Below are 72,089 nucleotides of genomic sequence, written 5' to 3'. Positions count from 1 at the left end.
CCCAGAGATCTGCCACAAAGCTGACGTGCAGCAGCTGCGGCGGACCATTTAACAAAAGAATGGCCAACAATCCACACCCTCCTCTTTGCTCCAGCCACCGCATGCCAAGGACCTAGGAGAAAAACAAATGTTAGGGCGAAACAAAGGCGAGCTGTTTTCTTACATACTTCTCACAACATCTGGACTGCCAATGCCCAATTCGGCGAATTTGGGACCAATCCCACCCCAACCTGGCGGCCTCCGTCGCTGCACCAATCTGAAAGGAATGAGTACCAAATTGAGAAGGATCCCGCCCCAGACCCAACAGGACCTTTCGAAGAACAGCCAACAACTGAGAAACAACAATCGGACTGCCATCAGCGTGACAAAAAATTACTCCCGGTGCAAAATGAGGGGATGTCAGAAAAACCTCCTATTCCCCTACAGGGCAGCAAGAAGCCACGCCGCTCCATCCCAAAAAGACCCACTTACCCCTCCCCAACTGATCAGTCTTGGACATGCGCAACCACAAGCGGACCCTGTCATGCTCCACCACCACCTCACTGCTAGTCATACCCACCCGATCACTCAAACCCAGCAGCTCAGGAGCCCGAAACACCCCAAAAAATAACCACACAAAACACAAACAAAATTTCTGACACTCAAATGCATCATAACAGCACACATCCAATTGGGATAACAGTAGTTGAAGCAAATCAAAAGTCACCGGCTGCCGCAGCTTCTGAGCACCAGCTTGAAACCTACCCAAACCTTTCAAAACTTTCCGAACCAACACCCCCCCAACAGGATCCCTCCCCCACCAAAGCTGACCGTAAAAGGATACCCCTGCCAGCTTACCCAAAATGGTCGTGTGGGAGAGGCCTTTGTCTGCCAAATGCAAAACCAAATGCAACAAAAATTGTTCATCAGACAAAACAGCCCGTGCTGAACCTAAAAACTCCTCACCAAACTGCAAAAATTCCTGCCAAGCCTTCCAATAACTCTGACGGGTGGAGGCAGCCACTGAATTCTCAACCTACTGTTGGACCCTCAATCCCCCAAGGCCCATACGTACTGTGGGATCGCTGTCGGTTCTAGATCCGGCCCAGGAGCCAGTCTGCGGAATTCCAACCACTGAAATCGAGATAAAGCATCAGAGATACAATTAGTGGCTCCCGGAACATATCTAGCTTTAAAGACAATATTCAGCTGTAAACACCGCAACATGAAAGCACGCAACAGCTTCAACACACGCAAATCCCGAGCCCTCTGCTTGTTAACGAGGTCAACCACTGCCATATTGTCCACGTGGAACAACACAGAACGATTCCGGAACTCATCCCCCCAGATGTACAGAGCTGCCAGCAAAGGGAACAATTCTAAAAATGCTATGCTGCGACCTTGCTCCCGCCAATGCACCGGCCAGCCAGCCACGCACCAACACCCTTCCCAAAAGATGCCAAAGCCGTTAGCTCCAGATGCATCCGTGAAAAGCTGCACCTGCCAGACGATGTCCTCGTCCGCAAAAAACAAGGACACACCATTAAAAACCTGGAGGAAACTCAACTAGATACACAAATCTGCTCGGACAGCTGTGGTAATTCGCACCCGATGATGAGGAAGGCTGGCGCCAGACAGAGACAAGCCCAGACGTCTACAAAATGTCCTACCCGCCCGAAGCACTCAACACGCAAAATTCAAGTACCCCAAAAGCTTCTGAACCTTCAGAAGTTCCAATTTGCGTTAGCCCAACACCAACCTGATGAAATCAGATATCTCCCGCACCTTTTCAGCAGGCAAGCGCGCCATCATAGCCTGGGTATCGATCTCAATCCCCAAAAAGGTCAAAGATGTACACGGACCTCAGTCTTATCCGGCGCCAAAGGGACACCCAGCTCCGTGAACATAGCTTGGAAGATCTCTAATGCCAACTGACACTGCCCAGACTGACCCTTACCAATGAAAAGGAAGTCATCCAGATAATGACAAACCAAAGCGTGGCCACTGATGAAAGTGAAGCGCCACTGCAGAAATGTACTGAAAGTCTTGGATAGGGCACAGGACACCGAGCAGCCCATCGGCAAAACCTTATCCACATAGAAACATCCCCCAAAGTGCATGCCCAAGAGACTAAAATCCCAGGGATGAATGGGCAGAAGCCGAAAGGCCGATTGAATGTCACTCTTCGCCAGCAAGGCACCAGGACCCGCTGTGCGAACCAGCTGTGCGAACCAGCCGTCATCTACAGAAGCATAGGTCACACTAGAATCTGCTGGGTCAATGAAATCATTGATAGAGGAACCCTCCGGCCAAGACAGATGGTGTATGAGCCGAAACTCCCCAGCTGCCTTTTTGGGGACAACTCCCAGAGGAGAGACTATCAAATCAGGGAGAGGACAGCAAAGAAAAGGACCAGCAATCCTGCCCGCCGCAAGCTCCACATCCAACTTCCTCTGCACAACCTGGGGGCACTCTTTAGCGGACTTCAGGTTATCAGACCACCTGCCCAACCGAGAACCCTGATACCCGATCCGGAAACCGACTCTGAAACCCCTGGATAAAGTCTTGGCAGCCTCGAAATCGGGATAGTCCACCAACCACAAGTCAAGTACCTCAAGCTTAATAGGAGTAGGAGCCCCTAGATACAAAGTGCAAAGATTGCCCCCTGCCCCCTTGACCCCTCCCTTGGTCTCCAAAACGCTGTCCTGGGAAACATTGGGTGAGGGCATGTTGGCCCCCACACTGTGCACACTCATGTTTGTATCTGCATGCCGGCCTGGTACAAGAACCCCTGTTAAAGTGCCAGCACGCCCCAGAAGTGGAGGACTGCCCTCTGCCCCAAACCCCTGCCCCAGAATGAGCGGGCGAAATTGAAAGGGCCGATACTGCACCGGCAGGCCGCTAGTCGTGTGGGTCGTAGCAGGCGGGTGAGCAGACGCCATCCACTGGAGCCACAACTCCGCATCCACCTCACCCCAGGAGCGCTCAGGGAACGCACTCATCCGAGCCCGAAACTCCTCGTCGTAAGACAGTCAGGCAAAACCTCCAAAATAACTATAGGCCTTACGGATGACATCAGCATATTTGAACATTTCAACCGCCTTACTCGGATGACGCTGGCAATAAACACTAGCATAAATCAAGAAAGCTGACGTCCAGTTCTCAATAGACTTCGGGACTCGAGGCCGCCGAGCCAACTCCAATTCCTCCTCTTTAGACCCTTCCTTAGCTTGCACATCTCGATGGAGTAGCCTAAACACATCAACAAATTCGCCACTCCAGATTCGAGATTTAGTTTTGTCAGACAGATGAGACCCTAAAGGCATCCCCACTCCAGAATAAGGCAATCTCTTGGGAAGGATACTATCCTCCGCAACCGGTACCATAGGAGTCGCTGAATCCCCTAACCGCACAGGCCCACTGGCGGAAACGTCCCCTGCAATTTGAACATTCAACCCCGCCTGCCGCCCAAGCAGCGGTGCCAGAGCGACTCGCTCCTCAATAACCCCATCACCCGTACCAATCGATCTGGTATGCTTAGCCGGGAGACTCTCCCCTGGTTTCCAAACAGACCACCAACCGTCCTTACCGCTTGGCAACTGGGCCAACTTCTGATGAAAAGCCACACGGTCCCCTTGAGGTGGGCGACTCCCCGCTGCCTCACGCACTGCTGCGTGGTCCGCACATGACTCCTGCAAGATACGAAAAACAGGGAATTGCCCCACCCCACCCTGATGGGCCCGTGCTGCCAAAAGCCCAACATCCCTCTCCCTTAATTCCCCTTCTTCCAAATCATCCTCCTGCACGTCCAACTGTAGCACATCACCAGAAATTGAATCTTGTGCACTGCCACTTGGCAGAGCCCCATCACCAACTCCCCCATCGTAATACTGCCAGTCAATGTCATTAGAGCGCACTGTGCGCAAAGCTGCAGAAGAGAGATCCGCTCCAGATAACTCTCCCGAGACCCCCCCCACATGAAACAGCCGTATGGACAGTCCGCAAGCCCTTCGAACCAGCCAACAGCCGCCCAGCTGGAGCTGCAACTGGAAAACTATAGCCGCTCAAGCCAGACTGCGAGGAACCAGCGAGAATGCCCCCCAGCGGAGCCAAGGGGAACACCCACAGAAGACCCAGAACCAGGCACAAACCATGGGCCACCACCCAAGCTGCCCGCCAAACCACCCGGCAATGCACCGGGCACCCAACGAGAGACTGGGAAAAGCACCGGGTTGAGTGCGCCCCCCCAGGGCCCATTCCCAACACACCAGCACCCTGGGACTGCGGCAAACCAGAAGGGGACCCAACAAAACCAGGAACCGGGGACCTGGGAACTGGGGGGGGGAGGGACGACATGTCACTTGGGAGAAACACCTCATTGGAGGAAGGGCCCCCCGACACTGAAAACCCAGGCAGTGCAGAGGAAGAATCCCCAATATCTGAACAGCCCTGTACCACACCGCTGGACAAAAGAGGGGGGCATTTCCCAACATAGGGGTGGCCGGGGACAAGAGGTAGCACTGCCCATTAATCATGAGGTAGGGGGAAGCACCATCAGACACAGCCCGCAAGGGGACAGGGGGAGCCCCTTGCGCAGGAGCAGCAAAGGGGGCATGGGGGAGGCTCTGCAAGTCGAGGCTCCTCCCCCGTTTAGCCCTGGCACTCACAGAAGACTTCCTAGGTTTCCCAGAAGGGGGCTGTGGTATCTCCCATCTTCACGCCCCCGGCGCCTCCGCATGTAATGGTGCTGCTCGCGGTGACATCATTTCGAATGTCACCGCGACCAGCGTTCCAAGGCGAGCGCCCGGAGGTCAGAGCGGTGCTGCTTCCGTTGAAGCTTGTTGTGGCTGAGGTCGAAAAGGTTTTTACTTAATAAACTCCACATGTTTAATACAACACATCGTCCTGGTATAATTGGCAGCTTTCACACTGGCGACGAGGGTCTTTTGAGATCTACGACCTTAACACGCAAAGAAGAACGGATGGAGCAGCAGGTATTATAGAGCAGTTTGACGCGCTCATGACAGACTGAAGTATAGAAATGAAGAGCGGCTGCAAGTAAGCGATCCCGTGCTGACTGAAGTGCAGAGTTGTGATCGAGAAAAGAACGGCTGCGTTCCTGACTGTTGAAAGGTACCAGTCTCCGCTTCACAGAAATAAGGTAACGCTCGCCATCTGCCATCAGGCGTGTTGGGTTTACCCATCAGCGTTCCCCTGATTTTGATGAACTGTCACTGGGGAAAAAGAGGAACGTGTGCGGCGAACATGCTAGCAGGTAGCTGATCAATGTTAAAAGGAAGCGCGAGCAAGGAGCGTGAGGAGGAACGGCAGCGGCTCAGAGAGGGTTAATTTATTTGTCCCAGAAGAAGAAGGAAAGGGACGCCTGCCGGCTGTCCGTATCGCGCTGTGGTGAACACGCAAGTAACGAACTACCTGGAGTGAACCTGTGGCAGGGAATTTTGTGAGAAAGCGAGCGGCTGCTACAGTGGGTGTCTGACTGACATTCTGTGACGCGCCGGCTAAGTCAGTTCCTCAACCAGCGTGTGACAGTCAGTGGGCAGGTAGAGCCTGGTGCGCTTTGACAACACCCTCGAGGGAGGACTGGTGTGGGCTTGTGACAGTCAGTCACGGAAGCGTGGTGAGCGTACTGTGTGCACCCACGCCCAACTTACAAGCAGTGCAGCGCCAACGTCAAAGGGAAAATAAAGAGATGCACAGGATGGTTTAAAGTTTCTGCATTGTGGGATGATTACTCTAAATAGTGGCTGTAGCGGCGCAATGTTTGCCTAACTACTCTCTACTCTCCTTCAGCAGTTGTTGTCCTCAACAGCAATCTGTCAGAGTGCCTGGACGATTTTCTTTCAGTCATCACCTCACCCTGTGATACACATTGATGAGACTGGCAGAGTAGCAGCGCTTCTCCCCCTGGTGTTTTACTCTTACTAGAAGGAAAGCGGTTGCGCCCACCCCGTCGTGAATTGCGTTTTGGGGCTTGGCTTCCAGAAAGTTCAGCCTTTGTACAATTCTGAAACTAGTCTGTGGTATTCTGCCCTGAGGTGTGCTGGCTGCGTTTGACACTGTGAGGAGACTAAGAAGTTTAAATTTGGGCCTTCAACAGCGGTTTGAGAGTGTACTGTGAATAACCACAAGAAAAATGCTGTCAATTTGTGCACAAATATGATATCCACTTTTACTGGCATACTCACTACTGTTCCTACCTTTTGATTTATATGCTCACCGAATGCAAAAGTAGTATTGAGTGCAAATGCACTAAATGCATTTTTGTTATATTTAGTGACTGAAAATAACATTCTGCCATACGTGTACACTATATACTCACACTTGCTCTCTTGGTTTTCGTTCTGCCACATCGCTCAGTGACATATACCATGCAGAGTGTGACCCCTCCACCCTTTTTCCTGACTAACCCAGGTGATCCCACTATTCAATGGAAAAAATGGAGAAAGGTGTTTTTGAATTACGCTACTGTGTGTGGGCCTAACCTTGGCCTGGAAAGGTAGGTAGCATTGTTAGCATATTACCTAGGTGCAGAAGGAGAAGAGGTTTTAGATCACCTCCCAGATTTAGAGACGCAGGAAGCGAGGGGTCTAAATGAGCTAGAAGTAAGTCTAAAGAAATTGGATTTACACTACCTCCCCAAGACAAGCACCATTATGGAGAGGTACCACTTTGGGAAAAGAGCAAAGAAGGAGGGGAAATCTATTGAAGATTTTGTCTCTGAATTGAGGAAACTAGCAGCGACATGCAAGTTCGGTGGGGCAAGTGAGGAAAGGATCAGGGATCAGTTTGTATTGGCTTGCAGGATGGAGCGTGTGCGTGAAGAGTTATGGCTTAAGGATGACCCACCGTTGAGGGAGGTTCTTATTATAGCAAAACAGGTTGAGCACATGTTACAGTGCATCAAGGAAATAAAGCAAGACACTGGGGAGAAAAGAAGCAATGATAAACCCAATGCCAGTGAAGTGGTGACCGAATGTGAGGCTGTGTCTGTGATCAAAGGCCAGAAGGTAGCGGGTAAAGAGCAGAAGGAGAGCAAATTGTGAGGATCATTCAAGGGCACCTGCTATAGATATGGCAAGCAGGGGCATCTAGCTAATGACAAAGAGTGCCCCACCCTCAGGTTTACATAGGTCACTTCAAGCAGTATTGCAAGAGTGGGCAAGGGTTCAGTAGGCAGAGTAGAGGCAGGACGAATGTAGTTTGTGACGAAATTGTAGTGCAGGTCAAAGAGATGCAGGTCCAAAGTCCTAATGACACCACGTGTGAAGAAATTGTGGTGCAGGTTGATGAGGGTCAGGTCAGCAGCCCAAAAGACACCATAATAATAATAATAATAATAATAAAGGAATCTTGTCGTGCGCAAACTTAGCCCAATGGGCGTCAAGGCGCCTAATTCCCCCCAAAAAAACAGCTCATAACAAAAACCTGCAGTTCAACCTATGTAGGCTCTAGAAAAGCACCATGTTTTTAAGGCCTTTTTGAAAAGATCCAGGGAAGGTAGAGTTTTGATCTCCATGGGCACGATGTTCCAGAGCAGGGGGGCAGCGACAGAGAAGGCCCTAGCTCCCCATCTGGTGAGCTTGAAACGAGGGACAACAAGCTGAAAAAGTCCCGAAGATCGGAGACACCTTGTGGGATGGTAGCGAGTAAGCAGGGAGCTGATGGCGCCTTTAGGTCCATCCTCGAGGGCTCTATAGGTCATACACAGAATTTTAAAGTAAATTCTGTGTTGAATAGGCAGCCAATGGAGGTCTCTCCTCGCAGTAGTAGCAGAAGATGCCCTAGGAAGATCTAGGACGAAACGTGCAGCCGCATTCTGCACGATTTGCAGCCGATGTATGAGGCCCTTGTTGGACTCCATGTAGAGAGAGTTGCAGTAATCTAACCTGGAACCAACAAGGGCGACTGCAATCTGCTTACGTGCTTGAAGGGACAGATAGCTGCGAATTCTATTGAACGTTCTGATTACTCCCCAACAGGTTGCAACTGTCCGATTCACCTGAAGGGACATCGAGAGTGACGTATCAAACACCACACCCAGATTTCTGGCAGATTGAGAGGGGGTGGGGCAGGTGCCAAGAGAGGGAGGCCACCACTCACTCGACCAAACATCTTGGTCCTTCCCAAAAACCAGCACCTCAGTCTTGTCGCCATTTAGCTTCAGGGAGTTGATGACCATCCAGTCTGCAACATGTTGCATACAGGACCTGAAGCTAGAGGCAGATGTTGTAACAGAGGAATGGGTGAATGACACCATAATCTGGGTGTCATCTGCGTATGATACCACCTCCATCCCCTGCGATCTTACAAGCCTGGCAAGGGGGGCAACGTAGATGTTAAACAGGGTCGGACTTAATGCCGACCCCTGTGGCACCCCACATTGCAGAGACTTAGCTGGGGAGAGGTGGTTTCCAAGCATCACTCTCTGTTCCCTATCGAGGAGAAAGGAGTTGAGGAGGCTCAGGGCCGACCCCATAAAAGTGGGGAGCACTGTGTTAGAAGCATTGTTCGATTCCTGTTCTAGGATAACTATTATTAATGCAAAAGAATTCTCTTGTGTGTCCAAAGGGAAGATAATCTTTAGAAAAATGGACTTGAGGCCTGGAGGGTATGCTGGTGGCCCTATCTCTATGAAAGGCTATTTTCTAGAAAAAATTGAATAAAGGAACAGGACAACAGTGTCCAAAGTGTATGTGTCTACATGCGGGGATAACATCTTGGGGTGGCAAGCACAGAAGGAGTTGGGGGTCTATCTTAATCCTAATAGTAATCCCCAGATCCTGATACAGGAGATACAGGAACACAAGACAGACGTAGTGACCGAGTTCAAAGAAGTGTTCAGAGAAGAGCTAGTATGCTTAAAAAACTACTGTCACAAGATAAAATTGAAAGAGAACGCTAAGCCGGTCGTGGCCAAGGTCAGGAAGCTTCCCATCGCCATCCAAGAAGAGGTGAAGTCTGAACTAGAGAAATTGTGCAAGGCTGGAGTCATCGAACTGGTGGAAGCGACGAAATGGTTAGCACCCATCGTGGCCGCAAAGAAGAAGGATGGGTCGGTTCGGCTCTGCATCGATCTGAGGGCGTTGAACAAAGAGGTCGTGGTCGATCGATACCCTCTGCCGAACATCACCCAAATGATGAGCATGCTTGAGGGAGCAAAGGTGTTTTCCACACTCGACCTCACCTCGGCCTACTTTCAGATAAAACTACACGAAGAGTCACAAGAACTCACAGCATTTGTGACACCTATGGGCGCGTACAAGTTCAAAAGGATGCCCTTCGGGTTAGTCTCGGCGGCCGCCGTATTTCAGAGACTCATGGGGAACATCTTGAAAGACATCCCAGGCGTCATGTGTTACCAGGACGACGTGCTTATATTTGCAAAAAAACATGAAGAGCATGATGAGAGGCTGAGACACGTGCTGGGAAGGTACAGGTCACAAGGACTAACGGTAAAAAGAGATAAGTGTGTGTTTAGCTGCGCAGAACTGGATTTCTTGGGACACAAGGTGACAGCTGAAGGAATATGTCCCAAAGCTGAACTACAAAACCCCATTGTAAATTTGGCGCCCCCCACAAGCAAGGACGAAATCAAGTCATTTATGGGAATGTTGGAGTTCTACGGAAAATTCATAAGGAACCTGGCAGGAAGGACTTACGCCATCAGGCTGCTGCTAAAGAAAGAGACGGAGTTCAACTGGAGTCAGGAGTGTCAGAGGGAGTTTGAAGATGTAAGGAGGGCACTTGCAGAAGCCCCCAGCCTAAAGTCGTACATACCCAACCGGGCGACTGTGGTCACCACCGACGCAAGCGCTTAGGGGCTGGGAGCAGTCCTCACTCAAGTAGGCAAAGACGGAGAAGAAACTATAGCTTTCGTCTCAAGGTCACTCCAGAAGTCCGAAAACAACTACTCGGTGATCGAAAAAGAGGCCCTGGCAGTATCCTGGGCATTGGGGAAATTCAGAGACTTCCTGTGGGGCACACAGTTCACCCTTCGTACTGACCACAAGCCGTTGGTGGAAGTCTTCAGCAAAAAAGGCCTGGATGCCATCTCCAGTAGGATCAGGCGTTGGGTGGTCGGCCTCCAAGAATACACCTTCGGTGTCGAGTACCTCCCGGGAGCGCGTAATTTCGCAGCAGACTGTCTGTCAAGACTTGTCAGTGAAAATGAGGCGAGGGAGAAGCAAGGGAAGATGGATGATGAAGCGGATGAACTTCAGATGGAAAATGTCTGCGCTATCCAGAGAGCATTAGGAGAGGAAACATGGAAAAATGCATTGAAGGAAGATGAGATCTTGGAGGAGGTGTGCAAAAGAATAAAAGACAGGTGGAAACACGAAGATAAACGGGAGGAAAATCTGCGGCCATACTGGGTTGTCAAAGATGAGCTGTCCATAGTAGATGAATGCCCGTTCAGGGGGACGAGACTAGTGCCACCCGCGTCGGTGAGAGACAACCTTGTTGAGATAGCCCACGAAGGACACATGGGTATCACCAAGACTAAACAAAGACTCAGAGAGAACTATTGGTGGCCAAGCATGGACCTTGCCACTGAAAGGAAAATTAGAGACTGAATTACGTGCAGCAACAGCGACAAAATCTTGAAGCAACTGACGCCCCCAATGGTATGCAGGCCGCCACCGTCAGGACCCTGGGAGGAGTTGGCACTGGACATTGTTGGCCCATTGTCTGGAGATCTGCGCACTCCGTATATCCTGTGCTCATGGACTTGTATTCTAGGTGGCCCGAAATGAAGTTAGTAGGTGAAGTCACAACTAAGACAGTCATTGGGTTCCTGGAAGAGGTGTTCATCAGGGAAGGGTTACCCAGCAGCATACTCACGGATAATGGGGTGCAATTATGTTCAAAAGAAATGGAAGACTTCCTTGGAGAGAGAGGCATCAAACACAAGCGTTGCGCTTTGTATCACCCAGAAACAAATGGCATGGTCGAGCGATTTAACAAAACCCTCAAGGAGAGTATCCAGTTGGCCAAGGACAGTGGCATAAGCTGGAAAGAATAAGCATGGAGACGGTTAGAAGCGTACAGGTTCACACCGCACCAAACGACGGGAGTCACCCCGTTCGAGTTGCTCCGTGCAAGAACACCTAACACCAAGCTATCCCCAGGGTGGATGGGGTGGCACAAGGGATGGTCAGACCACTCAAAAGAAGCAAAAAGTTTGGTGAAACAAGAGGGGGCCATGGTGGGGAGAAAAGAAAGATACGACAGACTCAACTCTACACGGGAGGCCGGGTTCAAGGTAGGGGACGACATTAAGATCAGGACCCCCACCGGTAGAGCGAATTGGTCAGGATATAGTAGCCCCACCAAGATCACTAAATTGTTCAGGAATGCTGTGAAGACACAGGAGGGGAAGATCTGGAACCTAGGTAGAGTAGTGAGATTTCACCCACCCGGGCAGGATCCTTGTAGGGGAAAGGTGGGCGAAGGCAACACAGTGGAGAGCAAAGATTCAGACGCCAAGAAGCCATTGCCGGCTCCCCACCCGGGTGGTAGGTCTAACCGGAGAGTGACCAGACCCCCCAGACATTTTGATCAATATGTGATGATGTGATTCTTTGCAATTCTGTGTTCCTCGTTTGCATTCATATGTTTTATTCCGCAGGGGAGGGGGATGTGTGGTATCTCCCATCTTCACGCCCCCCTGGCGCCTCCGCATGTAATGGTGCTGCTCGAGGTGACATCATTTCGAATGTCACCGCGACCAGCGTTCCAAGGCGAGCACCCGGAGGTCAGAGCGGTGCTGCTTCCGTTGAAGCCTGTTGTGGCTGAGGTCGTAAAGGTTTTTACTTAATAAACTATACATGTTTATTACAACACATCGTCCTGGTATAATTGTCCGCTTTCACACGGGCCCGCCTTCCTGCTGAAAGGGCCTTCCCACAGAACGTCCCCGCCTCCCACCGGGTGCCCCTCGCAAGCCAGCAGCCCCAGTGGGGGCCAAACATACCTTCTGTTGGGCGCCCGGTATAACCAGGGGGGGGCGCCAAGGACTCCGCGGGACCCGCAGCTGCCACCGGCATAGCCGCAGCGCCGTCCTCCTCCTCCTCCGGGCATGGGGAAATGCAGGCAGACACCGCCCTCGCCACGCCTTCAGCCGCCTTGTGAGAGGGTCGGGCCAACCCCACCCACGCCTCCCCCAGCACTCCGGGACGAAGCAAGTCCTCGCGTCCCGCTGCAAAGAGGGTCTGCACCGCCCGTCGGACCTCCGCCGCCTCGTCCATAGCCCCGACAGCAACAGGTAGGAGCAGCAGGCAAACGAACCTCCCTTCACCGCCTCCCACTACGCACTTCCTTTCCCGCCTGCCTCTAGCCCCTTTTATAACCTCCCCTCCAATCACTCACACCTGCCCTGTCCAGCCTACGCTCGCGCGAACAAACCCAGGGAGAGACCGGCGCGCGCCCGGCTCTCCCTGGGTCCCCCCTTACGTTATAAATAGCCCAGAGGATTGTCAGGTCTATCCATCCCCTGTAGCTCTGGACCTGATCTGATTATGTGAATTAAAAAACAATAGACACAATAAAATGGCAACAAATCGATATAATTTGACTCTATGCAAAAGTAAAACAATAACTAAAATAAATAAATATAAAACCGGAGGGGCATAAGTAGCTTATAAATTAGTGACATTAGGAATGAGAAAGAAAATTCACCCGGAAGAAGTGTTAGAGAGAAAAAATAGTAAATTAAACAAAACATGGCAGGATAAAGACAGAGCAGAAAGAGTATCAGGAATCGAAGTCTGGGGATCGACTCCAGCTGTATTCCAAGGAAAGGCGGCAGCTAGATATGTCCTTCTAACACCCCAAATTCTTTGCTTCTGTATTTCAAATGCAGCTGCATTTCAAATACATAAATGTAGCACCATGTCAAAATGCATGGCAACGTCCGCGCAGGAAATAAGACGGCTTATCGCGCTCGCACTGTGACGCACGGATATTGCTTATGCAAATGTCAATGGATTCAACGTAGCGGTCTGTGAAATGCCAGACCTAGGTGCCACTTGGCATGTGCACTCTGGCCGCTGGGAAATGGAGAGCGTGTGGCACGTGATGTTTGATTACGTGCTCGATGGTGATGGTTCCAATGGGCTATTAATTCAAGCCGTTCCCTCTCAAAACTTGATATCCAGGGCATTCATGACAGAACTGCCTCTCTTGACAGCAGCGCCATTTTCTCCATTGTTTCCTTGTGTCAACCTCCCTTAGTACTGTAATTAACCCGTCACTTTTATGACAAACAGTTGCCTTGTGGTGACTTTATTTTTTTTGTTATTAATTAATGTCTCCCTATAAATCACCGTGGCCACATTGTCCTAACTCTGTCTTAATAGAACAAGATGTCAAAGACTGCCTGTACTGAATGTACATTAGCAGTTGCCTTGACTGCAGTGCAAGAAGGCGCTGTACACACAACACAACCAGTGCTTAATTTGTAAAAAGAATAAGTGCTGGGGCTCAAAGTTTTGCTTGGAGGCGCGCAGATGGGCCCTTGAATGGGAGGGGTGCCAATACCACCTCAAGTCTTTTTAATCTACTACCAGAAGCTTCCTGCCCATTTAGCTCACCTTGTGGGTTACTGCTTTCTCCTTTTGTCACAATCTTTCTGTTTCGCTCTTTCACCCACATGCATCATTGCACCCGTTTGCGATTCCTAAAATTAGGGAATCGCAATTTAGAAATCGCAAACGGCAATGCATGAATAATTCGCAAATATTTTTGCGATTTCTTAATTTTCCTTAATTGCGATTCACATTTTGCGAATCGCAATTAAGGAAAACCTTCCCATTGATTCCTATGGGCCAAAAGGCCCATAGGAATCAATGGGAAGGCATTAACATTTTGCGATTTTCATTTTGCGAATCGCAATTTGTTAATGCATTTCAAGGGTGCTACCCCCCCTGCACCCTTGATATGTTTTTGTAAGTGCAAGTTTCACACACACATGTCCAAAGGACATGTGTGTGTGTAACATGACACTTTCAAAAATGCATTTTTGTGCATTTTTGGAAGATTTTGCAAATTAACACAACGTTCAACCTCGTGTTAATTTGCTCCCCCTATTTGCGAATTCGCATTTTTTTAAACATTCATGCATTGTATTTAAGTAATCGCAAAAATGTGATTCCTTAAATGCAATCGCATTTTTAGAAATCGCCAAAAATTGCGAATTTTACACAATTGTATAATGCATCCCAAAAAGTGATTTTGGAATCGCAAACGGCCGAATTTTGCGATTGGCACCGTTTGCGACTCCAAAATCGCTTGATGCATGTGGCTGTTTCTTCTTTACTCCTTGCGTCTTTTTTGCCATTTGTGTCAAAGTCTGATGAGGAAAATAAGTGCTGGTCCCCCAAAAAATAGGGCCAGTGAGCCTCACCCGCAACCACTGGCTCAAATTGAGCACAATACGCAACTGTCTTACAAACCTCAGAGGAGGAGGAGTGGACAGCTTACAGGTAAGAATTCAGGACCCGATTCACAAAGGCATTCAACTAACACGTGCAAATGACTCCATTCACAAGTAGAAATTCACGTTGGTAGTTCACCAGGGACATCTGCACTTGTAAAGGGATTTACTAATGCATAATGTTCCCCAGTTGTAAGTTTATGTATGAGTAACTCCTTTTCCAGCGGTGGGAAGTTGATATTGGGAACACCCACAAACATGTATTTCTGTGGAATTCACTAACTTCGATCAACACTACACTGACGGTGAACCCGCCCCTTTTATAATGATCATTTCACAAGCAGGGGACTTCTGCTGCAAAACTCCTGATTTGCGGCCTCCTGGTATCAGACTTCACGCGATATCAGGAGCGCCCAATCGTTCGTTCGTTCGTTTGATAACTTTATTTCGGCCACATCGGACCATAAAAGTGCATACATTACATAAATAAGATAATAAATACATCCTACATTTAAAATATACAGGTTTACAGATTAAAACTACAAATCTGCAAAAAGGCTAAAAGTGAATTAAACATTGGTTACGTTATCGAACATGGACAACATGTTAAAACAGAATGGCGCCTATTAGTCAATGGCTATATTAATCAATTTCCTGCGTCTATGCCACATGCCATTCAAGAAACGCGAGACAGCAAAAATGATAGGCGGATGGGTATCATACTTAAGCACTCTGAGTGCTTGATCACACTGGCGAAAACCTAAGTTCCTACAAATTGGTATCACCCAGTATTTTCGTGCAGCCTGATATGCAGGACAGAAAAAGGAAAAGTGAATTTCATTTTCCAGGTGGGATCCACAAGCAGGGCAATCCATGCTCTTATTGCTATTCCATTTGCTGGTAAATACTCTAAGTAGAAGGGTACCCATTATGAACTGCATATATAATTTTCTAGCTAAGGCAGGGTATATCAGGTCTAAGAATTCTTCCTTTTTATAGTCTGTTTTGACTTGAAGGAATTCAGTGGTCAATCTTCCCCCCTCAGAGCTCGCATGTAGGGATGCTAAGTTATGTTTCCTATAGTGGGAGACCAAATCATCTTTGGTTAGCTCCAGACAGGCTACATCAGGAGTTTCCCAAAGCTCCGGTAGGTCAATCCGTAAGCTACTGGCCTTTATTTGGGTCAACCACTGGATATTCTTACTTTTCAATTAATCCCAAATATCCCTAAATTCGTTTTTATAGCACACGAGTTCAGGCACGGACCATAATCTCTTCCAGTATGTTAAAGGGCGTAGTGTCATAACCTCCTCAATAGGGAGTAGCCCGAGGTCCTATCGAAGGGGTACAAGAGGGGTGCTCACAGGAAGGCCCAATATGTTCCTCATGAATGCGTGTTCTACCTTGACTAGGCTGGAGGATTTTTGGTGGCCCCATAGTTCGGCCCCATATAATGCTGCCGATCTAGCCTGGACGTTATAAATTTCAATGACTGGAGCCGCCGGCTTGAACTCAGACTCTCTGTGCAGGTTCTGGATCCCCCCCCACCACTTTTGTTAGCTTTAGTGCAGCTTTCGCCAACTGCGAATCCCAGTCCAGGTGTTCACCCAAAGTGATACCCAAGTATTCGAAGATCTTAACTCTCGCCAATGGGGTTCCACTCAGAAGGGGATTTGGGCGTGTCTGCCTTGGGGGGTTAAAAACCATAAACTTGGTTTTGTCTAGATTTATCTCCAGACCCCTAGATGCACAGAAGTCGGCAAAGCCATCCAAGGTTTGTTGGATGCCCGTTGATGTCTTGGACAACAACAGAGTGTCGTCCGCAAACATCAAGGCGGGTACCCGACCTGTAACTAACCTCGGGACATCTATATCTTTCCCTCCAAGGAGATGATTAACTAGTCCATTGATGTACAGGCAAAACAAAGTTGGGGCCAGGACACAACCCTGGCGCACCCATTGGTTCACCGGGAAGTGAGCTGACAATTCGCCCAGCTTCCCACACCTAACCTGCGCATAGGTACCAATATGAAGCCTCATTAATACATTCAGGAGATAGTGTGGAAGGCCAAGTTCAAGTAATACCCTCCACAGTTTGTTCCTGGGTACGAGGTCAAATGCTGACCACAGGTCAACGAAGTTCATGTAGAGGCTGCCACCCACTACAATCACCGTTTTCCAATATAAGACCTGGAGTCTAAATAGCTGGTCCACCGTTGATGTACCCAGCCTGAAACCAGCCTGGAAAGGAGATAAAATCTATTTTTCTTCCATCCAGCTCTGTATTCTGTCTAGGATGATCCGGCCCATCAATTTTTGAGTAACGTCTATCAGGCTGATAGGCCTGAAATTAGACGGTTTGAGGGGCAGCCTTTTTTGTAAATAGAGACTATTTCGGTGCCGCGCCAAGTGTCCAGAGGATTCATGCCATTTAATATGGCAGTGTAAAGAACACGTAAATAAGGGGCACACATTTTTGGTTGAGTCCGTAATAAGTCCCCCGGTAACTTGTCTAAACCGGGCGCTTTGTTAGGAACTAATTTAGAAATGGCGCCTTCCACCTCCAGGGAAGTAATCTCCCAGGCCCCCTCCAGTCGATACTCGTGGAGGAGGCATGGGAGTGGAACTGCGGGGCTATCGTCGGTCGGAGAAGCATACGAGGCCTCAAAGTGTGCTTCTCAGGCAGACGCGGCTATATTGGGTTCATTTGCCAAGTTGCCCGCCCTGCTCCCACAGCTGACAATTGTCCAAAAGGATTTCAAGTCCTTTGACTTTAGAGCAATTCTAAGGTTTTCCCAGTTATCTGCCTCCCACTCTTTCCTTTCCTTCTGAGTGACCTTCTTATACAGGTGCCGGTGATGCTTGATCCTTGTTTTATCATGTGATTTAACCACTTGGATCAAATCCTTTTTCGCTTTCCTACAGTTGGCATTATACCAGGGGTGGTCCGAAACTGTTTTTATCTTAGAACTTCCTACCGGATAGAATACCTCAGATAGATTCTGGAGGAGCCCTTGGTGTATATTCAAAGGCTTGTCCCCAGGCCCTAGATCCTGAACATTAGCCTCCACCTCGCCCATGTCGCTTATATACGGCAAGGCCCTTTGATATAAATCGGCAAGCTTATTAGGGGATCCTAGTGTCTGTGGCCATTTAACTCTCCGCCTGTTATTAGTGAATATGAGCGGAGGATCTATTACATTGGGGTCAGAGTCTGGATTAAACATACCCTGACTCCCTGGTTTCAATGTCAGGACCAAGGGGTTATGGTCACTGTCTTTCCTGGTATACATCTGGAAATCCAGAACCAGCCCCCAAGTTCTGGATTCCACCATAATATAGTCAAGAATATAGTTATGGCCTTCTCTATTAAATGTAATTTGGCCGGGTCTATCTGAGTTTGTCCTTCCATTGCAAGCTCTAAGAGAGGACGAAAGGGTAAGGGAGTTTATTTGAAGCACCAACAGGGTCCAAGCTCTAACTGCCGGGATCTGCGGTTCTGGGATATACCAGTGCTGGTCCTCATCATCAAGGCCATCTTCGGTTACATTAGTGAGTGGCTTGAACTGGCAAGTGAGATCGCCACCAACTATTAAGGTGATGGCGGGGTCAAGGGTTAAAATAAAATGCCTGAGTTGATCGATAACTCCAGACTCCTTCCCACTTTGAGTTGGTCGTGAATAGATGTTTATTATGGCCGTTTGTCTACTGTCCGGAAGTGTGAGAAGAACACACTGCACATCTAGCGAGTTGGTAGGGATCGGCAATGCCTGAGCCCCCAGATGGGTGCCTACCCAGATGCTAAGTCCCCAGGAGCGTCTGCCCCTACCCCTTGTGATTGCCGGTGTGTTAAAGGTGGAAAACCCTCTCCTCTGAATATCTCCCAGCGCCCAAGTCTCCTGGAATAAGCAAACATAATTTTTCCCCACAAATGTACCCCACTCTGGGCACAACAGTTTACTTTTAATCCTGGCCACATTCCAAGAGAGGATTCTAATTGATTCCTTTAGCTCCCCCACCCCAGTTTCAGATTGCCCTAGGTTAGAACAGTCATCTGTATTATTCCCACTCAAGATTAGACCCATCTCCTCTGACTCTCCTTCGTGAGTCCCACCCACATCCACCAGGGAGGCTGGACAGCTAGCATCCACCTGCGTTATTAATTGTGGAGTTCTAATAGATTCCCTTAGCTCCCCCACCCCAGTTTTGGATTGCACTAGGCTTGAACGATCACCCCAGTCAAACAGATCCTGAGCATTATTCCCACTCAAGATTTGACCCATCTCCTCTGTCTCTCCTTCGTGAGTCCCACCAACTTCCACCAATGAAGCTGGACGACTAACATCCACCGAAGTTATTGATTGAGGAGTTCCAGGCACCACACCTACCCTGTGGTTCTCACTGATTCCCCCCCTGCCCGCACGCCTTAAGGCCTTTGTGGCTCTCTGGCCCCCCTGAGAACTAGCTACATTGGTGGGACACACATAACTCTTGGAGCCAACGCAGACGGCAAGTATGCCCTGCTCGTCAGCAGGGGAGGATTGAGATAAGCGGGGGATTGGCCGTCAGTCTAGCTGGTCCAAGACACCAAATCTATTGCTCAAGGGAAGCAAATCACTTCTAGGGGTATTGATATCGTTTCCTGTCCGGACACCTTGTGAGACATGAGCCCTGTATCCCGAAAGATCACAACACCCCCAGGATGGTAACCCTCCAGAGCCACTGGAGGTAGGTTAAAAATAAGTCAAGTGGAGAGATTGAATTTGCGTACCAGGACTGGCCGAGGCCCAATTGCATATATAGTCCACCACCCCTCTGTTCCTGAAGTTAATAACTACATAGTCTCCCCTTATACTTTTCGCCCTTGTCCCTACCCAATCCACGCATTGAGCAAAAAAATTTCACTAGATGCGTGCGAGGGTAGAGGCCTGTTGGAAGTCAACCAATGGATACACTTATTCTTAAGGTCTCCATAATCCTCCCTTTTCCCCTGGTCCAAGGAAGGACCCCCAGCAAGGACTATAACATACGGGGCAGACTCAGGGGGAAGGTCTAGGCATTTTTGTTCAGTAGCTAAAGGGTCACAGGTATTGCTCCTGGTTGATAGAGCTTGGAAATTAAGTAACCCTCTACCCCCCTCATTGAAATTAGATCTATTCCCTTCTCGGATGTTATCTACAGTGTTCTCCCTAGACTGAGCCACGTGTCCCCCACCCGGCACACTTTGTAAAATCGGCCCGGCTAGATTGTTTTATGGGGGTAGCACAGAAGGGTGGCAGAGTACATTGTCACGCCCTTGTGGCCTCTTTGTAGTTACATTAGCATCAATTGCTCGAGGAACAACCCCCTCCCCCGTAGCAACTAGATAGGGTTATTCAAGGCATAAGAGTCTACTTTTGATAGCATTGAGTCTATCATAGAGAGGAAGACTAGACTTGGTAAAGATGTTTTCCATTTTAACCCAGGACTCTTCTCCATGTTCCGTGGGGCACACAACTTCGGCGACTGGTGGAGTCATAGGCACTTCTTCAGATCGCTGGTCGGTGACTGGACTGCCAGTGGTTGGTGACATTTGTCCATCCCCTGCGTTGTTACATTTCTGGATTTTGGCTTTCCTCTTCTTTATGGGGGCACCTCGGCGCTTCCTTTTAGAAGCTAACGCAGAAGCTTCCACACCCGTCTTTGCGCTGGTAGCAAAACGAGTTTGCATTTTCAAGGAAGACAGACCCAAAGAATCTTGATTTTGGGCGGAGGCACACTGGGCAATAGGTGCACCATCCACGCTAGCTGGTGAATCTGGGGGTCTAATTTCTATTTGAACCTGGTGAGTGGCCTCATTCCCAGCCCTCAGGGGAGTAAATTCAGGGGATCCTTGCTGGGTAGGCGATGACACCTGTGCCAAACAACCGAGGGATGAGTGTTTATCAAAAGTAGGGTCCAAAGAGAGCCTCCTTTCGGTAATGTCTATTTTGTGTGCCAGCATGGAAGATGCCATGGTAAGAAATTGATCCAGGGTTCCTACAAACGACCCCCCTGGAATCGACTTTCTCCCTTTTCCCACTTTAGAGGACTCCATTACAAGAGTTTGATTACAGCAGTTTGCAGGTTCTTTTTTCCATTTTTTCCATCTGCCATGATCTCTAGGTGCTTGTAACAGGTTTGTTGTTAAAGAGTTCTTCAGTTTTTATCATCCTTTTTGAAGGATGCATCTGTGCCATGGTAACTCTTAAGGAACAATGAATGGATGTTCTAATTTTACTTCTCTCATATCTTCCAGAGCCTCCAAAATTGGAAAACATAACCTTGCCCTCTCGAGAACTCATAAAGTAATGGCCTGAAGAGTTTCATTTACCCTCTTTACAACCTGTTTTTCGACTCTGCTTCTATCCTCACACAGAATTAAAGACTACCAAGACACAGATATCCCAGTAGAGATCTAGAAATAGTTGCCGCCTGAAAAAGAATATCGATCTAATTTCAGCAAATGATATTGTAGGACCTAATGTTCTCTTGTGTCACTGAGGAAGTTGTATTGAAAAGTCAATAGTTATCGGCCTGCCATTTCAGCAAACACATAGAAGTTTAAGGCAAAGATATATGTGAACATCTATTAGTATACAGGTTAATGAGATCTCCAATGTCCTTCCCCTTAAATATGCTGCCCTTTGGAATATTAGTTTAGTCCTCTAACTTCTTTTCTGATTGGCCACATTATTCTACCCTCACAATCAAGGTCCTGACAGCGAAATAGACAATCTTAATTTGCCCTATTTATTTTCTACGGAGTGTATATGTTAGCAACCTAGACAATTCCTCCGAACAGTTGTGACCTTTTGGTGTTTCTGTTTCCATTACCAGGTGAAGAACGTAGGTCAGTTAGTTTTGAATATCCCTCTTTTCATGACTGAATCATCCTAAATTATGTTTTTAAAGAATTTGAGAAAAGAACCGTTCCCATAATAGTGCCCTTTTTAATCTTAGTTCTCTTGTATTTAGAAACAAAATGTAGGACCAATTTCTTCACTGTGGTGTATTGGGGAAAAATGTATTCTATCATCCAAAATGGTGGACACAAAGCAATTTGAGGGTGGTGCAGCAAGTGAGACTCTGTCACAGAGCCTTTTATGTTGGAAACAAATTTGAGGACAATTTTAGGTATGCCAACTCCACTCTACTTTTAGAATATTTAATTGGAATGCATGTCAAAATGCTGTCAAAATTGAGTCAAGCCCTAAAGAGACATTTCATACACTAGTATATTCCATATCTGTCATGGAATGTTAAGGCTTAATAAACAATACATTGTGAAAATGTGAGATCTTTATTTTACACTGGATACAATTTGCTGGTGTGTATGTATGTATGACTGTGATTTATACAGTGCAAGTCTTACCACAGCTTTACAATCTATTTATAAATTAACAATAAACAAACACATTTTAATAGAGATTTATTTTTCACTACTTATTTGATGACACAGTTACAAAAAATGGAGTAATTAACCAATAGGTTTTAAAGGCAATATTAGTTCTACTACACTACTAGAAAACATATTTGCATAAATAATTTACTTGAGAAAATAAATAGGTAGTTCACTCTTTGATAATGCAAAATTTCACTTCTGTACACTGGATCATATAAAATCTCTTCTGGAATAGCAGGTGTGGCCACATCTTATGCAAAGGTATTGCATGTATACATACTGAAACAAACATGATTTCTATCAAAAGTCAAGCTGTTATAGCTGACTCATACCCTGTACTTTAATACAACACACATACATGTGTACACATCCTTACTGTAAAGCATTTTTTTTTACAAAGGTTAAAGAAATAAATTGCACAATAAAGAAATATTGATGAAATCAGTAACCAGAAATTTGACATTCGTCAAACAAAAATTGAAAAGTGGTAATTCTATTATAATGATAGATCCGATTATCAATTGGTTTCTACACTTGTAATAGTGGGATTAGTGTGGGAGCAAACTCCACATTATATGCAAATGAGCATTGCCAGTAAAAGTTAATGATGAAGCACACAATGGTGATAAACATGTTAGATTTTAAAAGAGCACCTGGCGGTGTTCAGTTTTGTTTAACCAGAAAGAAAGTGCTTTCCTAAATTTCAAATATATTGCCAGGAGAATGTGGTGCTTTGTGGAAACCTGCATGGAATCTTGGGGAAATAACTGTGCAAAATGTGTTTTTCAAATGTGGGTGATCCTATTCGCCTCCAGAAAATTGGACAATCTGAAAAGCTGGGGCATATTTATTGCTGTAAAAGAGTCTATAAAATATTCTGTTACATTTTTGTGGCTCAGAAAAGTTTTGATTAAAGTCATCTTAATAGTGTGCAAATGTATGTCTCCTTTGGACATTTGGAGTGGAAGAACGATTTCTCTTGAAGTTCTGCCAAATTCAGGGTTTTAACAATTGTGATCACACTGCTAACCACTGGCAAATCATCACCCAGGTACATTCACTTTACCATTTCAGAAACACTGGTGCCTGGTAGTGTCCACGGGTTTTCTTCACAGTCAGTCAGTCTCTACGTCTTTGCTAACGTTCACGTCCTTCATCATTTAAGTGACAAACATGTTTTTCATTCAATTTAATACATTGGGGCCAATTCACAAAAGTAGATATGAGTAACAATAGTAGCACTACAGGACTACACTTTTACATACTTGTACATGCTTTTGTGACCCGGTCCCAAAACGTCAAAATCCCTATTAGTAAAAGTGCTGAGTGCACAGTCCTTTCTATTTGTGGTTATTATGTACGAATGTTACTTGTTTTGATGTTTTCAGGCCATTTTACATAGACTTGCAAGAGAACATAAAAGAGTACTACAGGAATACTACTTTTAGTAGCACAAAATGCCTTTGTGAATAGGCCCCTATCAACAAGAAGTGAAGGAGCCATCAGAAATAAATGTGCTGAATGCAAACCTTCTTTTTCCCACTTCATGTTCTTTGCTTTGTCTTGCAGGTGAGATTATGGTATCCCACTGCATAGATTTCTGCTGCCCTGGACAGTATACTGTACAATAATTAGTCTCCGATATTATCCTCTGCAAGAGGGCAACATCTGCTGCTGGTAGCATCTCAATTTGTCCCATTGCCAGTGACACATAAATGCCCATACTGCCTAGCATCGCTCTTAACATGCTTGTCTCCAGCTAGAAGGGATTTGTGGGGGTCCCTTGCGGCATGACATGCCCATTTACAGTATTACAAATAATTTATGATGCAAAAGTGTCCATTTATTTGCCAACTGTCTGTAATTGATGTATTTTGCTGAAATGAACAACTAGGGATAGTTCAGCACATAATGTTTCTATTCAGGTGTTCTTCCCGCACAAACTATTTGTATTTGGGGACCTCTCCAAAGCCAGTCAATGGGCTAGTAGGACAGAGTTCACTTTCTATCTCAGTTCTTTTACAGTAGTCCTGAGGATCGCTGTATTAATGTTTGCCATATTTTAAATACCAAATGTGCTACCACATATGAACTTTCAAATACAAGAGTACTCATGCACATTGCCGTTCTGTGGAAAGAGGGATCAAAATGGAGCAAGATGTAGGAACAAAGATGGTTAAGAAAGCTATCAGTAGCTTTCTAATATCCAATTCTCTTTTTAGCACATTTTAGCACAAACATAATTTGAAAATATTCCTTCATGGGATTATGTCTTAAAGCAGGGTTTTTCAGTGTTTATCCAAGAGGGCCAGATATATACCACATTTGAGGGCAATGGATTGCTTTTTAGATTAATTGCATGTTGTGGATATTCTACAAAATGTTGTAGGCTTATGGCTGTCGCAAACCAAAGTTCGCGACCTATGGTTTACACCATCACACCTAATACAGTCAAGGACTAAAATATTGCAATGGCAAGCTGTTGCCGAGTTTGGAGATTCCCATTCCTTTCTTCTGAAGCTTTATGCAAAGTGCATTCCACCCTCCTCAGGCCACACACGTCACAATCGAGAGGGTTTAGTTCATGGAGCCATTCACCCAGTGCATCAGACGGAGCCTTGACCTGCTGCAGAGTCTCTCTCTCTTTGGCTTATCTATGTGTGCATATTGTACTCTTTAAGTTCAAAAGCCAATTTGCAAAAAAGCGATAAATTTGAACCTGAACGCTTTGCTTGACTTTCTAGTATGCGTTCTCCAACTCATGATGGTTGCCTTTGCTCCGGACCCGGGTAAGACGTGTTTTTTTTATTTTTGAAGATCTGCCAAGTTCCTTTCCAAAGTCTTTCAGCTCCGACTGGTTGTGGTAGCGCGTGTAGCGTTTGCAACGGCATGACGTCACCACTCGTATTTTGTACGTTCGCCCCACATTGTCCGGACACGCCAGCTGGATGCGTTGGGCGCGGCTGTGGGAGGGGACACATCGGTAATCCATGGCGTTCTGGCGCCACCACTTCCCCCTACCAATGGAGTTTGGGAGGAGGTGTGATGGCATGCATTGACCGGAGCACACCAGCTCCTTCACAGGTTTAATGCTGCGGCATGGCCCATCTGTGATGTAACGAGTAGAACGGAGCTCCCTGCAACTGAAATCCGATGCGTCTGAAAATACAAAAATATATATAATTTATTTTTTTTAAGTTCAAGTAAAGGTTTCTTTAGAAATTAAGGTTATTGCAAAAAAACAATACTTCATACAGGCAATCATTTACAGATGCATATTAAACAGAAAAGGATACTTAAGAACACTATTGATATACAAAAATCTTCAAGATAATACTAGTATAACTTAAGGAATGATATGAATATATTCAAAGGTTCATAGATATTGTAAGTAGTAGTACATGTCAAAAAATATACAATTGAAAGGGTGCAATAGGAAGTGATATATTGAGCACAATTATGTGAAAACAAACAGTAGGAAGTCAGGGAGGTTTGGTAACTTCTTGCATTGAAGGAACTGGTGAATAAGTGTTCTTTGCTGTTGTACTCAGAAAAGGCATGAGAGGAGACCAGAGGTGTAATCTCTTCGTAGCTAAAGAGAAAGGGTGACCAGCACTTTATCTAAACGATGGTTATGGCATACTGCATACCACCATGCTAAATAGGATAGTTTTGAAGAGTCTTTCCAATTTTTTGAAATCTGTTGAAACACTACAGCCAGTAGCAAGTCCATGAGTCTTTATATATATAATTTATAATTTAAAGTTCCAATACATGTTTGTCTTCGTCCAAAACTATCCACTTCATTTTGATACTACAGTTCCTATTATTACACATACATATAATTACTCTGTATCAAAACTGCCAAAGGTAATATTATGTCTCTGTTATTACCTTCCTTTTAAAGTCAAATACATATATTACGTGCATTCATCACAGCAGACCTTCAAATGGAAAAATATGGTTCACAGAGAGCTGTTCCATTAAGGGTGGGCGTAGTTGGTGGAGTACAACTATGCGGAATCGCTCCGTCGGACTCCCAATTAATACAACAGAAAGCTCATATACTTTTGGTAAAATAACAAGTATCTCTGTCTTTACATACTAAAATGCATATAGTCATTTCACAAAAGTGAAAATAAAAATTTAGCAAGCAGTGAGAGAGGTGATGATTTTGGGATCCTCCCTAACCTAGTTAGAGAACCAAGCAGATGTCTTGAAAACAAAGAACCCATCTTGCTGAACGATTCAGTGGTGGTCCCATCCTCTTAGGACCACACCAAGCACAGTTATGGGCAAAAATACAATCCCAACCAAAGGCCCTGCGCAGCATTATGGGACGAGATTAGCAGTGGGCAGTGAATATTATAGTATCCAATATCAAAATAATTCTACAAAGAGCTGCAGTTCAACTAGTCGTTACTAGGTGTCCCTCACGAGTCGAGTCAAATGCAAAAGTATTGAAATTATTACATCAAGCTGCAGTTTCACTAGTCTTTACTAGGTGTCCCTCATGAGTCAAATGCAAAGGCATTGAAACCCTTTCATGAAGCTGCAGTTCCACTAGTCGTTACTAGTTGTCCCTCATGAGTCAAATGCAAATGCATTTGACTCATGAGGGACACCTAGCAATGACTGGTTGAACTGCAGCTTGATGTAATAATTTCAATGCTTTTGCATTTCACTCGTGAGGGACACCTAGTAACGACTAGTTGAACTGCAGCTCTTTGTAGAAATATTTTGATATTGGATCTATAATATTCACTGCCCACTGCTAATCTTGTCCCATAATGCTTTGCAGGGTCTTTGGTTGGGATTGTATTTTTCCCATAATTGAGCTTGGGGCGGTCCTAAGAGGATGGGGCCAACGCTGAATCGTTCAGCATGATATTCTCTTTATTTTCAAGGAATCTGCTTGGTCCTCCCCGTACGTTAGGGGGGACCCCAAAATCATCACATCTCTCATTGGCTGATATTTATAATTTTCCTAGTTCACCTTTGTGAATTGGTATATGCTTTTTAGCATGTAAAGTTGCTTTATCAAAGCATTTGTCGGTGCAGTTTAGTAGCTGACTCCGCTACGTGGAGGAACTGAGTTTTAGTTAACAAATCTCCGAAAACTCCGCTAGCGGAGCACATTTCTTTGCCCAGGGTGAGTTTCCAGTGATTACTGCGGCTTTCAAGAGGTAGTTAGCAGCAACCGATTGCAGAGCCAACTGCAGGGAACTTTTGGCCCCAAAAAAGTGGCTAGCTGCCTCCAACTAGTTTCATGGGATATTCCCTGGGACTGTAGCCCTCGGGCCTTCACTACAAATACATTAACACTCTTTAGATTTTGCTACAAACAGCTTTAGCCATCTGATCACCTTCATGTTACCAATGTGCTACCTAACAGTACACATAAGAAGTATACAGAGAGAGTGGGCTTTGGGTCAGCATATTCTAATCATTGGTTTTCATCTTGTTTTCAAGTGTTAGATAGACTGTCCTTGAAGGCCATGGCATTTGGTGGAAGGTTACATTGGTGTCCATTGTGTTCTCATTTTGTTTTGGTGAGATGGCCGTCTTCAACTAGTCCTCACTCCCCATAATGCCTGCTCTCCACTCGTTCCTTGTCACCCTCTCCACCTCATCACATCCTCACATCTTCCCCGTGCATTTCTCATCACCAACCTGCATACCCCTCACATACCTCCTTCCGATTCCCCAGCATCATTACAGTTTTAAAGCAAACAGGTAAAGTGCTACTCCACAGGAAGCATAAACCAATGTTCTAAATGCAAATCACGTGGACTACCTGCAAGGTTGGGATGACTTTTTGAAGTACATACAAAAGATGCATTCAGAGCCTCAACAATGGCAACCACTATAATAATCCTGCATTGGGATAACTTTTTGGGACGTATAAAACAAGAAAACATACTTAGCTTTGAGAAACTGAATATGGAAATGTAGGGATTGAATCTCTATAATCTTCCTAGCTGAAAATAAAAGTGTAGTGGAAGTGTATTGCCAAAGCTCCTCTCTACTTTCAACTAAAGAATTTATTCAATGATGTCTGGTGATTTCTCAGATATTCTGAAGTTGAGGAGGCAGTGGGGGAAGCCTATGGAACCTCTAGCTACAGCTTGAAGTACTGCTACAGCAAGCATTTAGGTCAGACTCAAGGGATTCTGGTTACAGCTTACGGTGCTGCCAGCTGCTACAGCAAGAATTTGTGTGGGCCGCTAGTAACGAATAAGAGTACTACAGCCTGCTGCAGGAAGCTAACGGCTTAAGGTACTGCAGCCTGCTACAGCAAGCATCTATGACTGGCCCAAGGGCCCTCTAATAATGCTTAAGGTACAGCAGCCTGCTACAGCAAATAACTGTGTCTGGCTCACCGGACCTCTAGTTACACCGTAAGGTACTACAGCCTGCTATAGCAAACTAACAGCTTGAGGTGCTGCAGCGTGCTACAGCAAGCTAACAGCTTAAGGTACTGCAGGCTGCTACAGCAAGCTAACATCTTATGGTACTGCAGCCCACTAGAGCAAGCTAGTAATGACTTAATGTAATGCAGCATGCTACAGGAAGCATCTGTGTCTGGCTCAAGGGCCCTCTAGTTACTGCTTAAGGTACTACAGTCTGCTACAGCAAGTATTTGTGTCTGACTCACCGGACCTTTAGTTACAACTTAGGTTAATGAAGCCTGCTACGGCAACAACAAGTGTCTGACTCAAGAATTTTGTAGTAACTGTCTATGGTACTGCAGCCTGCATTGGGACGTGTTGATTGCAATTATTCATGGGCATACAAATGTTCTCTTCAAATAAGTTAGATCTGCTATCTTTGCAAACAACTATTATGATGATTTTCAACTACAGAAACAATTACTGACCATAAACACGATCGGAGTCTGCACCGTGGCAACACACGCGCTACTCTTCACTTTTAAAATGCCCCTAGGAGGGGCTGGAGCAGGTCTTCGGCTTTTGCAATGCATCTCAAAGTAACAGACATCATCTGCGGCTGGCATTTCTGTTCAGTTCAGAAAGTGTGTGCTTGTTAAGACGTTTAGGTTCAGTTTCCAAACATATCCCTTCAAGAGTGCACAGGGTGGGCTTAATGGATGATGACAAATATAGGCCTTGTATTCCACATACATCATACACTGCATAACTACAGAGCCACATACCTGGTGAATAAATCATCCTTGTTAAGCTATGTGAGAAAGAAGCACCATGCAAGACCTGAAAGTCTCTGGAAAGCATGACTGACAAGCATTGGCATTGCAAACAGGTCTGGTGTGGCTGCCTTTCTTTTGGATTTGTCAATACTTGTTTATTTAAGTTACCAGGCCCAAACAAATATAAAATCCAAATTGGATAGAAACAAAAACATTTTTTTTGCTCTCAAAGGTATCCCTGGCACTAGAGGTAACTACTTTGTGTGTGGATGTGCTCCTTGTGGAAGAGCAGAATTGCAATGGCTGGAGTAGGCTGTCCCATTGTGCCATACTGCAGCGAACAGAAGAAAAATTAGTCACACAACAGACCACATTGTTGGTGTTTCACAAAGGACATCGTCATTCATGTTGTTTGTACATTTTCTGAAACGCAGATGGTAACAAATGCAGTATGTCCAGTGAAAAACATTTTGTGTAAAACATATTGCGCCACTTTAGTACTGAATTAGTAGCGGAATAATTGTACTGACGGCCACACATAGTACTTAATCTAAAAAAATCTTTTTGTATTGTAGATACCCCTGATGCAGGGTTTTATCCCGAAATATATTGGGTAACTTTGAATTAAAGACGTGACATGTGGAAACCACAACTTCTTCTTTATGTGAACAGCTTTGCGTTGTATTTGAGTGGATAAAATGAAGTGAAGAAGTCGAGCAAAAAGAAAGGAAAGGTGCAAAGGCAACTGAGTAATAATAAGGATAAACTGAACATTAAGTTAAGAGGATTTGATTGATTGGATTCATTCAGTTAATTGGCTGTGCAGCTTGAATGGGAACCATAATGCGGTTCCTTCGTGTTCATTTATATTGATGCGCAATTGGACGGAGCGCGAATCAAGCATGCACGCCTGCATAGTACTGAAAGATGTTAAGCTTGATCAAAATTTGGGAGTACGTTGGTGTGCATCTTGGCATTCTTTGATGTTCATAACATGATTTTTTCTGTCCTCCACGGCGAGTTTGCAGCCATGCATAAACTTGAAGAAAGCAAACAGAACAAAAATGGAACTAAACCAAATGAATACGGATATAATGATGAATCACACAGGAGTCAGGTTTTCCAGTCTCAGATAACTACCATCAACATACATAATGGACATTAAGAGGACTGTAAAGTGGACATTGTACTTACGGAAATACCTATGGACATTCACTGTTTTTAAGCAACAATGTAGAAATAAGGGGATGAGTATTTTTGGTGGGCTGATGTCGTGATGGTTCACTATGAGTAACTTTTAGTTGGTACAATGGTCCCACGGGTAATTAGGGTGTCGAAGAGTTGGGAATAGCATTAGAGGCTGTAAATGAGGGATTCTGGGAAAGGTAGTACGCAGTGATTAATGATGTGTGGGAGGGAGAACTTTGAATACTTGAAGTTCGTCGTCCAGTGAAATTTCTTAATCATTACACATGACAAATCACCTGGATGGAATGGGGGAGGAGTGATAAAAAAGGTTTAACCCCTCCCCTGCTGGTGACGGAACCACTCCGTCATCAGCCGCGGTCGCGCTGTGCTGATGACAGAGCGATTCCGTCACGGCCCACTCGGCACGCCTGCACGGATTCCGCGCCTGCGCTGAGCGTTCTATTGAGCGGGCGGGGCCGTGACAAAACCGCTCCATCATGAGCACAGCGCAACCGCGGCTGGTGACCGAGCGGTTCCGTCACCAGCATGGGCGCACCGCGCGGCCCCCCGCCCCCTTAGCACTGCGGCGGAATAGCCGCCGCAGTGAAGGGGTTAATAGGGGTGTGGTAGTTAAGTGATCATTGAGCGTGATACGCGTGCTGCAGCACTAAGGAAACATTAACGTGATGACCGGAATCTTTTATGCTTATTTGATCAAAATCAGCACTCTGGGAGCTCCGGTTTTGTATTAATGGAAGCAATAGAAATCATGTCACGGTAAGCTCATGGGAGGCTTAGCAGTTTTAGGGATTGCAGAGGCGTCTTTAACATTGTTGGGAGATACGTAAATTAGCATTCAAAGTTTAATCTGAGCATGGTGGCAGTGTATAACGGTGTGGGTGTTTCACAAAGAAGATCGTCATTCATATTGTTGGTACATTTCTTAAATGCAGATGGTAACAAATGCAGTATGTCCAGTGAAAAACATTTTGTGAAAAAACATATTGAGCAACTTTAGTACTGAATTAGTAGTGGGACGATTGTACTGACGGTCACACATATTACTTAATCTAAAAAATTATTTTTGTATTGTAGATACCCCTGATGAAGGGTTCTATCTCGAAATGCATTGGGTAACTTTGAATTAACCCCTTCTGTGCTAATGACGAGCCCAGGCTCGTCATGCAGCACGGTGCTCGTGTGCTGGTGACGAGCCTGGGCTCGTCATGAGCCGTGGAACGCTCACACGCGGGGCTAATTCCCCCGCTGTGCTGAGCGATCCATTGCACGGGCGGGTTCATGACGAGCCCAGGCTCGTCACCAGCACACGAGCACCGTGCTGCATGACGAGCCTGGGCTCGTCATCAGCACCAGGGCGACGTGCGCGGCCCCCCTCATCCCCGCACCGCGGGGAATTAGCCCCGCGGCGAAGGGGTTAAAGACGTGACATGTGGAAACCACAACTTCTCTTGTGTTTATGTGAACAGCTTTGTGTTGTATTTGAGTGGATAAAATGAATTGAAGAAGTCGAGAAAAAAGAAAAGAAAGGTGCAAAGGCAACTGAGTAATAATAAGGATAAACTGAACATTAAGTTAAGAGGATTTGAATGATTGGATTCATTCAGTTACTTGGCTGTGCCGCTTGAATGGTGTAGAGAATGTTACCAGAATCCAAAGTTCTTGGCTAACACCAGACAAAAAATCATTCCATTCACTTTCTATTGATAAGCAAATATAAATGCCTTTACTAGCAGCAGGGGACACCATGGTCACATACAGCTTTCAAATTAAAGGTTTACCCTATTTAAAGAAGGGGCTTAGGAGGGCGCCAGTGGAGGTCTAAAAGCATTGCTTGGAGTCATCCTCTGTGAAATATTGATTTATTTTTCAAATGAGTGAACAGCAATTCTGGGGAAGAATATAGAGTAAACACATCTTGTCAACACAAATCGGTTCTCTGGTCTTGCTTTCGAAGAATTCTGTGCAGAAGGCAGCAGCATTTTTTTACTGAAAGATAATCTGTGCTTCAGAGAAAACCCGCTACTTTTTCCTCCAGGCAGGCAGACATTACACATTTATAAAGCCCCAACCTAAGGCAAGACGTCCACTGGTAATCCGGTGTGATCCCGGCCCGCTCTTCGCGCCAAACACATCATCCGGGGTCTGACGCCTTGCCTGGGCTTTGATCGCGGTCTGTAGCCAAAGGCACGGAAAAGAGCAGAAACTGTGTAATATTTTCAGTCAAATCACAAAGCTTTGCTGTTCATCGGCTAATCTTCATGGAAACATCAATTTTCAGATGTGGTTGTTTGGAACAGTTATGAAACAACAACTGGGCTTTGGAGCTTCTGTCGAGGGCAGTCTTTTTGGCCAGTCTGTGATTAGCTTCAATTTAGTTATGCATTTGAAATTCAGAAAAAAAATCACGAATTTTACAAAGCACGTGTTTATCTCCCAAAAAAAACACATTTCTCATAAGATACCAGCGGAAAACTGTTGAGAGATATTTCCTGCTTGAACCAGTCCCTTACCTGTGTCTAGCAAGACTTTTTTCCAAAGGAGGTGTGGCCGCGCTCAAAAAAAAGGCATAGGAAATACTACCCCCCACATTTCGTTTGATAGTGCAATATCTTCATTTTTTATTGAATTTCACGAATTTTCATGCAAAAAAATAACACAAAATCAGGCACCTCTAAATCCAGCCCTTTAGGTATCTAAATGTAGACGGATTGCAACATATCAATCAAGACAAACACAAGAAGTCAGCATAAACCATAGGCTGAGATGGAGAGAGAATCTATCCTAACTACTCTAACCCAAACCAAGGTTTATCCAGAAAGAAAAAGGTCCCTGTAGGCCCTTAAACATGACACACCTAGACAACTGTCTGGACGGGCAGGAAATTGTTTTCTTCCAAGTCAGTCAGACTGCCTTGTTGACCCAGCCCGGTAAACATAATGGAAACAGTTACACAATATGTGCACTAGACTCAGTTATTCACAGAATACCTTACTTAATACGCCTTACTTAATACCAGAATACCTTACTTAATACACCTTACTTAATACCAGAATTCCTTACTTAATACAGCATGACCTTGATGCTTGCCTTGACTGGGTGAAGTGTGCTGTATCAGTGCTGCCTGCCCCCCACCTGTTGACTGTCTTGTCTTCTCCTCCTACAATGTCATGGAGTTGGTTTGTTAGTTTGAGTTTCAAGTGTCTGTGCTGCCTTGTCTAGTGTCAGAGACTTGGTTTGCGGTTTACTGAGCTGCCTGTGTCTGTCCCAACTAGGGACGGTTTGTCCACAGGGGCGTTGACCCCCCTGACTGCAAGCCATTACTTGCATTCACATATACATTGGGTAAGCCACCATGGAGTTGCCTCTCCTGGCAGACAGCATACATACGGTTTTACTAGTAGGCGTGGTTTATTAGTGAACGGCATCTAGGGCTATTTAACTGAACTGCACATGTCAGGTTGACTAGAGTTTGGCCTATGGGCTGCCCGCCAGGCGCAGTTGAGGCTGCCCTAGTCTTTGCTGTCAGAGAGCTGGGGAAGCAAAGACAGAGTCTCATCGGCCTTGGATCATTGCTTCCATTGGCTGAGATGCATGGTGCTTAGTTTCACTTTTGCCCATACGGCATGCATTGCATAGCTCTTAGATTCAGCATGCGATACAGGTGGATTTCAAAGAGTCAGCCTGCAGGTGTGCAAAAGAAGATCGACTGCTCTGGTAAATTGTTTACTTATTATGTTTATTATATTTCGTCTGGTCTTGTGTCTTATGTTATGTAATGATACTCATGCAAAGCGCTCCAATACTGTTGGTCAATGTTTGCACTGGGTAAAAACTGTAAAAAATAAAAAATAGATAATGTTAAGATAGCAGCAGCAAGTACCCTATAAATACCCCACATTTTTCGAGAGTCACCAGTCGCCACCGGTATTAACTGCTCCTCCTAGGACATCATGGATTTGGTTTGATGATTTACTGAGGTGCCAGTGGCTGTGCTGTCTTCTGCAGTAAAACACCCAAGGTGATGGACGGAATGTTGCACATTGGCAAAACATTCACCCCCAGTCACAGATCTGGGTTTAATCCATCGTTATTTTTCCCACCACGCCACCCCAGTTCAGACATGGCCATATGCAAATCAGTCTTGACCCTGTGCCTCATGGGAACAAAACAGTCCAGCCCGAACTTCCAAGCCATGTCTTCCCTGGACCGGAATCAAGCATCCTAGGACCGGTTTCTGGCTATCAGCCAACATCAGCCAGGATAGCTTGACTCCAGTGGCGTAGTGAGCACGGGACCCATGTCTGGGCATACCCTTCCTAGATAGGGTGAACAGCAAAACACACAAGGTGATGGACGGAATGTTGCACATTGTCTGCAGTGTCATAGACTTGGTTTATTGGTGTTGTCAGTGGCGGTGCAGTCTTCGCCTGTTTTAGTATCATGGACTTGCCTTATTGGTTTAGAAGTTGTCAGTGACTGCACTGTCTTCTCCTCTGGTGTCATGGACTATGTTTGTTGGTTTACTGAGTTACCAGTGCCTGTCCTATCTTCTACTCTAGTATCATTAGACTTGTTTTTTTGGGATTACTGAGTTGCCAGTGTCTGTCCTGTATGCTCCTCTTATTGTGTCATTGACTTGGTTTGGTAGCTTACTGGGTTACTAGTTGCTGTCCTGTATAATCCTCTAGTGTCAGACTTGGTTTGATGGTTCACTGTATGGCCAGTGTCTGTGCTGCCTTCTCCTCTCTTAGTGTTACGTACTTGGTTTATTGGCTGAGGTGCTGGTAGGGTGGCTGACGAGTATTGTGGTAGAAGATGTGTGTTTCAGTGAACCTTGTATAGGTGTAAAAAGCTATATAGTCTGCATGTATCCACCCAAATGTATTATTACTAATGATTCTAGGTAGGGGCACTAGACAGTACACATTAAATAACTTGTGGTGGAGTTGTGGTGAATGGCAATTGCTTTAATGGATATTTTAGCATCACCAAGGTTAGTGTGATGATTTTAGAGCTGCTGCAGAATTATCTATAGTGACATTTTTGTGATTTTAACTAAACAGTGATAATTGCCCTACTAATTTATGTAGAGCTTTGAGTAAGGAGTCATGGGCATTGTACCTGTGACTGGAAGTGCAGGATCCCTTGGCAAACCCAAAGTCTACCTGAGGAAGCCCTCCTGTGCGAAAGGGGTTGGTAATATGGAGCTAAATACTCACTTTATTAAGATTTTATTGAGTTAAGTTAAACGACAAGACAAGCGAGAACGATCACACACTGGTACAAGGAGTAGTTAGACAGTGCAGAAGCAGGCCTGTTGGAGAATTCTTTGCACACCACATTGCATCTCGGGCCTGATCAGTGCTCCTCTGCTCAGGAAGCTCATATTTTATATAGCACTTCTGTTGTCTCTAAGCGCTGTAAATAACAAATGATACTATTACCTATTACCAATAGTACTCTAGTTACCAAAAACAGAAAAAGGGAAGGCAGAGTTGGGTTTGTCGTAATTGGTCTGAAGAACGCTGCACGTTTCCGCGGCGAGCTGTATGGGGACTACCCTGCAAGAGGGGGAGTAACGTGTTTGATAATACAAAACACATCCTGCAAATAAATCATGTATGGATGCAGATGATAGAGGAGTCACCCTGGAGGTTATCCACAGAAACTGGTGGTTCCTTGGCAATGGTGTTGTCGATGTTGACGCAACAATGGTATTGGGTTCAAAAATGAGTTTTTTTAATATACCAAGGGCGACAAACAAACCTGGAAGCCTGTGCAGAAGAGCCGAACTCCTTCCCAAAGCTGTATTCCAAAATAGAAATATGATAGCACACAAATACCTCTTGCAGATAGCATTTGTTGTGGCAAGCAGTCAGCGATCGTGAGTGTGTGTGTTCAGCGCCTGGAATGCAGTATACCTGACGTTGTGTGGCTGTGTATTCCTTTAAGATAGTGATGTCATGCCGTGATGAGGGATCTTTAGAGAGCACGTGGGCCGCGTCTGGCAGGTGTGGGCCTGACGCGCACTTCCTTGCATTCACCCTTATCACTTCACCCCTCCTCCTGCCAACCACAGTTGGACAATGGTGCTTAGAATACTTCGCTTCAAATAGGTGTCAGGGCCATGTAGAATAGGCAACCATCCCAAGCAAACTTGGAAAGCGATAGGGCGCCCTCAGGTCAAAGGTCACCTTGGAGATAGCCCACAGTTGTGAGCGGATTCGACATTTGGAAACAAGATTAGACCTCTGGAATGCTAGGAGCTCAATTGAAGACAATGGCGTGGCAGAGGGCCAATAATGGCCGGCGTTGGCCTTCTGCCTTAACATTCCAACGAGTCTCTTTCGGTTTCTCCATTTTTTAATTTAGAACACCTTACCCGTAGCTGGCAGCATGTTTGGACAATATTATATCACACCTACCTTAGGCTATGCCAGTCTTTAAAATCTCTCTACCACGTTATGGACCTTTGCCTGTCAATCAGGCCTTTAACTCGGTTAGAGGGCTTTTAATGGCTGCCATCACCTTCAACAGCAGCATGTAATGCTACATTGAAAAGTGGTTCAATTCGAATATTATTGGATTATTATCATATAGGTATACATATATATATAAATTAGGAAAATCTCTAAAATGCAAGTAGGGCTGGGACACAGTCACTACCATGTCAGGGAGAGCCTGCAATGCAACAGAACACTGTCCTAGCTTGATGTGCAATTGACAATAATCCAGCCCCATCGATTATTCAGTGAACTATGCCAGTCAACTCCTCACTGTATCTGGGTGCTTGAAGTCATTGTAAACATGCATAAATGCAAAAAAAAGTGATGGAAATTTGGCTACAGAATTCACGTCTTCCTCAGGTCAACGAGCAACAGAAATCTTGCTCGCTTTGAACATTGAAGTGCCATTCTGAAAAGAGGCCGCCCACTGTGTCCAGGTCCTGGTAGAGAGATGCCCTGTTCACTGCATGAGTGCACCGCCACTAAAAGTAGGCACATATTGCTGTTGACCACTCGATGTCAGACTAAGCAAAGAGGCCAGTAATGGAATGGGCATGGAACTTGAAACACATTCTAAGACTTAGTATGCACTAACATTGCAGAAGGAGAGGAGTTGGAATGCAATGTGAAGGGGTGAGGACAGAAAGGGGATGGGGAAACTGAAAGAAGAGACCCAGAAAAAGAGCACATGCCAGAGGCAAAAAGGGAGAGAGTGAAGGCAAACAAGGGGAAGGGACTAGGGAGTCGACATAAACGAGAGGGAGAGTGGAAGAGAAGAAAGCAATGATATGAAGTGGGCACAAAGGACAAAATTAGAGGACAAAGAGCGAGGAAAGAGTGTGGAACAGACAGAAGATAAGAAAGACCCTGAAGGTGGGGAGAGGGTGGAAGAGAGTGGATCAATGCAGAACAGAAAGCGCATTAGAATGAGTCAACAAATGAAGTAGAATGGAAACGAGAAAAAGTGGAAAAGAGACAGTGGTAGAGTGTGGAAGAGGTAGAAAGGAACAATGCAGTAAGAGCAAAGATTAATACAAGAAGAGAATGCACAGTGTTGAGGAGTGAAAAGGAGAATGGAAGCGACAGAGAAAGATAGCCAATAACGCGGAAGACAGAGAGGTTGTGAAAAACAGTTGTAGAATGTAGAAATTTAGGGGAGGAGAGACAGGAAGAGGGAATTGAGTATAGGAAACTGTGACAGGAGCTCAGATGTGTAAGAGAGGAAGTGAAAGAGTGAGGAAAAACAGAGCGAGTGGTTGATGGCGGTGTGAAAATACTCCTATCCAGCTCATGTGCCGTTACAGGGAGCTCCCATCCAGCTCATGTGCCATTACAGTGAGCTCCCATCCAGCTCATGTGCTGTTACTGTGAGCTCCCATCCAGCTCATGTGCCATTACAGTGAGCTCCCATCCAGCTCATATGCTGTTACTGTGAGCTCCCATCCAGTTCATGTGCTGTTACTGTGAGCTCCCATCCAGCTCATGTGCCATTACAGTGAGCTCCAATCCAGCTCATGTGCTGTTACTGTGAGCTCCCATCCAGCTCCTGTGCTGTTACTGTGAGCTCCCATCCAGCTCATGTGCTGTTACAGTGAGCTCCTAGTCAGCAGCTCATGTGCTGTTACTGTGAGCTTCCATCCAGCTCATGTGCAGTTACTGTGAGCTCCCATCCAGCTCATGTGCTGTTACTGTGAGCTCCCATCCAGCTCATGTGCAGTTACAGTGAGCTCCTAGTCAGCAGCTCATGTGCTGTTACTGTGAGCTTCCATCCAGCTCATGTGCAGTTACTGTGAGCTCCCATCCAGCTCATGTGCTGTTACTGTGAGCTCCCATCCAGCTCATGTGCAGTTACAGTGAGCTCCTAGTCAGCAGCTCATGTGCTGTTACTGTGAGCTTCCATCCAGCTCATGTGCAGTTACTGTGAGCTCCCATCCAGCTCATGTGCTGTTACTGTGAGCTCCCATCCAGCTCATGTGCAGTTACAGTGAGCTCCTACCCAGCTAATGTACTGTTACAACGAGGTAATGATGCAAACCCTACAAGGCTGCAGAGCTGATAAGGAAGCAATAATAATGCCAACTCAAGGTACCACTGCACTTTAAAATGTACACAGTCTGCCAGCCATCAAACAGGTGCTCAGTTTTTAGATCTGGCTTTACAGTGAAATAGTCCTGGATCAACAGCAAAAAGGCTTTCAGAAGCCTTAGTGGGAGTGAGATTCACTTCAGTTCTGCCTACGGCGATTCCCTTGAGTACAGCGTTTGATTGGGCAGAAGTTGTGTTTCCTCTGAAAAAGAGTGCTTCTATTGCACTTGTTCTTATGCTCAATACAACACATCTGTGTTATTTACGGTGGCAAGCTAACAATCAAGGCTATAGCCTGGATCTGTTTATTATGAAAAAAAGTATTAAAGGCAGTAGGGTTAATATATACTTATGGTGGAAAGTTTATGTTATAGTCAATAGGCAATTACGACTGGCTTGTTTTTATTCTGTATTAAAGCCTGCAAAGAGGTATTTTTTTACATTGAATCACACAGAATATCGTAGTAGGCAAGGGTTTTGGTGTGGGAAACCCCTTCTGATATGCCCTGAGAAGAAAATGTTCGCTGTGGTAATCCTGGTTATGTTTTTATAGAGGGGTGTAGATTATTTTGTCAACTGTAATTTTTTACATATTTGTAATTGTATAACTGCTTGCTTGAGGAGTACTAGTTTATGCACAAACCAGTAAACCTGTTTTGGTTTTGGTGATTCATTGGACAAAGCTATGTCAGAAACCACTGTTTTACCATTCCAGGATGGGCAACGTGTTGGTGCTCAATGTGGAGGTCAGCCTGGAGCTTATAGAAAAAATACATACTATGTAGAAAACCATTTGGAGATGGCCACCCACTGCTATGTTTAAGTTTATTTTTTACGCAAACATAAGACTTCCATGTTTAAGGGACAGGCGGTTTCCTTTTTAGGTCTCGCCTGTCGATGCGCATGCGCATCGAGCAAGGCGAGAGTATTGGCACTTATCCACTCTTTATCCACACTGCAAGGAATCGTGGCGATTCCTTGCAGTGCACGAGAAATTTAAGCTCAATGCGCATGCGCATTGAGCTTAAATGCGCGTGCACATGCCCCCAGCCGCCTGCCTTGCCTACTCTCTCTCACAGCCTCCCCCAGCTCCGCCCCCTCACTACTTGATTGCACGGCCGCTAGGCCGTGCCTACCCTACTCTCCTCCCCCCTCCTCCTCTCCTCCCCTGCCTGCCTGCCGCTAGGCCGTGCCTCCCCTACTCTCCTCCCCCCTCCTCCTCCTACTCTCCTCCCCTGCCTGCCTGCCGTGTCGCACCTCTCCCCTCTCCGCCCCCTCCCCTGCCCGCCGTGTTACGGTGAAAGGCTTGTTTGTTTATTTTACCCGCCGTGTCTCTGCTGCTTGCCCCTGTCCTGTCTCTCCTCCTCTCCCTCTCTATACCCTCCCCCTCCCCCCCACCACTCCCATCAAGTCCCTCTGGCCCTTCCCTCCTCCCCGGACCCCTCCTCCCCTGCCCCCTCCACCCTTTCTTGTTACCACTTGTAAAGAGAAAGCGGACTGAGCCAATATCTCAGACCAGACGGGGCAGGCCAGTTCCGGGTCTGAAGCTGCTTTGTTTATTTTACCCGCCGTGTCTCTGCTGCTTGCCCCTGTCCTGTCTCTCCTCCTCTCCCTCTCTATACCCTCCCCCTCCCCCCCACCACTCCCATCAAGTCCCTCTGGCCCTTCCCTCCTCCCCGGACCCCTCCTACCCTGCCCCCTCCACCCTTTCTTGTTACCACTTGTAAAGAGAAAGCGGACTGAGCCAATATCTCAGACCAGACGGGGCAGGCCAGTTCCGGGTCTGAAGCTGCATGAACAGCATTCGAGGTGATGCGCAAACTGCACTGGGACGGCCCTGGGGTTCAGGGCCAGACCCCCCGCCCACGCCTTGGTTAATAAATAGCTCCCCTCTACCCTCCCCGGATCGTCTAAAGGACAAACAGTAGAATAACCTTTTTTTTTACTGAAAGTAGTCACACAAGCACAGTACACAAAGCTCCCCGGCCTGTAGTTCAAGCCCCACCCCACGCAGCACCTGCAGGGGGCTGCCTGATAGAATCAGACTGCCCCCACCCCTCCATAGGCGGTATTCCGGTGCTATTGTGCCCACTCTGGTAATCATGACGCCCCCTGCTGCGTGCATTTACAATGTGATGCGTTCCTTCCGCTGGAGGGCAGATTCGACCACACACTGTTCACAATCACAAGCAGGCTCTGTTCTGCAAGGTGCCGGGGGACCTTCCTGCAGCCCACGCGTTTCTAAAATGTCAGTTCCGTAGGTGTTTCCGACAGCCCTCCCCGCGGCTCACAGCACGTAACTTTCCTTAAGGGATGTTGTTTATCTCGTGTTTTGTTTTCTTTTTATAGGGATATGTTTTTATGCATTTATGACAAGGTCTCGTGGTGGTGTCACCTCGCATCCCAAAATACCTACCCCCTCACCCTCAACCCCTCACCCTCACTCACACTCACCCACCCTCACTCACCCTCACCCTCACTCACCTTCACCCTCACTCACCCTCAACCCCTCACCCTCACTCACCCTCAACCCCTCACCTACCCTCACTCACCCTCAACCCCTCACCCTCACCCTCACTCACCCTCAACCCCTCACCCTCAACCCCTCACTCACCCTCACTCTCACTCATCCTCACTCACCCTCAACCCCTCACCCTCACTCACCCTCACTCACCCTCAACCCCTCACCCTCACTCACCCTCACCTTCACTCACCCTCAACCCCTCACCCTCACTCACCCTCAACGCCTCACCCTCAATCACCCTCAACCCCTCACCCTCACCCACCTTCACTCACCCTCACCCTCACTCACCCTCACACTCACCCTCACTCACCCTCACCCACCCTCAACCCCTCATCCTCACTCACCCTCAACCCCTCACCCTCACTCACCCTCAACCCCTCACCCTCACTCACCCCCACTCACCCTCAACCCCTCACCCTCAACCCCTCACCCTCACCCTCACTCACCCTCAACCCCTCACCCTCAACCCCTCACTCACCCTCACTCTCACTCATCCTCACTCACCCTCAACCCCTCACCCTCACTCACCCTCACTCACCCTCAACCCCTCACCCTCACTCACCCTCACCTTCACTCACCCTCAACCCCTCACCCTCACTCACCCTCACCTTCACTCACCCTCAACCCCTCACCCTCACTCACCCTCAACGCCTCACCCTCAATCACCCTCAACCCCTCACCCTCACTCACCCGCACTCACCCTCACCCTCACTCACCCTCACCCTCACTCACCCTCACTCACCCTCACTCACCCTCACTCACCCTCACCCTCACTCACCCTCACCCTCACCCTCACTCACCCTCACTCACCCTCACTCACCCTCACCCACCCTCACTCTCACTCATCCTCACTCACCCTCACCCACCCTCAACCCCTCACCCTCACTCACCCTCACCCACCCTCAACCCCTCACCCTCACTCACCCTCACTCACCCTCACTCACCCTCACTCACCCTCAACCCCTCATCCTCACTCACCCTCAACCCCTCACCCTCACCCACACTCACCCACACTCACCCCCACTCACCCTCACTCACACTCACCCACCCTCACTCACCCTCACCCTCACTCACCCTCACTTGCCCTCACTCACCCTCACCCTCACTCACCCTCAACCCCTCACCTCACTCACCCTCAACCCCTCACCCACCCTCAACCCCTCACCCTCACTCACCCTCAACCCCTCACCCTCAACCCCTCACTCACCCTCACTCACCCTCACCACCTCAGCCTCACCCTCACTCACCCTCAACCCCTCACCCTCACTCACCCTCACTCACCCTCAACCTCATGCTAAAGATTTACAAAAAAACCCATAAACAATTCTAAAAGCACTAACTCTAATGCTGCGAGACCTATTGCATTTCTAATGCTTGTTTCTACTTTTATTCAGGTCATTTAGGTTTTCTATGTCGTTGAGTTCGTGTGTGTGTGGATTTACCGTGAATGTGTGCGCAGGCAAATGCAAGAATGAGTCTCTGAGTGGATGAATGGTTGCATGAGTGCAAGGGTGGATGACAGAGTGCATGTGTGATGGCGTATCCAGTGTTTAACCTGAAGGACTGTAGGGGCACTTTGTTTTATATGCCTGATCTATTGGCATTGCCAATTCTTGTTCATTCGGCAGAAGAGGGAACAGAAGCACATAGATCCTAAGTAATCTTCTTAGGGTCCCACGGCTTGGTCGAGTGGGACAACGATGATTAGAACCTGGCTCTCATAGTTCCACATAAGACATCTTACCCCTAGATCATGTCATCTTCAAGAATGTTATTCAGGAAAGCCACAAACTCTTAGTAACGCGTGGCTGTGATTTACAGCATGTAACTGTACTTGGCGGTCCCATTAACACTCTAGGTAGTAGGTTATTTAATTTTGTCAAAGAACAGTCCCTTACCCCCACCCTTTCACATGAAGCAGACCCGCTCAAGTCATGGTCACAACACAGAGAGATGCACAGCAAGCACTTCTACTGCCAGAAGTGTATGCTCTGTGGGGGCAGACCAATGCCAGCATTTGGCAAAAGGTGTTCTTCGAAGGGCGCACTGAATCTATTTTTACCTGTAAACCCTGGTCTAAAGCTCTTTACAGAAGGGATTTCCTCCTTCAAGAAGTAGGTTAACACCCTGCCTGGGCCAAACCTTGTTTATATGCAACACACACCTTGTTGCGCCAGTTAAACCTGAAGCCTTAATGCTGCAGGGCAGAGTCACATGCGTGTGTGGTGCTGTTCTGTCAATAAGTAAAACAGCTTTTTGAACACTTAAATAAGAAATAGTCCGGGTATTATAAATATCGATCTGATGAGATGTGTGTTGTGCACAGGTGGTAATAGTAGCATGTATGTTTACATAACATTTTTTCTCAACATGGTGCTGCGGTGTTATAGCGCTATATGTAAGAAGCATTGTGGCAATCCAGTTCAATTGTTTAGTTTATGGACCACGAGAGGGCAAAAGAAAGAATCAGTCCTGCTCTCCTGCAAGTTGAACATAGGTATAAAACCTTTTTTTTAAAAAGTATTCTGAGACTTTCTCCCAAAATGATCTTGAATTCCTGATAAGTCACCACGTGTTTTTAAAGTCTTCATTTTTATTAAAAATTTGGCCTCGTACCACATATAAGATACATTTTATTTTTATTGTACCGCAAAATTCAATTGAGGAGACATACCAGAAGCATATTAGTACTGTTTTTTCTTCTGTCCACTACTGCATGCAGCAATTGGTCAGCACACTACAGCCACTGGGCAACTTCTGTTTAAGTGACTGTATTCTACTCTTTCACAAGGTGCACAACTGCTCAAAGTAGTTCCCTTAATGCCAGAGGCTACTACTTATGATACTAAGGGCATTTTGAAGAAAAAAAACATTTTTTGCTTTTGAACATTCTTTGTTATATTATGGTGGGGGCACACTAACTCCACCAACAAAGCTGACAAAAGACATGACGAAACAAAACAAGAACTGGCAAAAACAAACGACAGCCAGAAAAAGGCAGACCTATTGGCTTAGCCAACGCCTGTTCTCCCCTTTTTTGCGTAACTGTAGCTAGTGCCAATAGCAACTGTCAGACGCTGCTTTTTAGTAAAATCTTAATACAATTAATTGTACATGGCTATAGGTAACTTGAATCATCTTTCTGTCATTTGCTTTCATGTTTACTTCAGATTGTATACATTGCTACATGTCTCTCCAAAACTATTGCAGCTGTTGGGGTGGGTGGTGCTTTACAAACCATGCAAACAAACGGAGTGTGGAGGAAGTGCAACTAGATATGTGGCTATGAGGCTTTGTAATTAGCATGTGTTCCTATTGTGCGACTCCCTGTTTGGTGACTTCAAAAGGATGAAGGGATGGACGTACACAGGTTATGCATCAAATGTATTTAATGCTCCGGATTTAGGTTGGTTGGCACCTACGACTTTAGTTAGTGCAGATATTCCTTCTGCCGCTGCAACAACCTTCTGAGTCATCTTATCGAGCTCGGAACCTTTCACTTGCAGGCTACAAACACAACTTTGCAGCAAACGCAGCAATGCACGAAATAATATTTCTTGGATTGCAGTCTGTGATCTACGAGTTGCACATCTTAGCTGTCTGTATTTAACCACCGCCTTTCTCACTCGAAATTGAACATGGGTCTAAGTTTTGCAGACCTCGTTTCCACCAGGCGCACTGAACCTACTGAGCTACCTTTAACAGAAGGCGGGATTTTTGGAACTCTTACCTTTGGGGTCTGGCGCCGGGTGCAGAAATCTTCCCCCGTACTTGGCCTGGTTCATCGTGCTGTTGTCATGGTTACCGCCGCGGCGCTGCGTCGGGTCCAGCGGAGTCGCAGCGTTGTCTTCCGGCTCCGGGACGTACTCCGTGGCGTCGTTCTTGATGGCCGGCCACCCGCGCAGGCCCCGGACCTGGATGAGCAGCGTGCAAAGGGCAGCCAGAGAGACGTGCATGGCGGCGGTGGAGCTCGGGATGTCAGCCTTCTCTGCACTCTACTCACCAGCTCTCGAGTCCTGGTCCAAGACCTGCCGAGCCTCCCTTTTAAAATTCCCCTAGCGGCGGACGCAGCCAATGGCTAAGTGGGACGGGAAGGGCCTGCCCCGAGCCGCCTCATTCATCCCGGTTCATTCAGCTGCAGGAGGAGGTGGGGTCAGAGGGGGTTGCGGTCAGACCACACGACTCCACCACACTGTTTACCCCCTTTGGTTACAAGCTTCGAACATACTGCAGGCTGGCAGCCGCGCCAAGAGGCAATTAGGTTTGTGGCGAGCGCTATAAATATACATCTCACAAATCGTACCTCAAGTCGTACTGGTGTATATTTGGTGAAAGTCGTCACTTTTCCAATCTGCCTGTACTTCTACAAGGCAGGCTGGTTGGACCGTTATAGAGTCAGTAGTCGGTCAGCCTCTTCTTCCACAGCCACACTTTTCTTGTAAAGATATGCTGCTTTGAGCGATTTTGATTTATTCGTATGCTACTGTATCTCTACCCTAGCTATGCGTACTCTCAGCCCGACGTTTGTGACTGAGCATGTTCCTGGCCCACTGGCCTTTTTGAGGCATAAAGATAAGTTGGGAAATCGGATATATTTCTCATGAGGCCCAACCGCCTTTTGTACATTCTGTGCTTAACCTGGTACGGACTGGAGTGGCTCTGCCCCGTCACACACTTACTGGCCTTCGAACGGTACACATATGTTGGAGTATTTGCTCACAGGCTGGTCCACCTCTGATCTAATCAGGCTAGAAATGTCCTCCCCGGACATCGAGCAGGGCGATACGCCTCGTTGCCACTACCGATTTTTTTTGTAGTACCGACTGCTTGCAAAAAGAATATACCCCATAAAAATGTAAACATGAGCTGGCCTACTTAGATAAAGTTTATTTGGGAATTGGAGTGGACAAGCATAGACTGTTGGTGTGCACATTTTCAAGACAGAGTATCCACTCATCTAAGTAAAAACACATTCATTGCGTCTTTGCTGAAAGCAGACGTCTCTCAAATATGTTAAACAATCATAGACATATTTTGTCCTGTCCGTGGTTTACCAGTATGTGTCGTCACGCAATAAATACATTTAGCGTAAAAGGCCATTAATTAGGACAAGGTTGTCAACACAAAAGTTTAACCAACAACATCATTAAACTTGTAACGATCCCAAACCTCAAACCTTTCATCCACCATCCATTCACACACTCCTGTTACTCTCTTCCCATTTCACTGTTCGACCTCCTCTCTCATTCTATTTACTTCCTCACTTATCTTTCAAACTCCTCTCCAGCATCTCCAGCCGTCGCACTCTTGCATCCCGCACCCCCATTATGCACCTGTATCCCACTACCCAGAGGAGTGGGTATGCCCGTCATTGACTCCCCACCCCTCCAAAGTACTGCCAACCAGGGAACCCCTGTAGGGTGGTTACATGCCCCACCCAGCTCTTAGTGCACCTTTCGCTCCTTAGTCCCTGCAACACCAAATGGATTCATTCCACAGCTTACTAATGACATCCCTCATCTCCATCATATAATAAGCGTTGCCCATCCGCGAAAGGTGCACCCCTTCATCTCGAAACAGCAAGGGCTCTTCCATCCTCAACCCTACATGCGCAATCACTTCGATGCCATTTGAGCTGGAAAAAACTGTCACAGCCCTGTTCAGTTTCCTGTGAACTTTCTCAAAAGCAGTCGGCTTCAGAGCCCCTCTCCAAACTTTACGCGGCACTAATTCAGTCCAAACCAGGCATGTGCCCGCTGGATTGTTCATGACCTTTGCATCAGATGTAAAAGAGCCAAACCCGACAGCCTGATTAAATCCATCTCACCCTGGTGCAGGACCAACATATCCATACAGCCTTTTTAAGATAGCATCTTTGTCAGCCAGGGCAGCAATACTCCCCAGCACATCCCTCCTTTCCCCCAACAATGTACCTCATGATGGCTACTTCGCAGACCTAGGTTTCGACCGTAGATCTTCCAATCTGCATACTTTTGCTGCCCAGTGTACGAAAGAATGTCCAACGATCGAGGTAACCGTCTTGGTCCCGAGGCCCCCCACGCAACCTGCGATAAGGAAACAAGTGTTAGTGCAGGAAAAACACAGAGACTCCCCCTTCTGTACCCCAGAAACATTATCCCCCCAGCCGACCGTTACTCATTTGCACACATATCGTTCACAACACCTGGACCTCCACGGCCCTATCTGACGTATCCTATCCCGAGACCACCCCAGGCGCACAGCCACCCTCGCTGTGCCAATGCGAAAGGAAAGCGTACCATACCTAGCGGGCTCCTTACCCAAATGCTTCAACGCCATCCGCAACACTGCCAACAACTGAAAAGCCGTCAAACGCTCCCGAGATGCATGATAAAAAGATTCACCTGATGCTCCCCGGGCCCCCCGTAGGAAACCTCGCCATTCCTGCATTGGACACGCCCCCAAACAGCCACTTTCGCTCAACCACACCCATTTGCCTCTCCCAGCCTTGTCCGTCTTAGAATGACCCATCCAAATGCCCAGACGCGCCCCATCCAGTTGAACCTCCTTATACAATCTCCCAGCCCTCCCTCTCGTGCCTACCAACTCTGAAATCCTAAAGACCCCAAAAAACATCCACACCATGCATAAATGAAACACAGAGACCTCGTAACCATAATAACAACAGCTGGCAAGTCCGCCAACAAACTCTGTAATATCTCAAAGGTAATCGCCTCCCTAGGTGCCCCCCCGTACCCTCACCCCGCTCCCGTCCCCAATCCCTTAACATCTTACTGAGCAACTCATCCTTGGCAGGATCAAAACCCATCTACAATTTGCTGTAAAAAAAAATCCCTGCCAGTTTTCCCGCAATCGTAGTTGGAGACAAACCTTTATCTATGCAACTCAGAACAAAATTTGTAACTCCTTGTTCACTTTCCTACCGCCACATGTGCCCTGTCTCACTGGTCCATCCCAGAAATGTGCCAAATTCAGCCCTTGCCGGCCTGTAGCTGCACCTCGTAGAGTCTGCTGTGGATTTTTCGACTAGGCCTACTACTCTCACTTCCCCCAGGCCCAGATGTCGTCCGGCAGCTCGGTCTTGCAAGCATCCGCCCCGGAGCCAAAAGTCTGAAACACTGCCATAGCGTACAAGATAATGCATCCGCAATGTCATTGCTTTCACCTGGAACATGCTTCGCGCGGAAGAGTGCATTCAGACGCAGGCAGTGCAGCATAACTCTGTGCAACAGACGCAAGACCCTCAAATTCCTCGCCTTTTGCTTGTTCACTAGATCCACCACTGTCATGTTGTCTACATGGAACAGTACTGACCTGTTCCGGAATTCAGGGCACCAAACGGCCACTGCCACTAACAAGGGAAAAATTTCCAAGAATGCTTTGCCCTGCCATTGCAGCAACCAGTGCACTGGCCATTGCTTCGCGCACCACCTGCCATCCCAAAAGACCCCAAAACCGGAAGCCCCTGCAGCATCAAAGAAAAGTTGCACCTGCCAGTCATCCACAAAATCCTGTTCTGTCATCCACAAAATCCAAGGACACACCATTAAAGTCCGACGGAAACCTCTGCCACACCCTCAGGTCCGCCCTAACTCCTTGGAAATCCTGACTCTGTGGTGTGGAAGCACCGCCACGGACATGGCCATGCCAAGGCGTCGGCAGAATGTTCTCCCCGCTCTCACAACCCGACAAGCAAAATTCAGAAATCCCATAAGTTGCTGCATCCTCCGCAAGTAAATCTTTTTCTCCCCAATCACCTGTGGCAAGAATCCTTGCATGTCAGTCACCGTCACCTCGGGCAACCTGGCCACCCACAGGACAAAGTCCAACTCAATGCCCAAGAAAGTCAACCTGCAGCTGGGCCCACCTGTGTTTTCTGGCACCAAGGGGACCCCAAACTCTTGCGCCAACTCCTGAAACTGCCTAAGCGCCCTCCCACACACACCGGACTGGCTCTTCCCAACGAGTAGAAAGTCATCCAGGTAATGCGACACTTCCCAGTGACCACTACTACTGTAAATGCCCACTGTAGATGTGCTGAAAGCTTCAAACAGCGCACAAGAAATTGCACACCCCACGGGCAAGACTTTGTCTACAAAAATGGCCCCTCCGAACTGCATCCCTAGCAACGAGAAATCCACGGGGTGTATGGGAAGGAGGCAAAAGGCAGATTTTACATCACATTTTGCCAATTTCACCCTCTGCCTGCACAACCTCACAAGGCGGATGGCATCGTCCACCGAAGCATACAGCACCCTTGAATCCTCCTCGGCAATGAAGTCGTTAACGGACCTCCACTCGGGCCAAGATAGATGGTGAATCAACCTGTACTCCCCCGGCTCCTTCTTAGGGACCACCTCAAGGGGTGATATAACCAGATCTTCCATGGGCCAATCGTCAAACTGTCCTGCTATCCTACCTTCTGCCACTTCTTTCCCCATCTTACCTGCAACTACTATTGGCAACTCCTTGGCTGACCTCAAATTCTCCGCCAACCTCCGTTCCCGGGGGCCTTGATAATCCACCCGAAAACCTTCCATAAAACCCCATTGAATCCGCACTGCCGCCTCTCTATCTGGGTACAATGTGAGCCAAGGACCCATGGCCGCGACTCTAACTGGGGTAGGTGCTCTTCGGTTCAGACTGTCCTCTGCCGTTTGTTGCCCACCATTGCTCGGATGGCGTGGGCAACGTAAAACACTGCATGAGCGGGTGACATCCCCAACATTTCGAACATTCGTGCTTGAACGTGCAAGGGTATCTGGTGCAGAAGCCTTTGTTGAAATTCCAACAAGCTCCCATGGTACTCCCACCTGGCTTAGGTGGTGGACATGCATTCCCTGTGTGACCACTATGCCCTCCCGCCCCTGCCTGGGCGGGACGCACCGGAAAGGACCGATAGGTCACCGGCATGCCACTGGCCGTGTGTGTGGTTGCCGACGACTGCGTGGATGATATCCACTGCATCCACAACTTCTGGTCCACCTCCCCCCACGGCTTGTGAGGATTGATGCTAATTCTAGCCCTAGATTCCTTGTCATAACTTAGCCCAAGCAAAACCACCGAAATGCATCTATGCTTTTCGGATGATATCCATGTATTTCAGTAATGCTATTGCCCTGACCAGATGCCTCTTGCAATATATGTTTGCATTAATTAGAAAAGCGGAAGTCCAGTTTTCCATGTTGACTGGCGCCCGAAGCCTCCTCGTCATTTCCCATTCCTCCTCCTTCGAACCCTCCTTGGCCCGAATCTCTCTGTGTAGTAGCTTAAATACGTCCACATATTTGTGCTTCCAAATCCTGCTCCTATTCTTTTCCGACAAGTGAGACCCCAACGGCATGGCCAAACCCATGTACGGCAACTTCTTGTGATGTTTGTCATCGCTCTTGTCATCCTTCCCCTCCAGCCCCTCAGTCTTGTCTGTCTGGACACTTGCCACCACCAACTGGTTCGCCCCAGAGCTCCCTACCCCCCACCGCAGGCACTGCCGCTGCGCTGGCTAGTTCTCCAGTGTCTCTCAGAGACCCCTCGCCCACACCCACACCCACACCCACCGACCGGCAGGCTTTCTTCCTTCCCCTTTGGGGCCATTGTCCCAAGCGGCCCACCAATCACCCTCACCGGACAAGGGTGCATGTGACTCCCGGTCCATTCCTCTTATGCCAACTTTCTTCTGGCTTGCCGTCTTGCTCTTGCTGGTGATTGCCGGTGGCACCTGTAAGACATCAAACTTCCCTGTTGCTGTCCCCGAGGGGCCCGCCGTCGCCCGCTTCCAGTCTTCATCCTCACGCACTTCCCCTTCTTCCAACTCATCGCTGTCCGCATCATAATCCAGTTGCACTTCCGCTTCCGCCTCAGCAGGCGCCCACAACACCTCACGTACTGCTCTCTCCAAACCTTTCCCTTGCCGTTGCTGGTGATGCCTGATCCCTCGTTGGAGGGTAGGCTGCCTCGGACCCCCCTACTGCTTCCGGCCGGCTTCTCAGTGCCATTTTGCACCTCACCGGCCCACTCACTTGTCTACCAGCCTCTACCACTGATTTGCATCCTCCCCCCCAGGCTGCTCCAACCTGAGAAGGCCCCAGCACCATCGGGTCTCTCCGCCGTCTCGGCCATCATTGACCCTGTCCTGGGGTACCTCACCTCCTCCACCCACACCCACTTGCCTGTCTGCCCTTTCGCACCTACCTCTAGCTCCGCCCAGGCCTCCTCCTCAGATGTGGGGGTAGGAGGCCCCTCCACATCTCTGTCCCCCCAACTCCCCCCCTCCCTGACTGCACATAAATCCTGCCACTTCTGCTCAGCCTCCTGAAATGCCTGTGCTTGTCCCTAATCTTGTCTTCCAGGGACATGCCTCTCCACCTGGGCAATCAGGGCTTGGAACCCTGTCCAGCCATGTCCATCTCCCCTGCCCGAGCTGGCACAGTCACGCTGACCCCTGCGCTTCCTTTGGGAACAGACTAGGGCATGGCCCTCTGCGTGCACCTCCACCCCCACCCGAGGTGTGGGAGCTCCTTCCCCCCAGGTCAGATCAATGGGAGCATCGTCCCTGCGCCCCTCTTCCCCCTCCTGGCCTTCACTCCCTGACAATTGCAGGGCAAAGTCCTCCCCCACAGGTTCCCACCAGTCAGTAGAGTGCGCGCGCTGACTGATAGCGTCGCACTCTACAGAAACCCCTCCTGAAGCGAAAAGCCGGGAGCCATAATGCCGCTTTTTAAAAGTTATTGTTGTAAATCTTGTGTTTTTTAAAGCTCACTCACCCCCGGGCACTCTTCACTCGGACCAGCCGACACCCCGCACAGCTGACTGCAAGCTGCCGCGGACGAGTGTTGCCTTATTCCGGACGCCATCCCTGGCCTAGCGGACACGCCCACTCAGGCAGACCACGCCCCCCTTTTTTCACCCAGTTCCACCCCTTAAAACTATGCTCATTCGAAGGACGCGCAGCGGACGAGCGCAGCAGGCGCAACGATTGCGCGCCGAAGGCGCGCTTAAGGCAAGCTCGTCTGCGCTCGTCCGCGCCCGGCCGGGCCCAGGGGCCATGCCCCCTAGCTCCTCTGGGGGTGACAGATATGTATACAGCTCGAGCCTCCTACATCAGCTGCGTCCACCGACTACACCCAGCTGTGGCACTCCTAGACATCCCCTGGAGATCCCCCGCTGCTGTACGCATTGTAAATCTGAACTAATCATCAAAACTGCCAAAGCCAGATCTGAGGTAAAGGATTATTCTATGTTTTTGCTTAACTGTAGGTCTTTAGTGAAACACTGCTTAGAAATCTCCCTGCTATTAGATGAACACGCACCAGACGCAATCTTTTTGACCGAGACATGGTTGAATCAAGACTCTCAGCCAGATCTGGCACAGGCCATTATTCCGGGATATCAGATAGCGCGGGCTGATCGACCACTGGACAGAGGTGGCGGCCTTGCGATTATCTATAAAGAGAGCTATGTCTGCCGCTGTTTAGCGGAAGACATTGAGGACTGCGAAAATCTCTCTTTTGCAATCGAGTTCTCCCCTCATACCAGCTTCACCGGTATTCTCATTTACCGCCCCCCTGGTTCCACCGGACAATTTAACACCTCTCTTCTATCGGTGGCCTCCCAACTGGTTGTCTCTCCCTCCAATTTTACCTTACTCGGAGATTTTAACATTCATTTTGACAACCTGCTGGACCCCACGGCATTAGAGATAAAGTCAAGCCTGGCTGCCATTCAACTGGAGCAACTAGTTCCCTCTGCCACACATGAAAAGGGGCATCTTTTAGATCCGGTTTTCAGTAACAGTGACCAGCTTAAAGTAGGTACCATCAGTAGCCTCCCATGGTCGGACCATTTCCTGATAGCCTTCACCTGGACCACGAGCAAACCCCCCCCATCCTTATTTACGTCTCGGATCACTCGAAACTGGTCAAAACTTCCTATCGACAACTGGATGAAGGCTCTCAGCACCACTAGACCCACTCTCTCCCATGACCCAATGTCAAATAGCATTAAATATGATGAGTGGATTACCACCTCTCTTGACTCAGTTCTTCCGTCATACCCATCTAGATCAAAGAGACAAAGTAAATCAGCTCCGTGGTATACAGAAGACCCCCCCTGCCTGCCACAGATAATAACAGCTCATCGTCCAAATGTAATGATCTGGTGGAATTTTTCTTTCAAAAAGTGAATAAAATCTACCTCTCCTTTCCAAACCCACCCACTGACCCGCCCTCTCAATGCCTGGACTCAGCTCTGAACAGCGACAAGGGACTGGAGTCTTTTCCTTTGATAACAATGGAAACATTAGAGAAACTAGCTCAACAAATAAAAACCGGCTCTCCGTGTGACCCTGCCCCTCCAGGCTCACTGGGACTGGCCAGCAAAACCATTCTCCCCACCCTTCTGGAATTGCTGAACTCCTCCATACTGAGTGGGACGGTACCTGCGACCTGGAAACACGCAATGGTGCGGGCCCTACTAAAAAAAACTTCCCTTGACCCAGCCAACCCAGGCAACTACCGCCCGATTTCTCTGCTCCCATGTGCGTCTAAGATCCTGGAGAAGCACGTCAATACCACTCTGACGACGTTCCTCGAGGAAAACCATCTCCTCGCCGCCTCCCAGACGGGCTTTCGCCCAAAACATAGGACAGAGACGCCCTTCTGGCCGTAACTGAGGAGGCAAGACGGATCTTGGATCGAGGGAGGTCAGTGGTAGTGATCCTCCTCGATCTGAGTGCCGCGTTTGACTCGGTACATCATAAAATCTTGTTGAACCGTCTTGCCGACCTAGGAGTGTCCGGAGATGCCCTGGTATGGTTCAAGTCTTTTTTATCGGACAGAACCTTCCAGGTCTTTGACGGCACATCCGTATCATCAAGTAGGCCTCTGGGGTGCGGAGTTCCGCAGGGCTCATCTCTAAGCCCCACGCTCTTCAACGCATACATGAGGCCGCTGGCTGGGATTGTTCGTCCGCATGGTGTCAATATCATCTCCTATGCGGACGACACCCAGCTGGTGGTCTCCCTTGCACAAAAGAGCGGCCTCCAGTCTCCGCCAGATCTAGCGGCTTGCCTGGAGGATGTAAAGAGCTGGACGATGAGCTCATGTGTGGAGCTCAACGACGACAAAACTGAGCTCATGCTCCTGGGCCCGGCGGCCCCTTCCACCTTGGAGCTGATATGGCCCACAAGCATGGGTACGGCCCCACCCCCCAGAGATAATATCAAAAGCCTAGGAGTATGGCTCGATAAATCGCTGAGCCTTAATACACAGGCCACCAAGGTGTCAGCCACTTGTTTCGGCCTCCTTAGGGTGATCAAAAAAATTCTTCCCCTTCTCCCATTTGAGGCCAGACAAATAATCATACAGGGCCTTATCCAATCCCGTCTGGATTTTAATGATGCCCTCTATCTTGGAGCACCAGACTACATCCTACAAAAACTTCAGCGCACTCAAAATTGTGCTGCCCGCCGCTATTGGGAGTCCCACGGAGGACCTCAATAAAAACTGGCCTAAGAACTTTACACGGGCTACCTGTTGGGGAAAGAGTGAAGTTTAAAGCTCTATGCATTGCCCACCAGACTTTCTGGAAAATGGGCCCAGAAATCAACTGCTCCTTGATCTCCCCATACCTGCCCAACAAGACTCTTTGTTCCTCAACCGCATCATTAGCCACAATTCCCAGAATCTTTAGAGCCAGAGCAGGAGGACGCTCGTTCTCGTACAATGTATCTAAACTGTGGAACACCCTCCCTCTGCAGATGCGAAATAATCCCAACCTAACTAGTTTCCGGAAATAGCTCGAAACTCTCCTGTTCAATAAATAGTAACCTTTTGAGGGCATCTTCTGTTTTTCCAGCGCCTGGACGCCTCAGGGCAACTGCAGCGCTCTACAAATCCCATTTTCATTTCATTTCATTTCATCTCCCTCCTCTCCCCCGTGTCATGCTATGTGCCAAATCCAGGCCCAGTAGCTAGCCGGGCCTGCCCCTGCAAAGCCTGGCCCCTCCCCTTCCCAAGGACACACACAGACGATACCTCCAAAACATCACGCTGCCGCTCAAGCAAGCTTTCCTCCCTCCCCTCCCTTCCCCTCCCGGAGTCATACTGGGCGCGGCAACATCCTCAATCAGGCGCGCAGGCAGGCTCCTGCTCCTGCCCCCGTGCTTCCCTGGATCAGTTTTTACCAGCCCTCGCCCCCGCCCCCTACCCGACGTACCTTTCTTAGGCGGTGGTGGCTCATCCAGGCACGCCACCACCGATGCAACGACCCCCGCTGACGCGGACCTCGGGTGCGGGCCATTCCTGCCCACGTCTGGTCGAGGCCGCCAGGCCACAGGAGGTCTGCCCTGCCCACCCGGCCCAGCACCTGCAACGCAGCCCGAACCGCCTCCGCATCCGGCGCCGACATGCCAGGCCTCAAACCGGTGAGTAGTGTGCAACAGTGTGGGGGCCCACTTAACAGGTCGTGGAGTGCTAACAACACAGCTATGTAACCCTAACCTACCCCGCACCAGCGAACCGATTGGGCCTACCTATGCCTCCCCACAACCCTAATCTGCTACGCTATCCAATAACTAAAGACCCTTCACAATGATGCTGGGTGTAGGAAGAGTATGAAACCTCCTCCCCTGCACCTTATAACCCCTCGCCCTAAACCCCACCCCTAGTGCAACCCCCTGACCCCACAACCTTGTCCTTCCTTCTCATGCGCAAACACCCAGAGGGAAGACTAGTCTATAAACCCTACTTCCCTCGGGGGCCAGCATTGTCCTACTTTGAAAATAAAAAGGGCAAGGAGGGGTACTCTGAAACCAAGTCGGACAAATAGAAAATACCATATTTAATGTTCAGTAGAAAAGATGAATATCATAAGAACATTTACATACCCCATCACATTTCCCAACCCACAATACCTTCGCTTCCCCTATGCAACTATTTAATCCCAGAATAATCGCAGACATTGTGGGTAAGCCATGTCACTCGGAAATGCCTACTTATTAGCTCCAAGAATACTAACCAAAATATTAGACTTGTATATTGATCCAAAGACAGTGGAATTTTATAAATATGACTTTGGGTCTACACAGCGTTTAACAACCAGGGGCACTTTTAGCCTCAGATTGGTTTTAAATACATTTTGTTTATCCCGTAATTAGGTTGTGCACTGTAGTACACCGTTTTGAACCTCTTGTTCGAAATGCCTACTAAAGCAGAAGACTTTTTACACACTTTATAGTCGAAACTCAAATCTTATAACCTTGCACGAGTTTTCTTTTTGTGCTACAATCGCTAAAGCATATTTCTTGACTTGTTTGAAAAGTAAAGTCTCATGTAAATTTCTGTTTATGCTGTCTTTTTCATTTGGTATGTTTTGTTATGTTGGTAATTTGCCTAGTGCTTTATGCTATACTAAGGACGCATAGTGGAGAAATGTGGGTGATGGCAGTGCCAAGGAGAAAGAGGTGAAATATGCACCTAGAGCAGCAAAAAGGAACAGAACGGGCAGGATAAAGGAAACATGTGGCTATGTCGAGTTTAGAGCCTACTGCTAGGGCCTCAATGCGCTTTTTGACAGTGCTCCTGGCAATTTGCCTATGATTGGGAAGTGCCCGGAGACTAGATCCATGTCCATAATTATCTAGGAGGCAAACATTGAAATCAAGATAGTTACATCCGTCCTGGGAATGGCAATCGTTCAGTATGAGGGCAGGTATATGATAAATAAAGACATTTTTTTCAATAAATTGCTTTTCACCATTCATGCTGTTTCTCAGAGCTGTAAACCATGCTATTGTTGACCAACACAGCAGTGCACATTTCAGAGTTCAAAAGGATAAAATGGTAAGTAGATCATGCCCTCAAATGAACCTTTGAATTTTATGTTACACACAGATCTCTGTAGCACATCCAATTATCCATATTAAGAAAGTTAAAATCAAGAATTGGTATTTTCTTTTTTAAAGTCCACCTGTACACCCTGTTTCCTCCTACCTTCCATATTTCAATGTTGTTTATATGTGTGGGTGTCTCAGGGTGTACTTCTTTAGTTACTTTTGAGAAGCGCTGTAGTGTTCCTATAATGGTATAACAGTTCTGCTGTTCCTTTAAGGTTATGCCTATTAACAGTGCAGGAGGTGCTCCAGCGAAGTGCCAGTCCTGATCTACTATAAGTATAGCAGTCCAGAAAAGTGATGCCAAAGTCATATTGATCCGGCTTGCAGCTTGCCTAGGGTGACCAGATTTTCAGATCGAAAAACCGGGACAGGCAGAGACAACATTCTATTTGGAATAACTTGGGCGCCGGTTGAAGAATCTTTGCAAACATTTCAAAACTAATGGCCAGGTCCGCTCTGCTTCTATCCTGAAAGTCTTGTGGTAATTCGTGAAGCGGGGGCCAAGATAAAAGGGGGGTCTCAAAACGTGTTCTCCCCATGCAATTTTCCATAGAGACCTTTAGCCGCAGCTACAGCCCAAACTGCTGAACGGAATTACACCAAATTTGGCAAAGAGGTAGTCCTCAGACTCGTGCCTTTTGCTTATATGGTGTCAATCTGTTCAGTAGTTTTTTTTAGATATTAAAGGAAAAAAGTACATATATATCTGGGCGGAGCCAAACGACACATCTCATTGTGAGATCTGATTGGCTGTCAGCACTACATCCAAGAAATTTTGGCAGCCATCTTGGAACCAATATACCTGATAGCACCTCATTAAAAAGCATTGCAGTTAATAGAAGGTTTTAAGATTTTAGTTACATTATAAATCATTTGTTGATGGTACCATACTCATTTTAGGAATAGTGGTGTGTTCTAAGGTGATTTTACCATGTGAAAAAGCCTTCTGCTGGGATATCATGAATCATGTTTGAGAGAAAACTATTTTCTCATGCTTGTCCCTTAGAGGTGCTCCAGAAGCTAAAATGAGAGCATATTTTCTGTAAATTCACATTATCTTTCTCAGTCATGTGATAATGAAGTCTGACATTCTCAGTAAAACATGTACATCCAACAAGGGCAGAGACTGTCAGTTGATTGCTTTGTGTTCTACTGCAGCTTCCCAGAGTGTTCTAAAGAACAACTAGAGCTCTAACAGCCTTACTAATGACAAAGTATGGCACACCTGAAGCCATCCTGATTGGAATACACTGGTAAAACATAAAACATTTAATTTAAAAAGGAATTAAATAAGGGGGTTTATTTTTTCATAGAAATTACGGTTAGTGCTGTAGAACGAAAAATTAGGACATGTTTTAAGTGAGATCTCAAATATCTTCCTGTTACATTTCAACAGGAGCAGCCTGTCAGTTGATTGCTTTGTGTTCTACTACTGCTCCCCATAGTGTTCTAAAGAACAACTAAAGTGCTAACAGCCTTATTAATGACAAAAGTATGGCACACCTGAAGCCATCTTGATTGGAATAAACTGGTAACACTTAAAACATTTAATTTAAAAAGGAATAAAATGAAGGGTTCATTTTGTCCTAGAAATTATGGTTAGTGCCGTAGAAAGAAAAATTAGGACATGTTTTAAGTGAGATCTCAAATATCTTCCCTGTTATATTCCAACAGGAGCAGCCTTGCAGTTGATTCCTTTGTGTTTTACTACAGCTACCCAGAGTGTTCTAAAGAACAACTAGAGTGCTAACAGTCTTACTTATGACAGAATTATGGCACACCTGAAGCCATCCTGATTGGAATAAAATGGTAACACTTAAAACATTTAATTTAAAAAGGAACAGAAGGAGGGGGTTAATTTTGTCATAGAAATTATGGTTAGTGTTGTAGAAAGAAAAATGAGGGCATATTTCAAGAGAGATCTCAAATCCTCTTCTATTTAATTTGAAAATTCTGACATGGAAACTGAACAATCACTTTCAATACCAGCAGTAGACTTCCAGTTAACTCCCCGTGGAGCACTACCCCCTACACTACTCAAACACCACGATACTACCCTAAACCCTAGAACACTACCCCCAGCACGAGCCCCTACACTACACAAACACCACTGCACTACCCTAAACCCTAAAACACTACCCCCTACAGTAGACAAACACTACTGCGCTTCCCTGAACCCTAAAATACTACCCCCAGCATGACCCCCTTTACTACCCAAACACCACTGCACTACCCTAAATTTACCCTCAGCACGACCCCCTACACTCCCCAAACACCACTGCGCTACACTAAACTCTAAAACACTACCCCCTATATTACACAAACACCACTGAACTACCCTTAACCCAAAAACACTACCCCCAGCACGACCCGTACACTACACAAACACCACTGCACTACCCTAAACCCTAAAATACGACCCCCTACACTACACAATTACCACTGCACTACCCTAAACCCTAAAACACTACCCCCAGCACGACCCCTATACTACACAAACACCACTGCATGACCCTAACAAACTACCCACAGCACGACCCCCTACACTACCCAAACACCACTGCGCTACCCTAAATCTACCCCAGCACGAACCCCTACACTACCCAAACACCACTGCACTACCCTAAACCCTAAAACACTACCCCCAGCATGACCCCCTACACAAACACCACTGCACTACCCTAAACCCTAATTCTACCCCCAGCACGACCCCCTACACTACCTATTCACGACTGCACTACCCTAATTTCTTGTCAATCCTGGGGGCCAACTAGCCCACCAGGTACCTCCAGTAAGCGCCACGGAGCTGCGTTGCAGAGTGTTGTAAAAAGGGGCATGGCCTCTGAACACCTCTCTGCATCGCAGCCTCCTGGCGCATACTGGAGGTACCTAGTGGGAATTCATTCTCTAACTTAAAACGCACCACAGGGCGTGTTTGTAGACATATCACCTCAGGCCACGCCCCCTTCTTTCACCATTGTGCAAACGCTCCCTGTGGCGCGTTTTAAGTTGGGGAATGAATTCTCTTTCAATACAGAGGGTCCCTGAGAGCCAAATAGCTCAACAGGTGTCTCCAATATGCGCCATGGAGCTGTGTTGCAGAGAGGCGTTCAGAGGTCATGCCCCATTATACACCTCTCTGCAACGCAGCTTTGTGGCGCTTACTGGAGGTACCTAGTGGGCTAGTTTGACCCTAGGGACCCTTGGGATTGAAGGGGACTTAGTCTCTCAACTTAGAATGGTGACATGGTGTGTTTACACAATAGAAGATGGGGCCTGACGTGATGTGTGCAAACACGCCCTGTGGCGCGTTTTAAGTTGGGGAAATAATTCCACTTCAAACCTGAGGGACCGTGGGGGCCAAGTAGCCCACCAGGTGCTTCCAGGAAACGCCACTGCGCTGCGCTGCAGGGAGGTGGTGCAGGCCGTGCCCCTTTTTACATCTCTCTGCTACGCAGCTCTGTTGTGCTTACTGGATGTACTACGAATTCCGATTTACTTACCTGTTATCAGGAGAGACCTCAGTGCTGCATCTTTGAGCCCAGTACTGATCCTGAAAAGTAATTCTAGCCATACGTACCAGTAACTTGAATTTCCTTCCATAGGCTAACATTGACTGGCTTCTCTAGGAAATTCTTCTGAGTGTGGAGTTTTCGAACTTTAAAATATTCACCTAAAATCATCCGAACAACGAATTCCGATTTACTCACCTGTTATCAGGAGATAACCCAGTGCTGCATCTTTTAGTATGTGCGTGTATCAAGAGGGAGAGAGAGGACCAGATAGCTAGTCCAGATCCCCGGTTTATATGTCAATTAATCAAATAGAGACTAGCTAAGAATGGGGTTGGTATGATATTTATATTGTAAAGATCATGATGACTCAGTTTAGTTTTGTCAATTGGTGGTGGCACCTGTTGGGTGTCTTTAGAAAGCCCTCACCCACCAACCTAGTTGGTGGCATGCTTCATCATCGGGCCCACCCAGTGACACCTAGCATGTCGCGGGTGTGCTACGACGCCTGATTACAGCGGAGCAGGTATGTCACTGTGTGTGCGGTGAAGGGTGATGAGATTGTGAGTTTAAAACGGCTTGGCGAGGGTCCCAGTACCCGGAGGGTAAAGAAGCTTTATTAACTGGGCCTCCGTCAGCGGTTAAAAATAAGGCTGTCGGACGTAAGAGGCGAGTTACGACCTCTCACGTCCTTTAGAGTGTCAACATGTTTCAGCCAGTGCCTTATCAATATGCTGGCTTTCTTCAGGACAGATAAAAGGGTGTGTGTAATTAAAACTAGTGGGTGTGTAGTGCAGGCTATGTGTCTACGAAGGAGGCACAACAGGTCCAAAGCCGGCGCTGGCCAGAAATCCTGGTCAACCCCTTGCCACTTCAATAACCTTGAAGAGAAAACAACTTAAAACTAGCGTGATCTTGAGAAGGGAATCCCCCCTCTCACAGTTAGATACACTTTAGGGCATGTAGACACATAGCCTGCACTACACACCCACTAGTTTTAATTACACACACCCTTTTATCTGTCCTGAAGAAAGCCAGCATATTGATAAGGCACTGGCTGAAACATGTTGACACTCTAAAGGACGTGAGAGGTCGTAACTCGCCTCTTACGTCCGACAGCCTTATTTTTAACCGCTGACGGAGGCCCAGTTAATAAAGCTTCTTTACCCTCCGGGTACTGGGACCCCCTCCCAAGCCGTTTTAAACTCACAATCTCATCACCCTTCACCGCACACACAGTGACATACCTGCTCCGCTGTAATCAGGCGTCGTAGCATCTTTTAGTATAACACTGAACCTGAAAAGTAATTCTAACCGTACTTACCAGTAACTTGTATTTACTTCCATAGGAATCTATTGTCTGGTTTTCACCTGAAAAGTTTCTAATTTGATTTTGATTTGATTTTCACAAACTACAAATATTCTTTAAAAATCGCCTGTATGACTTAAACGCATTCTTTCAACTGGTTACAGGAGATGCATCAGTGCTGGATCTAGGATCCACCACTGAGTAAGAAAAAGTAACGATAACACTACTTACCTACTAAGTGAATTTCCTCCCATAGGATAATATTGGTAATTCTATGTGATCTATGTGAAAAAGTTTCTAAGTATCAACTTTTAAAATGCAATAATATTCCTTAAAAATCACTATTGTAATCAAAACGCTTTTACTCAACTGTTTACAGGAGATGTCCAAGGATTGAATCTAGGATCCAGTCCTGTGGTTAGAAAAGTAATCCATAAAGTAACTAATTGTATTTAACTAGAAATTCACATTGAGCTTAATGTTGCATTGTATTTGAAATTGTGTTGCCCATTGCAACAATTGCAAGTACTGTACTTAAAAGTCTATTGCCTATTTCCAAAGTATTTAAACTAAAGTAATTCATTCTAAGAAGGTATATTTTGTAATGTAATGTATAATATAATCGTAATGTAATTTAAAAAATAATATATCTAAAAATAAATAGTGTAATAAAATGTAGTAAATCAGTATAAAAAAATAAATATAACAATTTATACATTTAAAATTAGTCATTTACAAAACCTTTGAAATTCACTGAAAAAAACATAGGTTTCAGACATGTTATAGTTAGGAATTACCATTTAAAAAACCTTCGAAATTCACTGAAAAAACCATAGGTTTGAGGCCTGATATCATCAGTGATGTCACTGACCATGTCATGAATGATGTAATATGTGACATCATCAGCAGTGGATTGCCGGCGCGTGAGTTATAGTAAGTACAACTAACTATATCGGCCGAATTTCAATGGTTTTGTACGAGTGAAATGTCCAGCTAACTATAACACCCCTAAAACCTATGGTTTTTTTCAGTGAATTTCAAAGGTTTTTTAAATGCTAATTCCTAACTATATCAGGCCTCAAACCTATGGTTATTTCAGTGAATTAGATAGATAAATATTTTTATTTTTCAAATGTCCACATTTCCATCCCCTTCCTGTAAATAGTTCTAGGGCCCAAATGCTGCTGAGCTGGCCTTGATGTAGGGGCTCTGCACTCCTGACTCACCTCATTAAGTCCTGCTGTGCTGCTTGAATCAGGCGTGGCAGCACAGCAGGAGACTCTAAACAAATGAACTTCCGTCCTCAGTATCTAATAAGGCTGGTTGAAATGTGAACCTGCCTAACACTGTGATTAATGTGCAGGTGCGCCCAAACCCTCCCTTAAAAGCCAGGACATTTTTTTGTTTTAGGAAAAATTGATGGGAATGGTCACTTTGTATAGTAAGTATAAGGTCCCTGAGCCTTGGCCAACCCATGTGATTGTGGTCCCCAGTGCTGTCAGGCCTCACTATTGGAGTTGGCTCATGGTATCCCCCTGGCAGAACATCTGGGGAAGGCCTAAGCCTTTGACCACCTGGTAACCTAACTTTATTGGCCCTTGGATGAGGATGCAGTCAGATGCAGTCTGCAGATCCTGCATAACCTGCCAGGCCAGTGGGAAGTCCGGGGTAAAGCAGGAGGCCCCCTACAACCATTCCCTGTAGTGGGAACACTTATTGAAAGGGTCAGCATTGATATTGTTAGGCCTCTGGACCCCAAGAATTCCTTAAGCAACATGTTTATCTTGGTCTTAGTAGACAATGCCACACAGGATGCTGAAACTATACCCCCGAGGCCAGTGACTTCGCATGGTGTCCAGGTCACTGATGGGGCTATATACCTATGTGGGTTTATCGAAAAAGACTATCTCTGACAGGGGCACCAGATTCATTTCAGCCAACATGAAGCCAATGTTGGAGGAGTGTGTGGGTAACCTACAAGGTTTCCACTCTATACCACCCTCAGATCAATGGGCTTGCTAAAAGATTGAAAAAGACCCTCAAAAGCATGATTATGGACCTACCAGAACCGCCGAATGGTAAGTGGGCTATCTGGCCACCATGCCTACTATTTGCCTACAGGAAGTGCTTCAGAAAGTAGTGGGGTTTAGTCCCTTTAAATCTCTGTTTGGCCAACCTGTGGATGGACCTGTCAGTGTTATAAAGGAGGGATAAGAACAAGCACCCAACAAACCCCCTTCAAGATATAGCGAGCTACAGGTTGGTCCTCAGGTCTCAGATGAGGCTCTTCTGGAAGGAGGCTACTGAGAACCCAGAGGCTAGACTCACGTCTCAAATGAATCACATCTAGAAGGAGGCTACTCAGAACCTGATGGCTAGCTAGGAAGCCATGATGCATTGGTACTACCACAAAGCAGCTCTGGTAGATTATAAGTCTGGACCCTATGAAGTGAAAGAGCAGGAAGGGGAGGATACCTGCCGGGTGGACATGAAGTAATCTACAAACCCCTTCAGGGCCTTATATGTGAACCACCTCAATTCCCCATTTAAGTGGTCTGAAGTCAATATGATCTTGGTGACAGAGGATGGTGAGTAGGAGAGTGAACCTCCCCAGTCCTCCTTTCTTCCAAGGCCAAGATGGGTTAGTGGAAGGAGTTTGCCTGTCTCCTACCCTGATCCCAGTTGCCACTTGTTGGGGCGGTTTACCTCTTTATTATCTCTTACCCCATGGCTCTCTAACTGGTTTTCAAATAACATATGCACAGGGACAGCATGCCTGTGTAATACTTAATGTGGCCGTATTATGTTTAGTCTGCATCTGGAATCTTGTGATGTGGAGAATCCTTACAGGAATGTCATAATGCAAGCGGTGTCGAGCGGGAGGGGTGTTGGAATGTATATTTATGAGTTGTGAATATCTTTGGGCTCAATGTACTAGCAGAACCATGTTCTGCAGGGAATATCACTAAAGTAGACATGAAAAACATCTTTTTGCAGTACAGAGCACAGAAACGCCTGGAAGCTAACAGCCGCCTCACTACAGTCCGTCTCTACAACAAATACATTGAAGGTGATTTACCAAAGCTATACTTGAGTATGGTAACTAGACCTGCCCACAGGTTTGTCTTAACCAGACTAAGATTTGGTACGGCTCATGTTTTTTGGTTGCTTTTCCCCAACCTAAGAAGCAACCTGTTGGGCCGTGCCCATGTGATGGGCATTCCAAGCAAAGCACATTGCACTTTATGTTAATTTGTACTCTCTTCTTGCACGTTAGGGTGGCCTACCGGAAACCAATTTTTGTAAAATATGGTGTTAGAAATATGGAGGATGCGATGAAGTTAGTTTATAATATGAATTCTACGGATAAATGTTTTTATATTGCCACTTTTATCTCCAAATCAATCCAGATGAAAAATAGCATGCTGTTTTAAATATTTCTTTCTTTTAACCTGCCTTGTTTTTATCATCTACCATTTTTAAACTGTATTGTATTGTCCCATGCATTTGCTTATGTGCTTTTATGGTCATTGCATTCTATGAACCGAATAAAGCTTCATGAATTGAATTGAGTTGTGGCAGTTTAAATGGTGTTGACAGCAGAGGAGTTCCTGTGCGTCTGTCCACCACTACAGTGTAGATCATGTGTAGTAGTAAAACCTACCTGCACACTCCTGATGACTCCAGCGTTAATACTACAAAACTGACGCCAACGAATTGAGCCACAGTGGGACCCTGTACGCGTCTTGCCACTGGTTTGATTGAAATGCTGATTGATGACATCCAGCTGAGTGATGTCATCCAGCGGCTGCTAAATCTTCAGTGACGGCGGTCTGAACACAGCGAGTGTTATTGCGTATCCACCTCCTGTGAGCCCAGGAGTGATTGCACTTTGCATTGGCAATACGGTTAACCCCTATAACTTATCCCCTAAGAGACTACTCCATCTATCCAGCTAGGAAACAGTGCTGCCCTGGTTGTGGTGCAGCAACTGCCGATTGTCTGCATATTTCATGGCACTGTGCTGCTATTGTACCTTATTGGAGGCAAGTACTTTCTTACTTAAACATACTAATGACTGGAATATCCCCCAGCCGATTCTCCAATTTGTACTGAGACGGATCCCTGATATCCCAAAAAACAGACACTCAATAGGTGCAACACGGTATTGGGGCTGCTCGTGGCCAAGTGGCTGAGTCCTAGACCTCCAACTATTGAGGCCTGGCAGCGGGCTCTCCTTGAGTGGGCCTGGGCTGAAGAGGCACACATGAAAAAAACGCAAAGGGATGCAAAGGTGGCTGACACCCTGTTGGACTGTGCTGCGATGAAACAAACCTTACAGGAGCCACTGAGGGAGGACAGGTCAGGGAGGGTTAGGGAGAGGGAGGGGGAGTGGAATGGCCCGCTAGTTCGACTTCTACACCGGAACTAGTGTGAATCACTCTACTTACTTGATTTGACATGACAGAACTGCAACCAGGACTAAACATTATAATTCATTGACTACTGTGATACTGAGTGGAAGTTATCGAGGGGGGCTTTAGATTGGAGAGTTGGAAGTTGGAAGTTTCCTCCAATTGTTTTTTTCTTCTTATTATGAACTTGTGATTTTACTGGATATAATATGTTATATGTACAAGTGCCATGACGGGAAGCTTGTAAAATTCCCAAACAGCTCACTAACAGATTTTATTTGCCTCCTTCACTGATGGTACTTAATGTGTATTACGCTGAATTGCGTTGTTGTTGAACAGGTAGTTGACATAAAGATCTGCATATTATTGTTGCCAAGGGACTGATACTGCACTCTATAATGTAATATGTTTTAAATTGGCAATAAAGAAATTCTACAAAAAAGGTTAGCCCCTGCAAGTCTTTGCCACGCTAGTCTGCTGCCATTTATGTTCAGGTTAGTGCCTGCGCTAAAGACTAGTCTGATGCAGTGAGTTCACCATCTTACTAGTTCCCTCTCTATGCTTTACTGGTTTGGCCTGCTGTTCCTGCCTCGGTGTGTGAAGTGGTGTCAACGGTCTAATACGTGATCAACCACCATTTGGGGGTTTTGGATTTACCTCCACTGACTGTGTCATCAGCATGCAAGCGGCCTTTTCTAGTTTTTTCTTCACAGCGCCTGAACAGTGTACTGTTGCGACATCAGTTGGCCATCCTGGAAGTCATTTTGGGACATTTTGTGCTGTTTGTGTGACCAACAGCCTATATTTATTTTTCTTCAGGCAGTGCCATTGCACATCGTCACCAGTTCTACCCTGAGCATCACGCAGGTTTACGGCATTTAGCGGTGACACGCACACCCGTAAGTTCGCTATCAGTGATGGCACACATTTTCTGAGGCTACCACAGCAAATCTTTAGTCAGCATGAAATGCAGAGCAGCGGTGACACGCACATCGTTGTGTGCTTCATGGTTTCCAGTTGTGTAAGTTTACTATCAGTAACGCACAGACCTCTTCTAGTCTGGCGTTAACCTGGTGGTGTGCACACCTGTTTACTGTGAAGAAATTAGTGTGCATGCCTTCTTGGTGATACACATGGCATTTTGTTTTTCTCATTCTGCTGCTCTGTTTTGTTCAATTGGTGTGCACTTTTACAGGGCAATGGTTTTACGGGAGCTCAAGGTGAAACCTGTTAAGGCAGTTAGAGTCATAAAAGCTGGGAAGTCTCATCAAACTGTTAATCACAATAGGAAAATGGGGGCAACGAAAAGTGTGAAGAGTAGAGTTCGTTCTCAGTATATTCTGACTCTTGTTTCCATTGTGGCAATGCTCCATATGGCAAGGGAAGTAGATGTTGTGCAGATGCAACTTTTGCAAAAGGATTGGTCATTTAGCAGATGTTTGCCAAAAAAATGAACAAAAAGTCTGTTTTGTGTGTGGTTGATTCAGATCCTGAGTCTTATTCTGAGATAGGACGCATGCAGTGCTTGCGGTTGGTGATGAGAACGTTAATTCCCAGTTGTCAAGAGACACACTCCTGGGAGGAGGAACCCAGGATGGATGATTCTTCCATGTGCATTGATTCCCAGGCTGATATTCGAGTGGGGTGCAAGATCTTGAAGCTCCTAGTTCCTCTGTTTCATATGAATGGTGCAAAATTAAGCTCTTGGGGTATATCGGGGATATTTTGGAATTCAAAGGGAGGGGATCAAAGGGAAAATATATGTGGCAGTAAAGGGCCTTCAACATTTTAGGCTGTTTTCATCAAGGGCTGTTCGGTATGATTTTGAAGCCAGGTGCTAAAGAACAGGTTGAATGCAATGATGTGACTCATGAGTGGATTTGGAAATTTCCTGCTCTGTTCAGTGATTATCTTGGCAGGATTCAGGAGTTCAAACACAGTATCAGGATGAAGATAGGGGCATTGTCGGTAAGGCACAAGCTAAGAGGGGTATACTTCAGTGTCGGGGAAGATCTTGAAAAGGAGCTCAGAAATTTGTGTGAGAAGAGAGTTATCGAGCCAGGCGAATCCTCACTCTGGCTCTCCCCCTTAATAGTGGTGCGCAAGATGTGTGAGCAATTGCGGGTATGTGTTGACCTTAGATCTCTTAACAAGGAAATGTGTGTGGATTCATATTCCTTACCAAAGATTAGTGATTTGTTTGCATGCACTGCGGGAGCCATTGTATCCTCCAAACCCGATTTGGCTTCCCCGTGTCATCAGGTGGAACTCCATCCTAATTCAAGACACCATGCTGTTTTTATTTTCAACAATTGGTACCTTCCGGTATCGTCTGATACCATTTGGACTGGTCTCTGCGGCCTTTGTCTTTCAGAGGGCCATGCACAACCTGCTGAAGGAAGTCGAGGGGGTCCCTCTGTTCTAGGATGATATTTTATTGTTTGTAGAGAATGTGTAGCCCATAATGCTATTCTTCAAGGAGTACTAGGAATTTATAAGGAGAATGGAGCTGTTTTGAAGAAGGAGAAGTGCAAATTTCTAAGCAGTGAAGTGGAATATTTGGGATGTATTGTTGCAAAGGACGGTATAAGACCAAGGCCAAGGGCTGTTGAGTATGATTTTGAAGCCAAATGCTAAAGAACAAGTCCTCGTAGTTGAATGCTGCCTAAATCAGACTAGGTGGAGGTCAAAGTTTTCCTTGGGCTGTGCAAGTTTTATTCTCTTTTCATCCCCGATTTTGCAACCAGGTTGAGGCCCATTAGCAATTTGCTCAAGAAAGGTTCCAAATTAGTTAGGTGTATTAATTGCGCTACGGCCTTTCAGAGAATAACATCATTGCTTAGTAAAAGGAAGGCTCTTAAGCCTTTCAACCTAAGTTTGCCTTGTTGCATCACAGTAGATGCTAGGCAGCTAGGGCTGAGAGCTGCTCTCACACAGAAGGATGGCAAGAGTGAACACATCGTAGCCTTTGCATCCAGAGCTCTGTGGGAGGCAGATCTGCAATACCCTGCCATTTAGAAAAAACTGTTGGCCTGCTGGTGGTGGACTATTGAGAAATTCCAGTCGTATGTGTGAGGATGACAGTTTAGGTTACAAACAGACCATAAGCCATTAGTTTATATTGTGGGAGTTTTGCACACCCAGGATTTTAAGACTTTCTATTAAATTGATGCAGTACCAATTTGATGTGGCCCACATTCTAGGTGGTAGGAACAGCAGAGCTGATTTACTTTCTCGGGTTTCCTTTGAAGGGGATGATGACTGTGATGTAAAGTTGTCTGAACTGATGGACAATGACTTTTTAGATTGCTTAGTGGCTAGACTAGAAATTCCAGAATGGAAGGTCAGTTCTGAAGGAGAATGGATGGTGGCTGTAAAGAGTGATCAGGTAGTGCAGCTTGGTATTGATATCATGGGTCCATAAGACTCCTTGCCTGGGGTTGTCAGATATATAATTGTTTTGCTGGATTTTGTATTTAAGTGGCCTCAGCTCAAGATGGTTAAAGAAATTAGAGGCTTATTATGATGGCGGGCGGACACAGTCCGCCCACCACCGTAATCGTAATCGGGACCGGCCGTCAGGGGTGCGGCGGTCCTGCCCTGCAGATTAGGATGCGACCGCCACACTGGCAGTCACATCCAGCATATTATGCATTGTGGCGGGTGGTGCTGTCAGCAGCACCCGCCGCAATGCCCAATATGTATGTTGTGCATTTGCATGCATAACGTGGCAGGCACTGCGCGGTGCCTGCCAGCTTGTTCATGCAAATTCCATGTGCACCCCCCACCCCTCCAACCCCATGCAATTGCAAAGACTGCATGCCTTTCCATGGCGGCATCGCCGCCATGGAAAGGCCTATTTCTGCTGCCATCCCAATATCTGCAAGACACGCCACCATATTGTGTCCTTTTTCCGCCGGTCGACAAATGGACCGGCAGAAAAGCAGCAGACGGACGTTTCAACTGCCACGGTACCCCCCGCCATCATAATATGGCGGGGGTAAATGGCATGTGGGCGGTGTATTATGGCGGACGTAGCGCCACAGCCCTTTGGGCGATGGCGATCCGCCCGCCATTGTAATGACCCCTTAGTATGGGCACCAATTTTGAATTTCTTAGAGAAATCTTTCCGTGGGAGGTATTTCATGGATTCCTTCTTTTGAATAATTTCAAACATTTTCATAGTAAGGAACTGCAGGTTTTTCTTGATTCAGGTGAGGTCAAACTCCTAGAAATTTTGCTATTCCACCCACAAATGTATAGTTCCTACTATCCAACCATACCTGCAGTTCAATTTAAATCAGTATGGTAAATGTTTGTTGACCCGTTTCAGGTTTAACGTGTTTCACCGTATGATTTCCTTCCCTTCCCAAAATGATTGGTCTACAAATCTCTCCCCCTGCCCCTGTGATTCTATTTCTTTACAATCTACTATTCATGTACTTTTTTTCTGTAAATGTTATGTTCCACCACGCAGGCGGTGGATAGTACCACTTCTGAAGGTCCTGAGGTTGCGTCAGTGTCGCCCAGCTTATCTGGCCTTACAGTTCTTGGAAACTGAACTTATGACGAAATCTATAGTGCACTTTCTCAAATTTTGCATTAGACATCGTACCAATCTGTGATAAGTGGTTCAAATTGTTTTACGTTTACGTTTATATGAATATTGGCAAAAATGAGCTTTTAATATTTAAAACTCAAAATGTGAATTTTTAATGCTTTTAAATGGGCTTTTATATACGAATATGAAACTGATGTATTTTATGAACTTTTATGGTATTTCAAAAACAATGGAAAACCGAATAAAGATAATTTGATTTTGATTTGATTTGATTTGAAATGTATAGTCTTGTGGGAGGATGAACCGGGTGGTGGGCAAGTACATCAGGTGGGCCAAAAGTGTGAATCATAATGTGGTGAGATCTGTGCATAGCGCCTTATGGTTCCTGATGTACACCACTTTCAAGCCTAAAGCATGTGGTGGTCTTACCATTTAGGCCATATCTGACACTTACAATGTTGTCATAATGCTGATGTCCCTAAAATCTCACAATATTTTCAGCAACTCTCAGAATGGTCATGATGGGTCTTTATTTGGACCTATTAATGTGCTTGCTCAAAGGCCTAGCTAAGGTCCATAACATCTAAATATAGGTGTCTCAACATACTTCTGGTTCAGTTGTTAATCAAAAGATATAGGTTGAGACACTGCTCCACTGTACCCAGCCGTGCACAGACTCCAAACTAGAGATCGACTAGAATCTTGTACCAGCAATTTTGGCAGTAGAGTCAACAATGGAGATTTTGTCGAAAAAACAAGATCGTCCTTGTTTCCCTTCCTAAATATGGGAACTAAAATCAAGTGTGACCATGAGCGTGTTGGAATGCACCTTCCCCCACTTCTAACAATATTAGGCACTGAAGTTGCCCGAAGTGGGATATTGTCCCTTAAGACATCAGCTGGCACGCCATCTAGGCCTAGAGCCTTGCCCCCGGGGCATCTGGTGATAGCGGCCTCAGCTTTAGCCAGCTCAAAAGCTTGGGCTACAGAATTACCCACTTGAAAATCCCTTATCAGCTGACTTAATACTTTAAAAAGTTAAGAAATACAC

The 72,089-nt window shown here is 46.7% G+C and overlaps 1 protein-coding gene across 1 annotated transcript; it reads right to left on the bottom strand.

Annotated features, from left to right (window-relative positions):
* Window positions 1-21,868: 21,868 nt before the first annotated feature.
* SOST (sclerostin) lies at window positions 21,869-45,396 on the bottom strand. The gene is made up of 2 exons (XM_086924009.1): window positions 45,080-45,396; window positions 21,869-25,016 (listed from the first exon to the last, which is right to left on the bottom strand). The coding sequence occupies exons 1-2, from the start codon at window positions 45,303-45,305 to the stop codon at window positions 24,598-24,600; spliced, it is 645 nt and encodes a 214-aa protein (XP_086780135.1). The 5' UTR covers window positions 45,306-45,396; the 3' UTR covers window positions 21,869-24,597.
* Window positions 45,397-72,089: the final 26,693 nt, after the last annotated feature.

This window comes from Lissotriton vulgaris, chromosome 5 (assembly GCF_964263255.1).
Source record: "Lissotriton vulgaris chromosome 5, aLisVul1.2, whole genome shotgun sequence".
NCBI classification, from domain to species: domain Eukaryota; kingdom Metazoa; phylum Chordata; class Amphibia; order Caudata; family Salamandridae; genus Lissotriton; species Lissotriton vulgaris.
The sequence above is the reverse complement of the archived record's forward strand: the minus strand, read 5'-3'. Positions and strand labels throughout refer to the sequence as shown.

What these genes read in the sequence shown, in the direction of transcription:
- SOST (XM_086924009.1), bottom strand. Translation starts at nt 45,305, where the DNA reads ATGCACGTCTCTCTGGCTGCCCTTTGCACGCTGCTCATCCAGGTCCGG. An exon ending in CCCGGCGCCAGACCCCAAAG is followed by an intron (nt 25,017 to 45,079) that starts GTAAGAGTTCCA and finishes TTGTATTTTCAG; the next exon opens with ACGCATCGGATTTCAGTTGC.